The sequence below is a fragment of the Nicotiana sylvestris genome, chromosome 8 (genome assembly GCF_000393655.2).
Source record: "Nicotiana sylvestris chromosome 8, ASM39365v2, whole genome shotgun sequence".
Taxonomy (NCBI): domain Eukaryota; kingdom Viridiplantae; phylum Streptophyta; class Magnoliopsida; order Solanales; family Solanaceae; genus Nicotiana; species Nicotiana sylvestris.
The window spans coordinates 168766564-168838652 of NC_091064.1; the positions used below are offsets into that span (position 1 = coordinate 168766564).

General features: G+C 39.0%; 3 protein-coding genes across 3 annotated transcripts; 2 read left to right on the plus strand and 1 right to left on the minus strand.

Moving 5' to 3' along the window:
- Positions 1 to 4702: 4702 nt before the first annotated feature.
- LOC138875984 (uncharacterized) lies at positions 4703 to 5689 on the plus strand. The gene is made up of 2 exons (XM_070154865.1): positions 4703 to 5011; positions 5678 to 5689. Exons 1-2 carry the CDS (start codon positions 4703 to 4705, stop codon positions 5687 to 5689), a joined length of 321 nt encoding a protein of 106 aa, XP_070010966.1.
- Positions 5690 to 7449: 1760 nt separating this feature from the next.
- On the minus strand, positions 7450 to 31711 carry LOC104248267 (uncharacterized). The gene is made up of 3 exons (XM_070153145.1): positions 31320 to 31711; positions 11099 to 11257; positions 7450 to 8005 (listed from the first exon to the last, which is right to left on the minus strand). Exons 1-3 carry the CDS (start codon positions 31575 to 31577, stop codon positions 7649 to 7651), a joined length of 774 nt encoding a protein of 257 aa, XP_070009246.1. The 5' UTR covers positions 31578 to 31711; the 3' UTR covers positions 7450 to 7648.
- On the plus strand, positions 26853 to 29618 carry LOC104219853 (uncharacterized). The gene is made up of 3 exons (XM_070155590.1): positions 26853 to 28743; positions 28833 to 28951; positions 29050 to 29618. The coding sequence occupies exons 1-3, from the start codon at positions 28311 to 28313 to the stop codon at positions 29503 to 29505; spliced, it is 1008 nt and encodes a 335-aa protein (XP_070011691.1). The 5' UTR covers positions 26853 to 28310; the 3' UTR covers positions 29506 to 29618.
- Positions 31712 to 72089: the final 40378 nt, after the last annotated feature.

Genomic DNA, 72089 nt, shown 5'->3' on the forward strand with positions numbered 1-72089 from the left:
CTTTCAATGCTTCCTTGATAATTTTTAGCTCAATTTGAGACAAGAAGGCTGAGAAGGCAAACATGTTTCTTGCATTGGATCTAGTTTGAATGCCGAAGTCCAAAGGAGTGATTACATTTTTAAGAGGATGTGAGCTTTTGTGTTTCCAATTAGACATCTGGTTTCAGGATGAGAGGGACCAGGTTCCTCCAGGTGTGACCCATCATTAGAATAGATGGAAGTATGAAATGCCACTTCTTTGCTCTGCATCAGGAGTGCCTAATACAGCATCAACAACTTTTCTATCAGCTTCAGTTTTTGTGATGGAGGAATCAGGTTCCTGCAAATCAGCTGGAGGTTCTGCTACATCTTCTTCACTGGTCTCCTTGACTTGACTTATTAGAACAGCCTTCCCATTTTCCATACCAATAACCTCTCTAGGGACCTTTGAATAATCTCCATCCTGATCATCCTTATCATGTGAATCTTTGTCACTTTTAAAATATATCTCTTTTTGCCATTTCCAAAGAAAACACTCCCACCTTGCAGATCCTTGAGTGAAAGGAAATCATCTATTCTTCTAGTCATGTGTTTAGAACAGCCACTATTCATGTACCATTTTTTACTGCTTCCCTTCACTATTTCCCGCACAAGAGAATAAAAGATTATACTTAGGAACCCAAACAAGTTTGGGTCCCTTGTAATGAGGGAAAGAGCGAATCAAACTTCTTTTTGTCCATACAGGCATCACACATTTCTTTTTCAGAGAATCAGGTTCCTTAGTAGTAGATACCTTTTTAACAAAAACTTTGTTTTTTTGTTGTGACTGAAACTTTACTTTACAGGAATCTTTGAAATTACCAGTTTTACCACAGTGAGCAAAGATAGTTATCAAGTACAGTAACATACTTGCTATGTGGATTATATGGAGCTATTTTCTTATGGAACCTGATTCCTTGCATGTTTTCCCCATTACTTTTATACATAGAAGTGATTGTATCAGAAGACCATGTCCACTTCAGATATTTATCTAGATCATTTTTAACCCTGCTTAAATCTTCCTGGAGTTGTCTATTTTTTGTTTTTAAATTCAGCAACAAGACTCAATTTTACATCTTTGAATTCATTTTCAAGTTAAGGTATGCCTCATTTACCACTTTCTTTCCTTTAGAAGAGTTCATACATTTTTCCATTGAGTTTTTTAAAAGTATATTTTCTTTCTTTGTTTCATCCACTATTTGCTTCAAATCTACTACTACAACCACCAGATCATCTCTCTTGTTCTAACTCTCTGATTTCCTCAGTTAAATATTTTTACCATTAATGAAGTTGTGGTAAGCATCAATTAAAATATTAGCTAAAGATACCAGCTTCTTTTTAGAATAAGACTTCAAATTTCTTTGAATGTCCAGAAAGTTTACCTCATCGTCATCATTATCTTCATCCTCATCAGATTTTGCCATTAGTGTAAATATGGAGTCATACTCTGCAGCTGCGCTTTCAACGGCCATCATGGAGTTCATCATCACCCTCAGATTCACTAGAGAAATCTCCCCCAACAGCCAGAGCTTGCTTTACAACATTATCAGCTGCATCTCTTCTCTTGAACTTCCTGTCCGGGACTAGATTCCTCTTAACAGCCTTGTCCGCATTGTGTTTGTTGTGCTCCAGCTTGTGAAGAGGACACTCTTTGATGAAATGTCTCGACTTTTAGCATTTGTGACAACGGTCATACCCTTTGGTATTTCTCCTAGAGTAGCCTTTCTTGGGGATTCCTCCCTTTTTACGAACCATTTTTTGGAATCTCCGAGTAAGATGGACCATGTCAGCATCATTACCACTTCAGTCACTATTTTCTGCCTTGAGGACCAGGTTCTTCTCCTTTTTTGGGTTCACTTCGTTCAAGATCCTTCTTCTTTTTCATCTCATAGGTTTTCAGATTTCCAATGAATTCATCAATGGTTAACTTTTGCAGATCCTTGGCTTCTATGATAGCATTAACTTTGCTCTCCCAGGAACCTGGTAACACACTGAGTATTGTACTTACCAGTTTGTTCTTTGGGATAATTTCTCCAAGGGAGTGAAGCTCATTGATGATGGAAGTAAAACGAGTATACATGTTTTATCCTCTTTTTATCTTGAAGAGTTCATATTTAGTGGTAAGCATGTCGATTTTTGACTGCTTGACTTGAGTGGTTCCCTCGTGTGAAATTTGGAGAGCCTCCTAGATCTCCTTGGCAGATTGACAGACTGAGATGCGGTTGTACTCGTTTGGTCATAAATAATGCCACAAACGAGGATCTTCTTTGCCTTGAAGTTTTTCTCGATGGACTTCCGATCGGCATCATTATATTCATTCCTTTTCTTTGGAACTGTAATTAATCCCTAACCAATGGTCTTCTTGGGGATGAAGGGTTTATCACAGATAACATCCCAGAGCTCTGAATCTTCTGCCATGATAAAATCATGCATCCTCGTCTTCCACCAGCCATAGTATTGGTCATTGAATCTTGGTGGTCTGTAAGTTGATTGTCCTACTTCAAAGTTTGGTGGAGTAACCATGTTGATCCTTTCTAGGTGTTAACCAAACTGTATAGAGAACTAGGTTCTCTACCAGATTTCACAGTAAGCAACAGACAGTAAAACCAAACAGTATAGGGAACTAGGTTCTCTATCTATTCCCACGGTAAATCGGCAGTAAATAAAGAACACAAGATATTTACGTGAAAAATTCTTTGCTCAAGGGACTAAAAACCACGACTTACTCTAGTAGGATTTTAACTCTACTAAACCGAGCAAACTTCTGATTACAACCTATTGCAATCTAGGAATTAAACTTTAATCTCTCACTCCGTACAATAACTCTATCGTAAGCCCTTTGCAATTATTTATTACAAAGCAACAAACCTTGACTAACTCTAGTCAAGAAACTAAATCAAACAGTGGTTTAAATCTATCCTACAAAGACACTTCTTGAAAATAGTGTAGGATTACAAATGACGAACAAAATAATAAAGACCCAGCAAACCTAAGGACTTAAGATATCTTCAATCTCTAGATCTAGTCATTGGGGTTGCAACAGCTTTGTTCTTGAGAGAGGTGGTGGCTTTGTAAATGAAATTTCTTGCCTCATATTGATAATATGTGTGTGTGAGGTCATCAAAGATGATGCAATGGAGTGTCCAGTACACTACACACTTCAACAGTGTTGTTGTACTGTTGCCAATATAGCAGTTTAACAATTGTAAAGTTGACTTGTATTGTGACCAAAGAACCTAATCCCTATTTGTTCCCTATATTGTTCCCTTATCTGATTTCATTATGATTTGAACCAGACATTTGATTAGTTGCTCTGAACGCTAAGGAATAAATTGTATCAGATTCTTTATCTGGTTCTCTCACGAAGATTGTTAAATCATCAAAATAAAGACGCATGACTTATCATGAATAATGAATGGCATGTCAATTTAATATACTTCCTTATACGTGTTACACTTCGGACGTGTTATTGTTATCAATTAATTTAATCTTGAATGCTTCTTCTTATCATTGTGGGATATGAGGAAATTTCAGTCGATGCCTTCGTTTCATGACTATCAACCAAATAATGTTTAGTTAAGAACCTGGAATATTAGAATAACATCTCTGGTAGGATATTACACTTGAGATAAATGAATTAGTTTAAAATTGAGATATCGATCTGCAAGAACCTGCAAATAAACGTCAAACGAAATGTAGAAATTATTCAAATTTCGTAAAGATTTATTTTTAAACTTGTACAGTCAAAAATCAAAATATGAGAACATAAAACTCAATTCGAAACGCATATTGTCATATGGAAGTGGAATTCATTCCTCTTTTTTGTTCTTTGTTAGAATTCCCAGTACATTGACATCATGGTTAGCTGCAACTGATCAAAGTTCCAATTCTACCAACAATATGGGCTGTTTAGTTCAAAATTAGGACATTCCACGATTATATGATCCTGGAATTAAAACCAGGACTATAATCTGGATAACTTATCGTCAGTGGCGAAACTAGAAATTTTTCCAAGGGTGTTCAAACTTTAAAAAGGTGAAAAAACTCTACGACAAAGAGTGTTCAATATATGTTATATACCTTTATAACTTAATATTTAACTTATATACAGAGAGTAATTTTCTCGTAGTCAATTAGAATGGTATAGCTTCGCCCCTGCTTATCGCACCTTCAATAAAAATAATATCGATTCTAGCTAATACTTTCGGCCAACACAGGATAAATTTAAACCCAAAATTTATATCGAGATAATCCACCTCGTCCCTATAACCTAATGGCAGTTTCATATAATCCTCCTATTATTCTTTTTCTATTTTTTCTTAATTAAGCAGACCCTGGAATCTAAACGTTTCAAGTTGAGCAGGACCAAGACAGAACATTTGGAGTGTAAGTTCAGTGGCGAGACTTAAGCAGGGGAAGGAGAGATGAGGCTGGACTCACAAGTCATCCCTAGGAGATGGAGTTTTAAGTACCCTGGGTCTATTATTTAGGGAGATGGGGAGATTGATGAAGATGTGACACATCGTATTGGGGCGGGATGGATGAAATGGAGACTCGCTTCCGGTGTTTTGTGTGACAAAAAGGTACCACCAAAATTTAAGGGTAAGTTCTACAGAGTGGTGGTCAGACCAACGATATTGTATGGGCTGAGTGTTGGCCAGTCAAGATCACTCATGTACAGAAGATGAAGGTAGCAGAGATAAGGATGTTGAGATGGATGTACGAGCACACCGGGCTAGATAGGATCAAAAATAAGGTAATTCGCGACAAGGTGGATGTGGCCTCTATTGAGGACAAGATGCGGGAAGCGCGGCTTAGGTGGTTTGGTCATGTGACGAGGAGGAGCATAGACGCCCCGGTGAGTAGGTGTGAGAGGTTGACATTGGAGGGAATACGGCAAGGTAGAGGTAGGCCAAAGAAGAGGTGGGGAGAGGTGATTAAGCAAGACATTGCGCAGCTTCAGCTGACCGAGGACATGACCCTTGATAGGAAGGTATGGAGGTCGAGGATTAGGGTAGTAGAGTAGGTAGTCTAAAGTGTTCATAACAGTAGTATTTGCAAACAGTCTCACTTTCTGTTGGTAGTAGGTTTTTATGACTAATGTTATTTTCTTTCATTGTTGATCACCTTACTCAGGGACAGGGGCGGATTTATACGCTTAATTATGGGGCACATGAACCCATGGTCTCTCATTAAAATTAGATATTTTATGTACATATTTTTTAAAATTGATAAAATATTAACTGTTGGCATCATGTTCCAAGAAGGTTGAGTGGTGCACTTGGTTGAAGGTTGTGTTATTTACCAAGAGGTATAACGATTAATTCCTACTGGATACATATTTGTCTCTTTTTTTTGTAGTGCACCCATGTATTAGAAATTCTAGATCCACCTCTTTTCGAGGGCGGACACACCGTAGTGTACATCATAAAGTTCTGTCAAATATACATTTTTATTAAATATTATAATATTGGAAATTTCTAAGTATCCATGAGATGCCACCACTTGCCAATAACCGATCCTTGGTCCATTGGTTAAGCAACTAAGTTTTGAGTGGGAGGTTACGTGTCCGGTTCTCAACAATTCTATATTCATCTTTTTAGAGCTCAAAGCCTTGACTTCTAATATTACATTATTGCTCTTTAGTTTCAATGAGCAGATTATTGAATGAATTATTTTAGGTTCCTCGAAACTTATTTAAATTTGGTAGTTTTGTAATGCCTTATATTAAAAAAATATATTTAGTACTATAATGAAGTTTTATGAAAATATTTCAAAAAGTGAAAACTCGTTGAGGAAAGTTATTGTGGTGTAGTTATATTGTGTTTTATTATTATAATTTGAATCTTTTTTTTTAATATGGAGTTGTTATTATATTTGTTCATTTGTTCACTTCTTTAAATATCGACACCGCTTGCAAAAAATTCTGCATACGCTCCTGACCTTACTGCCTTGTTGTTTTTATTCTACTTTTGTATCGCTTTTTGGTATTGTCCCTTCTTGTCTATATTTTCGTTAATATGGTGTTTATGCTTTCCTGAGCCGAGGGTCTATTGGAAACAGCCTCTCTATCCTCACAAGGTAGGGGTAAGGTCTGCGTACACACTACCCTCCTCAGACTTCACGGTGTGGTATAATAGGTTGTATGTTTTTATTGTATTTTTTTCTTAATTAACAAATAGTTTCAGGTGTGGATGAGTAGGCTATGAACAAGCTGCCCACACATAGTTGATAAGTAGTAGCTAACTAATGAGATTATTATCATTGAGTTGACGACTCCAATTAAAATTGCGAATTATTATGCTCCATATTAAATCATTTGTAGTTGGAAATTAAAGGTGAAACAAAGAAGGGAAATGAAGGTGATTCGTGGAGAGAGGCATTATAATGGGAGATATGACTCAATGAGTCTATCCAAAAAGAGGGGACCTTTGACATTTCGAACATAGTGCCTAAGCAGAATTAGTAGTTGTAATATCATATTAAAAAACTTGTTTGACTATAGATTATGATCGGTTCAATTTTCTCAATAATTGTCTTCTTCATACTTCAGGTAGCTTATCAAGAAAAAATTATCTTGAATATGCTTCTTCTTATCCTTGAGATATAGAGAAAGTGATCCAGTCAATGCCTCAACTTCATCATAACCAAACAGGAATTAATATTATTCAGAAGAAGAAAGAAGGATAAATATTCCTCAACTGAATATCCCATGACATATTAAAATAGATATATTAAGAGTATGTCACTCTGTATCGTCTTAATTTAATAGAATCCACAAATAATAACTATGCTAAGGTCTAGCTGCTAAGGGATAAGGAGCAGAGTAACTGGCATAAAAAAAATTTAAAAAAAAAACTAATGGAATGGATTTGGCAGCACATAATTTGGGAATTCAATCTTCTATCAGCACTTATCCTCTAAGAATTCACCTTTTTCCTTTTCAAATTTTTCGAGCATATAATATAGGCCAAGCATGAGTAGGCCATGAACAAGCTGCACATTTAAGCTAACATATGATACAGTTTTTCTCGAAGATGCTGTTTTGAGTTAAGCTTTTGAGTTATTACTCACCAAATCAAATAAATGATAGTTTGTAAGTTATTTTAAAGCTAAAAAATGAAGATGATTTCAGGAGATTGGCAGCATAATTAGAGATGACCAATGAAAATTTGATATTCAAGATTGCTTGACCAATGAATGGTTTATTCAATTTTCCATACTTCCTTATACGCCTTACACTTCAGACATGTTAATCAGTTAAATTCATCTTGAATGCTTCTTCTTATCATTGTAGGATATGAGGAAATTTCAGTCGACGCCCTAGTTTCGTGATTAACAAGCAAATAATGTTTTTTTAAGGACCTAGAATTCTAGAATAGAACATCTCTAGCAGGATATTCCAAGACATACATGTACGTACACAGCAAATGCAGAAGGCAAAAAGGGGAAGCAGATAATGCTTAGCAATCCTGATACAGTGATACGTTTATACAATCCATTAAAACCTCTAAAATTAACTTTAAAGTGTTATCAACAAATGGGGGCTGCATTCTAGACAGGAAAACAAGATGGAAAATGAGAAGCAGTTCCCCGAAAGTCTGATGATTCAAATGTTTGTGTTCTGTATTTATTGGCTGGAAACAACGGTGTTTTCATCAACTGGTGCTGGATCAGCCACAGGTGACTTCTTTGCGAGGGACTTGGGTATGTCAATGTCATCTTGACAACAACGTTGCTGAGGATGGGATAGAAGTGTGCAGATATGACGGAAGAGGACACGAGTGAGCCCCTGACCACTCTCAAATATGTATGCCTCATATTCGCTGACAAGTTCAAGGGCCTCCACAAGGGCATCATACACCTTCTGAGGACAATTGTCAGGTCCAGGCTTGTCGTGAAGGTAAACTACATCCAAAGTGAAAAGCTTCTGAGTAGCAGGCCATTGATGCTGTGGTGGTATTGACGACCTGCAATATAGGAGTATCTGCATATATTGAAGAGAAGCATGAATGAGATGCTTCTCGTGAAATGTACATCTAAATAGCTACTCAGAAGGCAAATATCATTTTAAACACTAAAAGATGGTTATAGCAAGCACTCCCATAGAGCATAGTGAGAGGATATTAACTATCAACTAAGGTTCAGAAGACCCACAGAGGCATCTCGTTCTCAACTTTAATGTACTGTCGGATATTCTGTCACCTCACTAGGCTGGTTTACTTTTTCCCTTTTTTTCTTTTGTTTGAACTAGGCAGAGTTACTTGAAATCGCAAAAATTATAATATCCTGATTATTACTAGCATGAGGCCATCACAGTGCACAATGTTTGCAGCAGGATAGCGTAGGTGCAAAAGGGCATCGTATGTACTTGAAGCAGCACTTTTTTGAGATGCCAACTTCATTTGTGATTGGCAACTTGCAAAGGAACCATATAAAATCCATATAAATGGTTAATCAAGTGAAAATAGTTAAGATTATTGTTCCAGTCCATTTCATGATATACTCTTTCATTACAATAAAGAATGGATCTCTTACGTTGAAAAAGGGGGGAAACAACTTCTATATAGTAAGCTGAATCTAGTGAAATGATGTTAACATCCTATAACCCCTTCATTTTGGAAACAAGTAAAGAGAGAAAAAGCAAAAACAAGAACAATAAATATCTATTTATATCATGTGACTTCCTTCACTTCACCTCTTCTTTATTTTTTTTCGTTTCATATGAACAAAGAAGGGTTACTCCCGTGTACAAGAGACATGTCAGACAAGAAGCTAAAGGTAAACGATGTCCCCCAAAACAATAATGAAGCAGGGATTCATGTCAAAGCCTTACCTGTCAGAGGGAGATCAAGGGAAAGCATTTATAAGGTTGCTATGCAGTAAGGATGATTTGTAAAATAGTTTTGTTTAAGAAAATAAAAAGTCATATAATATAACAACAATAACAATAGTAAGTTGAAAAGTTGTAATTACATGTATTTATAAGAAGGAAGGTACTAGATGGAAAGTAATCAATAGAAGTCTCGCATCCAAAGTCCAAACTAGAAAGTAACTTCTAGAAAGAGTACTTGAGCACTGTAATCACCTGGACGAGTTGACAACAAGTGGCAACTCCTATACCACCTCATGAATGGCACTTCCTCTGCCCCAAATCAAATGTCCCTTTTCTCTGCTGCCTAATAGAGAGTTTTAACACATACCATTTTCCTCTCTTTTTTTACAAATAAGTACTATCCCATTTTATTTAACCAAAAGGGCACATGCAGCCTATTTTGACACTTCTCTACAGCTTTTCTCAACTATTCCTGGAAAATATATACATGTTATATATACATGTTCCCCGATCCAACTCTATGTAAGAAACATAGAACTTATATCTTAATCCATGAGGCTTACATGAACTTCCATTTTGCGTGGGCGCAGTAACTCCTAGACCATTACTTACTACTAGGGTGGTCAAATTTCACACATATAAGTGTAACCCTTCCAACCGGTCTAGGTTGAAAATAAATTCGTAGATGGGTCAATTTGGGCACAACCAAAAAATAGCATAAAATTTTTGGTTGGTTCGGTCGTGTTAGGTATATTTCTTTCTCTACACTTTCACACACTTCTTTGAAGAAAAGAAAAGTTGCTTCTCGTTTGATTTGGAGTTAAACAAAATATTAAATAACAAACAAGCAAATGAAAAAATGAGTTTGAACTGGGGTTGGTTTGTGGCCCAATTTTTAGCCCAAAGATCCAAGCAAACTTTGGTTGGGTTGAGTCATGACTTGTGCAGTGACTTAACCTGTGTTAAGTAGCCAAATTCGGCCCAACCCGCCTATTTGACACCCATACTAATTACTAATTAAGCAAATGACCAGTAAAGCAATGTCAAGGACTGACATGTATAAAGTGAAGTGGCCCAGATAATTCTATAGAATATCTCACATCCTTACATCTTGCTGTCCAAGAAAGGAGACAGGTCCACCAAGAGTGCCATTTCATAAGCAAAACTGCTGTGTTGTCCTAGCCTTTTCCTGTCTCTCCACCAATCAGAATCTAAACAGATTTCTGAAGCACACAATGATATATTCAGCCAAGGTTGAAAAACAGCCTGCTAAAGCCACATAGACCAGACTCCAGAGGGTTCTCTATTTCTCAGTTTTTAATTTTTTATGCATGATTCCTGCTTTCAACACATTTCAGAACTCAACTCTCCCCTTTCTCTTTGCTTTGTGGAGTACCACATTAATGGTCATCCCAAAGGTTGAGCCAAAGAGAAGAAAATGCCATGTCATCAACCTTGACTGTACGATTTGATGGATAAGCTTACAAGCCGGGGGGGGCTTCTCTTTTTCTTTGGTTCTCTTTTTCTTTGGTTTTACCTTTTGAATCCAGATTCCAATAAATCCCAGAAATATCAGCAGCCGGTCGCTCTTGACTCGTCAACAACCCAGAAGCAATTAGATGTTCACTGCTAGAGTTCTTTCAAATATAAGAATGTTTTGGTAGAAAACAATGACTGGAGTTAATGAATAAAATGGACAAATCAGTGGCACCAAGACAAGCTAATCTGGAACTTTTTGCCCCATCTACACTCGAAAAAATTATATATATGGTTACTTGACAGAAAATAAGCTAGAGAATAGCTAGATGAAAATTTGCATTCAAGTGATGTATCTCTACAGCATTACAATCAAGCAGTTCATTGTCTGTTCCATGCATGAATTGATGATATTTGACGAAGCACCGTATGTGCCAGCTACATTTTTAGTTTTGAAATGTGGCTTTCATAAAAGGAGAAGGAATGAAGGATAGAGTGAGTATCTGGCTTCAAAGAAACTGCTCTCTTTTAAAATAGTCACATTTGTAGCATAAGCCCAGTTAAGCATGCACCAGCAGAAATTCAGGAAGAGACTATAAAGCAAAAACTCAGTTGACGCTTTAACCATTCAAACTCACTATTAAGGATATGTTAACAGTGAAATATGGGAGCCTACTAAATACATTTGTGTTTTAACATGAAAATGGTTACCCAGCAGAGAAAATGAAAGGCAACAAAACATTTGTGTTATAACATGGAAAAACTTACCACCCGGAGTATCCGATTTTGAGCACGTGATTTCTTTGCTTCATGGGCAGCGAGCCGAAATAGTTGAGTAAGATCAGAGTGGCCACAAGATGAATTTACTGTGAGACCCCGAAGAGCAGAATTGGCCATCTCAATGTCACTGCTGAACTCTTTCTGGAGCTTCACAAATAGAAAATTTTGGAGATCGTTTAGTTCCAATGAAGTTGTGATCATATATAGCAACTGCTAGCTAGAAGGATCATGAAAGAGATATGGTGATGAAAGAACAACTAAGTGAAGCGGAAAAAAAAAAATTTGACTTGAATTTGCACTATGTAAAAAAACCAAGTACACTCTTGGCCTATGTTACTCGGACTCTCCGAAAATGTTGTCGGGTGCGTGTCGATTCCTCCAAAAATAGTGTATTTTTGGAGGATCCGACATGGGTGAGGCATCATTTTGGAGAGTCCGCGCAACATAGCTCTTGGCCCTACCAATTCGCCAAATTCCCAATGTTTTTTAAAAAACTATGCCGAAATAGGAGACAAGACATTTATGAATGAAATGCACAAACACAAAATTCTAGAATTCAGCACATTCTTGGACAATTCTCATATAGTAGAATCAAACAAGTATACCTGCCACTTAACTGGTAAGTATTCCCAACAAACAAATATTTCTATGGTCAATGTAGAATCAAAAACATACACAGCAGCAAACAATGAACCACTACTTCAGTTTCATCTTGATATTATAAAGCACGCACAGTTGACTGCTGAAGGAACACTCAACATGCAGGATAAGATTATAAAGAGAGATTCTTTTTTGAAGTATCAAAAGCAGAGGGCGGATGTACAACTAAAGCTACAGGTTCGGTTGAACCCTATAACTCCTATATATGTGTAACGAAATCTACTAAATATGAATAAATATTACATTTCAAAAATCCCACTCGCGAGCTATCCATTCTAACTTGTCTTTGCCTAGCAAGATACGTCTAGTTCTCCCTCCGCTTGCCTATCTCAGTAGGAAATTGGATCAGTCTCCGATTTCAAAGAAAAAGCTGAGGCGAGAGCTATACCTTCTGGAACCGGAGCAATAACTGCTATAAAGTAAGGAGATAACTCAAATGATCAGTGTCATCCCGAACCCATAAAGTTCACATCTCGGATCTGCCTCTGAACATAAAGTATTAACTCACTTAAGTGCAAAGCATGGTGTGACGACCCAAAGGGTCATCACCGGTTTTCTTACCCATTATGTGCTTCCGAGGCCTTGAAAATCTCATTTAGAGTCGCTTCGATTTGCGTGCGCAGTCCGGGCGCGTAGCCAGAAAGCTTAAATATGAAATTCTGTGGAAAAAATGTTAAGTCTTGACTTTAAAATGAATAAATTTGACTTCGGTCAATATTTTGGGTAAACGGACCCGGACCCGTGATTTGACGGTCCCGGAGGGTTCGTAGGAAAATATGGGACTCGGGCGTATGTCCGGAATCAAATTCCGAGGTCCCAAGCCCGAGAAATGAATTTTTAAGTGAAATTGTTTCCAGAAATTGATTAAGGAAATTTGAAATGAAAACTGATTAGAAAGCAATGGTATCGGACCCGTATTTTGGTTCCGGCGCCCGGTACAGGTCTTATATATGACTTGAGTCATTCCTGTGAAATTTGGTTAAAAACGGACGTCGTTTGACGCGATCCGGACCTTAATTGAGAAATTTGATGTTTAAAAGAGTTTTGAGAAATTTCAGTGATCTCGAGGTTTAATTCGATGCTCGTGATGTTATTTTGGTAATTTGATTACACGAATATGTCCGTAGGATTTTTTTGAGGTTGTGTGTATACTTGGGTTGGAGTTTCGAGGACTCGGGTGAGTTTCGAGTAGGTTCCGGGATGCCTTAGGCTTAGAAAGTCAGGTGTTGCGGGTTCAGGAAGCCACAGTCTCTGAACCCTCTAGTGCGGTCCGCAAGAAATCGTGTGCGACCGCGCAGGGACCAGCGCGGCCGCGGTCGCCTTTGTGCGGTTCGCGGTGGAAGTTGTGCGGTCGCAGTCGCCTTTGTGCGGTCCGCACAGGGTGCTCAGCTGCAGGTCTTCAGGGAGGGGCCAGCGCGGCCGCGGTCGCCTTTATGCGGTCCGCGGTGGAGGCTGTGCGGCCGCAGTCCATTTGATGCGGTCCGCACTGGGGGTCTGAGAGGGGTATAAATAAATGGGAATTTCAGTTATTTTTCACTTTTCAAAACCTCAAAACATAAGAGGCAATTTTTCAAACAACTTTTCTTCTCCAAAACGTTGGTAAGTGATTTCTAACTCATTTTCTTCACTCCTTAACATCTTTTAACATGATTTCAACTTCAAATCAAAGATTTTCACGAGGAAATTGGGTGTTTTGAGTAGAACATAGGTTTTCTAAAATTGTGGATTTGGACCTCAATTTGAGGTCTGATTTCAAAACAAATTATATATTTGGATTCGTGCGGGAATGGGTAATCGGGTTTTGGTTCGAACCTCGGGTTTCGACCACATGGGCCCGGGGGGTGATTTCTGACTTTTGGGTAAAACTTTAGAAAACTCATTTTCATGCATTGGGGTTGATTCATTTAGCACTTATTGATGTAATTAAGTAACTTGTGACTAGATTCGAGCGGATTGGTGGTGGAATCAAGGGGTAAAGCTATAGTTGAGACTTGAGTGGTGATCAAGGCATCGAGGTAAGTGTTTGGTCTAACCCTAGCTTGAGGGATTAGGAGTTGAGTCATACTTGCTACTTGCTTCTTGTTGAGTACGACGTATAGGCATGGTGACGAGTATCTATACGTTGGTGTCAAGCATGACCGTGAGTCTTAAATTGAAAGTTGTTGTGTTCTTAAATGACACTTGGGTGCTTTACTTAATGATCTTCGATGACTGAGCATTTTCAATAATTGAACTGAGTACAAGTTGAGTTGAGATTGGTTATAGCTGATTCTCCCTTGCCGGGATGACTAATTCAATATTGTTGTTCCCTTGCCGGAAAAATTATAATATTGTTGTGTTCCCTTGCCGGGAAGTTATTATATTATTTATGTTCCCTTACCGGGATTTCTTGTGATTGTGTGATGAAATGTAAAAGGGAGCGGGTGGTACGCCTACCACGAGATATAATGAAATGGGAATGAAATGGGAGCGGGTAGTACGCCTACCACAAGATATAATGAAATGGGAGCGGGTGGTACGCCTACCACGAGATATGATGAAATGGGAGCGGGTGGTACGCCTACCACGAGATATGATGAAATGGGAGCGGGTGATACGCCTACCACAAGATATACTGAAATGGGAGCGGGTGGTACGCCTACCACAAGATATGAGAAATGGGATCGGGTTGCACGCCTGCAACAAGATGAAACTGAAAGTGAAAGTTGCCTTATTTCTCTTTATCCGTGTTAGAAGTTAAATTGTAGTTTCCTTACTATTCTTTGATATTCTGTTTTATCTGCTACCTCCGGAGCATGTTCCCCTTTCCCAGCTTTGATTGCTTATTACCTGTTTACTTTTCCGCCATATAGTATATAACTGCACAGGTTTATCTGGAGTCTGGTCCTAGCCTCGTCACTACCTCGCCGGGGTTAGGCCAGACACTTACCAGCACATGGGGTCGGTTGTGCTGATACTACACTCTGTACTCTTTTGCACAGATCCAGGTCTTGGACAGCAGTAGTAGCGCGGGAGCCAGCTTTCAGTCCAGTGAGACACCGAGGTAGCCTTGCAAGCGTCCGCAGGCCCGGCGTCTCCTCTATCTTTATTTCAGTCTGTTATCTCATGTATTCGAGACAAACAGTTTATATTTCTCTTTCAAACGGTTGTATTTAGTACTCTTAGAAGTTCGTGAGTAATGTGACACCAGTTCTTGGGTAGAGGCACATGTTGATTTTCGCATTATTGTTCAGTTTCTTTAATTTAAGTCTTCCACATATTTATTTAATTCTGTTGTTTTCATGATATTACTGATAACTGTTAAAAGAAGTAATTTGTTAATAAAAAAGGTAGTTAAGGGTTGGCTTGCCTAGCTCTCATCAGTAGGCGCCATCACGACTCCCGAGGGTGGGAATTCCGGGTCGTGACACATGGCCAACGCCAAACCCGAATAAATGGGGCGGGATGCAGTAGGTTACGGTCAGCGTAAAATTAGTCTAACTTTGATGGATCCACTACTGAATGAGTAGAGTGGAATAGATACAACGGATACAAATAGCCGACGCCGGCTGGATTTGGATTGTGCATAGTTAATTGACTGATTGACATAGTATCAAATAGTATTGAAGAAAAAAACTATCTAAATTAAAATATTGAAGTAGATCCATCAAGCCCTTTATGTGACACAATATGTTTTTTGAGAGTCTCAATGGCTGTTTTGACACATTTTGAAGTGCACATCATCATTATCTATGAAAATGAGCTAAAATGTCCAGTTTCAATACAGAATTGGTTAATTTGACTCTCTAAAAATCTCAGACATAAAAGGAATAGGCAAAACTGAATGATCTATCAACATCAAATTACTCGTAAAAGAAAAGCAAAGGAAAATCAGTGGGGCCACATAAGCAAACTGGAAACAAACAATAAGCATTTCAATCAGGTCTTGCTTCTATTATCTCTATTCCTACTCGTGTCTTACTTACATTCTATTTCCTTGTAAAATTTTCCCTGAAATTATACGAGTGATCGGTTTCGATAAGGAGTCACATACTATAAAGATATACATACTGTTAATAAGGATGACTGAGGACATAGTGTCCCCAATTATACTTTCCTTTCACAAGGATTTAAGCAAAAGTTACACTTATAAGGATTTATACTTACCCACGTGTGACCTAGGAGTCAATGAAATGGATGAAAACCATGCAAGACTATAGTTCCCAGAAGATTATATGCTAGGCGATGCTCCTTGGGTGGAAGAGTTATCCGTTACAATATTGATGGGAGGCAGCAAGTACCAAGTGAAATAGTTGAGGTAAGCGCAAGCTCACCCGAACACATCATTACCAAAAACAAAAGAAAAAGATATGCTCGTATATATTTATAATTGCTATTGCAGAAAAATTGTTCACATCTTATATCATATCTTCCAACTTTTCAACCACTTATCAATGAACATTCCCAGTATTTGGAACTTTTGTATATGAGGCCTGCACCTCAACAAACTATAAAATAAACCAATAATTGCATAGCGAGTTCCTGAGAAAATTTGTCAGCATTCCTATTCTGATCTATCAAACTTAAAGCTTTGGGAAGATTTCTATTATCTCAATTAATAACCAGAAAATTACAAATGTTGTGAGAGAGCATTAGGATCAATTACTAGCATTTACTGAACACGTTAACAGAACTCTTTACTTTAGTTTGAGGTTTAGATGAATTACAGTCAAATAGTCTAGGGATAAATAAACATTATGCCCTGCTTAGGGAAACAGAGCAACTAGAAGGCCAAGGTAGTGAGTGATACTGCCCCAAGAGCTCACCAACACGCCGCATAGCTGCTAAGAAGCCACCCCGGCATCCTATGACAAGGTCACATGCTAAGAAACTTTAAGAGAAGCTAGTTGGTCTACAAATTACAATTAAGTGCTTTTTTACTGAAGGTGAGCTAAAAGACTTGAAAATATCTCATAGGTACTTCAATGTGCTTGTGACATCATTGAAAGAGCATATGGAGGCAATTTAGACTAAAGGTGTTTATCGGGCGGGCTGGGACGGGCTGGACACAAAAATGGTCAGCCCGTTAGGGTTACGGGCGGGTTGTTAGCGGGCTGGAGTTAACGGGCTGGTGGCGGGCTGGGATTTTTCGGGTCCTATAGGGCCCGTACGGGTTCGGGCGGGTCGGGTTTTCGTTTTTTTATTTTATTTTTAACTATCTTATATTTTTCTTTTTCAATGTTATTGATAGTTAAGTACTTAAGTGTTTTCAAACTTTTAAGGGTTAAAATTAAAGATTAGAATTGAACTTTTAAGGGTTAGAATTAAAAGAACAAACTAAAAGTCTAAAATTTGCAAACTAAAGGTCTAAAACATAAAACATATTAACATAAATGCATAAGTCTATATAAAAAATATTGAATAAGAGTATAAGACATTATGCAATATAAAAAATTCACAATATTTAAGTAACTTTGATATTTTTATTGAATAATATATAGTACTTCTAATTAATTTGCAAGTTCTTTTTTGATTTTTTAAATATTTGAGCTTGCAAATTAAAAGTTTACAACAATTGTTAAAAAAAAAAAAGAAGTAATAGTAAATCAAATGTTTTGCATCATCTTTGTAAGTTCTTCCATGTCAATGTGAGGTGCTTGATTTCCGGTATTATAATCGGTACCATAAACTATTATATCTCCAATTTCTTGGTCTTCCTCTTCATTTACCTCGTCGCGCCCTTTATCATTTTGATAGTAGGGTTTAAAATAGCACCAATATTTTTTAAACTTATCTAGCATGGTTTCAACAACATTAGTATATCCCTCTTTCGCCTTCAACTTTGTAGTAAAAGAGAAATTTCAGCAATGTGAACTAAACCATTTACAATAGTAGGATAATAAGCTCCAGAAAACTCAAGTGTAGCCACATAAAATTTTTGTAAAAATTGTACAACATCATGAATGACATCCCAATTTTTAGATGTTAACAGACGGTTAGGATCGGTACAATGAGAATTAGCAACTTCAGTTATAGGAATTCTATATTTATAACAACATCTTAGGAACAAATAAGTATAACTCCACCTAGTAACTATTTCTTCAGGCATGAGTCTTGGTTTTAGTCCATAGTGTACACATTTTTCCTTAAATGCATTTAATCTAGCACTTCTATTATTTCCTTGAATTACACCAACAGCTCTTCTAACTAAAGTGATGTCATTGTGAAATAAGTCAAGGCCACTCTTCACAATCAAGTTATAAATATGACATGCACATCTAATATGAAATATTTCAGGAAGTGGTGGGCGTAGATGCAATTTTAGTAATGTAATAGCAGAAGTGTTGTTAGAAGCATTATCAAATGACATACACAAAACTTTTTCAGAAAGATTATAAAATAAAGCAACTTCATGGATAGTAGCACTTATAAATGCACCGGTATGACTTTGATCTTCATCATATTTAAAAGCAATAATACGTTTTTGCATACAAAAATTATCATCTATCCAATGACATGTAACAGTTAAATAATCATTTCCATTTACAGCACGACCAATATCAGAAGTAAGAGAAACTTTACAAGAAAGACTAGCGAACAAATAACGTATATATGTCTGATATTGTCCATAAAGCCTAAAGATATCAGATCTACAAGTACTTCTAGGAATACCTTTAAACATAGGGTTATAAATTCTTTGAATATAAGTAACAAGATATGGTGAAGAAGCAAAACTGAAAGGTAAACAACCTAAAACAATCATTTTAGCTAATTCTTCTCGATCTTTTTAATATCGTATTTACCCATTAACCCCTCAGTGACCGGGTTAAGTTTTTGTTGCCCAGCTTCATCGCCTACTCCCCAATCAATAGGATGAATTTCTTCCATGTGCCTACGAAGTTGACCCGTTCCCCCATTCTTACCGGGCTCGTGTTTATAAACTTCATTACATATTTTACATTTTACATAATTTTTCTCATTTTCTAGTCTATCAAAAAAATTCCAACACTTACTTCTTAATCTTCTATTCTTCTTAATAGGCAAAGGAGGCTTACTTACACTTCCACCGTTAATATTTTGACTAGCATTACCGGGTGTAGGTGTGTTTCAAGATTATCGGGTGATTGAATATCATCTAAATCATCATCAATACCAAAATTTTCTTGAAGTAGCTCATAATCTACATTTACGTTTTCGGGTGAACTTTCAGAAACATGTGTTGCACTACTAGAAGAACCACCTCTTACTCTTTTGGAATTTTTCTTACTACCACCTTTACTAGTGCAAGCTTTTTTGGCCGCTCTAAGTAAATCCATTATCTAATTTAAAACAAAAAATTCAAATAATAATTCTAAATAATAAAGAGAAAGGGATGGAACGAGTGTACCGGGATTCCGAATGCCGCACTAAATTTGATATAGAAACGAGAAAGTAGAAACTCAAACTTCAAATCTTCAATTGATATTTGATAACCTGATAATTGATGTCACACTTCACTTGAATAATTGAATTAGAAATTTATGATAATAATACTTTTGTAATGAAAGTATGAAACTTGTAAGTTGAAACTTGAAAGCTTGAAATAATGAGCAATTGAGAATATTATCAAGAGAGAATTGAGAGATAATTAGAGAGAATTGAGAGATAATTGTGAGGAATAATGATTTTTAAAAGGATTCAATTGCAATTTACAAATTATAAGGGGGGGGGGCTAAAATATAAATGAAATACCAAATTTTGGTTGTTTTTGACAGATTTGGCCGTTGGCCAACGGTCATTTTTGAAATTTGACCGTTGGCAACGGTCAGATTTAATTTTTTTAAAAAAAAAAAATTAGGCGGGTTTGCGGGCTGAGGCCCGTTAAGAACCTGTTAAGCCCTTAACGGGTTGTGGCGGGTTCGGGTACCCGTTTGGCGAAAACTTAACATTACTAGCCTGCCCCCCGTCCAACCCGTCCCAACCCGCACACATATGCACAGTAACGGGCTGGACCGGGTTGTTAGCGGGTCAGCCCGGCCCGATTAACACCTTTAATTTAGACTCAAGGAGTTGCTAGAAACAGAGTTCAGACTCAAGAGTCAACCCTAGCGCCCTGCAATGAAATCTAAAGACAGAACAAGTGGCCCATTAACTCAAAGCCACGCAATGCACTGGACTATGTCCCAGCATGTGGCTTTGTTTGGTTTTTTGTCAATTGCCTAATTTGGAACCCAGTACAAATAGACCCTTAAGACTCATTTTTTCATTAAATTGGTTGACACTTTGATGGTAACCGAGAGGGGAAAAAGCCCTCTCTTTTGTTCTTTTTTGAACTCTTGATCTTCACAAGATCTTTTTTTAATTTTATGTAGTGATCTAAACAAGGTAATTTGATTCCTTGTTAAGATTTCTTGACTGTTTGACAAACTTGATTGACTTTTTATTCTAATTCCAACGTTCTTCGTTTTGATACGTGCATTGTACGATTGAACGGGAATTCAGTGTTAGTTTCCCTTTTTATTCGTTGTTTGAATATTGTTAATGTATTCAATTCCATATACCGTTTATTATGTTAATTTCACCCAACACATATCTTTATTTTGATTATGTGTATTGTTCTTTCGATTATTGAATAGAGTTAATTGCAAAACTCTAGAATGAGCTAATTCAATATTCTTCCACTATCGAGAATGCTATCAGGGAGTCATTGATTTACTTCCCGTGGTGACAGGACATAACCTTCTCTTATATTTTGTTGAATCGGGAGGGAAGTAAATAACGATGACTCCTCATTTCATACAAATCGGGAGGGGTTAAAACATTAAACCAGAATGAATTGCCCATGCTCCACCTCTAATTCCTTTGTTAATTTATTTCCCGAGCAAGTCGAGTAGCTAATTCACAGTTATTTTACTTCCCCACCCACTGCTACACCTCACTTGGTGTAAACTGGAGTGCAGCCATCTTATCCACTAAACTCTCTAGAAGTTATTTCTTTGAGTCGGAGCTAAAACTTAAAACGGAAGGACTGGGAAACAACGGCATGGGAACCATGGGACCCATTAGTAGTAAAGGGCAGACAAAAGTGCATTCTTGCACACCAGTTGAGGCCTTTTTCTTTTTGGAATTTTCCCATTACTTTACTAATAGAAAGGCTTCCCTTATACAGTTGCACTACGCTACCGCATGAACAATGGATCCGCTGAGCTAGGTAAGCATCCAGATCTTGATCTAGAGATATTGCTTCAGAAATCAACTGACCTCAGGAAATCACGTTAAGACGTCGATCTCCCGAACAATCACAACGTTGAATTGATTTCTCTCTCTTTCTATTCCTTGCAAATGGAGATAAAAACTACACACCATCTGCCCTAAAGTTATTCAAATTCCACCTCAGAGGAAACACGAGGCCTCCTTTTTTCAAGTTTCTGATTTCATACTATCACCATATCTAAGGAAAGCAAATTCAAATTTCAAGCTAAATAAATGGTTTCTGCGGCATTTATGCCTCTTAGTTTTTCCACCAGTAAATATAGAGTTGGGGCAATTCTATTTTCCCTAAGTCCTCTCAAATGCACATAAATAATTTCTATTTTTCATGAAAAGAGATGCCTATTATTCCGTTTCAGGCACATTGTATCTATTCACAAGCTCAAGAACCATACACACACATCTGCAGTTAACATGGTATAAACGTTTAATGCCCCCTCCCAAAAAAAAAAGGAAAAATGATACCAAAAAGTTACAGTAACTCATAAAAGTCTCTACAAGTATTCGAACCAAAGTTTCTTTAGTACCAAAATACTTGAAAGGAATCGCTTTCTTGATATAAGATTTTATTATTTCTAAAGCTGCTTCTTCGAAAGCCTTGTCCTAGGTCTATGCTGGCAATTACTGTTTACAAACACTCTCAAGAACAGTGATATGTAAAGCTATCGGAGATGCTTTTCTACATACTTTTTCCGACGACCACATCTCCCTCAGCGAGAACCAACCCCAAACCGACCAAACCCCAACACTTATTTCCGACAACCAGATCTCCACGCGCCGTCACGCGCGAAATAGTCCAGCCTTTTTCCGGTGAGATCTGAGCCACGCGCCGGCGCGTGTGGCTAACCCCAACCACTTTTCAAATTTTTTTCTTCAACCAACCTGCTCAGCAGCCTTTTCCGACCCAACCCATCCCCTTTTCATCAAAATCTGAATACTTTTCTATTTTCCGGCGACAAAATACCAGATTTCGGGCCTCTTTTCAAAAAAAATTCTCCACTCAGCCTAATCACTAGGCGTGTCCCACCAGACCCATTCCAGTTTCACCAAATTCTGAACACTTTACTATTTTCCGGCGATAGAACACAAGATTCCGGGGACTTTCTAACAGCATTTATTGCTGACAAATCAATTGCTCATCCTATCCAACGGGAAAATCCTACAATGAGGGAGAACATCATCTATTTTGCAATGGGCTTCAAGTCATATGAAATAGGGAGATGCTCAACAAATGCTGAAGAATGGTTTGAATGGACAGAGAGAGGGAGAAGCCTAATCAGAAGATCGACGTTCAGCAGGAAGACGATGGTATGGTTGTGTGAAAATCTGAAGGAAGCTTCGAAGGTGAAAGAAAATCATGTGAAAAGATGGAAAATCAAGGATCATTTCTCAGAAATATTATGTGCGAAGAACTACAACAAACATGGTCGTTATATAACCATTATTAAGGCAGGGGAAGGTCAATTATTATTGTTCAGGAGGCGGCATTCAATTCAGGTTGGTCAGATGTTACAGCAAAAATAGAAAGGTTCATGAATGGCGGGGTACGGAGGAATACAATTATCGCTCCAAAAGTCATTGAAGGACTTCTGTATTCAAACACAGTCAGAAATCATAAGTGGGCAAGCAGAGAAATGAAGGAAGCGGAGGTCCAACAAGAAGGAGACATTATACACATTTCTGGAGATTTAACACACAACGATCTGCTAGGTAGGTGCCTGGTGGGATTCATTATAGAAGAAAACTCCGAAATTGCAACCTTATGGGAAGTTCGTAAATGGGCAGCAAATTCTTGGAAGCAAGCACATGGTATCAACATTTACGAGATGCACCAAAATAGGTTTCTCTTCGAATTCCCTTCGAAGCTAATCGCTGACCATGTACTGAGAAGTGAATGGTATTGGAAGAAACACAAAGTTAAGCTCCAATGGTGGAATCCGATGATAGGGTCTGCTCCAAGAAATAAAATGATGAATCATGTATGGATTAGACTAGTAGGACTTTCACTACATCTATGGTCTCAAAAAGTTTTCAAAGAAGTTGGGAAATTTTGTGGTGGCTGGATTGAAACTGAGAAGGAAACAGAACTAAAAAATCATTTGAAATGGGCAAGAATAAAGGTGAGAGGAGATGGATCTGCAGTACCAAAAACAGTGAAAATAGAATGTGAAGGGGTAGTCTTTGAGATTCAGATCTGGTGTGAAGCTTCGGTGAGTACGTACGGCGGTGTTGCAGTCAAGCAGCGAGCAGGGGGAGTAGCTACATGTGTTTTGATGGGACATGTGAGTAGCTCAAAGCAGGTTCAGCCTATCCCTAAAAGAGCAACTGACCAGTCATGTGACTCTTTAATGAATACTAATAGGGCTTCGCAGCACTACAACAAAAAGGATTTGGGCCCAGATTCATTGGCTCAAATTATATCTGAAGAGAAGGCTTTTAAAACACCATACACAAAACACATGCCAGATCCCTTTAATGAAGATAACAGCTATTCAGTTTGAACCTTCAGTGGTAAATCAAATAACCATTGTTTTGGAGGAACCAAAGGAAAGCAACAACATCGTCAGCTCAGAAGAAGAGGAAAAAGAGAGGGAGGATGATGGAGATAAAGAAAATCAACAAGAAGCTAATCCTGAAGATAATGCAATGTTGATTCTTGTTGAGCACGAAGGGAAGGGACAAAATTCAGAGGAATACAACAACATGCACATGCAGCAAAAGAATCTGATATGTTTGTGGACTGGGCAATTGAAGAAGCTGTGCCTCTAAACCATCAAAACTTAGAGGCAGAAGAAGACCTAGAATTTGAAGCATCAATTTAGGTGCATCATCATCAGATTGAGCAAAGAATTTGGGGTGGATTGTAGTGGATGTGAGAAAGAAGCATTGGAACTTTACATGAAAATTGACAATAGAAGGCAAGCGAACAAAGGGAAAGAAGTTACTCAGGTTGTCCAGACTACAAAGAAGAAGGGATTCAAAGAGCTGAAAGGTCCAGATATTGGAAGTAATTTCAAGAGCAATGGAACTAGAAGCAGGGGGAAGCATCATCAACCATAGCCAATGTCAGTGAATATCATATCATGGAATGTTAGGGGACTTAATAGAGTCAGGAAAAGGAGATTGATTAAAAGTTTGATACTCAGCTGGAAGGCAGAAATCTTTTACTTCCAAGAATCTAAAATAGAAGGGGATATTAGGGAGATTGTAAAAGAATTATGGGGTCATAGATGGGTGAAATTTGCTCAGTTGGAAGCTAGTGGGACTAGAGAGAGTATTGTAGTAATGTGGGATGGTAGAATATGGAAGAGGGAGGTATGTTGTGTTGGATCACATACAGTTACATGTAAATTTTCAGGCAAGACTCAGGAATATACATGGCATCTTTCAGTTGTGTATGCTCCTAATGATAGAAAAAAGAGGGAGGAAGTATGGTGGGAGCTAGCAGGTGCAAGAGGTCTCTTTAATGGACCTTGGGTGGTATGTGGGGACTTCAATACTGTAAGGTACCCGTCAGAGAAGAAACATTGTTCCAGATTCACAAGAACTATGACTGAGTTTTCAAACTTCATTGAAGACATGGAACTGGTAGACATCCAATTATCAGGAGGAGAGTACACATAGAGAAAAGGGGACAGACATATAATAGCAGCCAGATTGGATAGATTCTTGATTTCTGCTGACTGGAATGAAGATTTTAGAAACATAAAGCAATCACTGCTTTAGAGAGTTACTTCAGATCATTTCCTATTGATGTTGCAATGTGGTAGTTGGGATCCAGTTAAATCATACTTTAAATTTGAGAACTAGTGGTTGCACACTGAAGGATTCAAAGACAGAATTGAAAAATGGTGGAATTCTTTCACCTGTGAAGGAAGGCCAGATTTCATTCTAACTTTGAAGCTTAAATACTTGAAGACAAAGTTAAAGAAATGGAGCAAAACTCTACAAGGCAACTTAGCATTACAGAAAGCAAGTATCCTCAACCAACTTGCAGTGTTGGAGGAGTTACATGACCGGAAAAGCTTGACAGAGGAGGAAATATTTACAAAAACCACATTGACCATGGAGTTTGAGGAGATTGCAAATCATGAAGAAGTAGCATGGAGACAGAGATCTAGGGCCCTTTGGTTAAAAGAGGGAAACAGGAATACCAAGTTCTTCCACAAAACAGCCAATGCTCACAGGAGATTTAATAATATAGCTCGGTTGATAGTAGAAGGGGAATCTCTGCAAAACCCGGAAGACATCAAGAAGGAGGTAATTAGATTCTATCAAAACCTATACACAGAAAAGAGGAGTGGAGGCCAATAGGTTCCATCAGAAACAACCAGATGATCACAACAGAGAATAACTCAATGCTGGAGAGTCTATTTGGAGAGCAGGAAACATGGGACAGTGTTAAGGCATGTGCAGGTGACAAAGCACCAGTTCCAGATGGTTTCACAATGGCCCTTTTCACTACCTGTTGGGAAGTGGTTAAAAAGGATGTGGTAGCTGCTGTTCAAATTTTTTATGAACGAGGAATCTTTGAAAAGAGCCTTAATGCCACTTTTGTCGCTCTGATTCCTAAGAAGTTTGGGGCCAAAGAACTGACAGATTTCAAGCCTATCAGTCTGATAGGTAGTATATACAAAATTATCTCCAAGTTACTGACTGAGAGGCTAAAAAAGGTGGTCAATAAACTGGTGGATTCTCAACAAATGGCTTTCATAAGAGGAAGACAGATCATGGATGTTGTCCTTATAGCTAATGAATGCATTGACACAAGGAAAACAAGCAGGGAACTGGGGATACTATGCAAGCTGGTTATAGAGAAAGCATATGATCATTTGAATTGGAAGTTTCTGCTTGAAACACTAAGGAAAATGGACTTTGGTGGAAGATGGATTAACTGGATAAAATACTGCATCTCAACTATAAGCTTCTATGTACTCATCAATGGAGCCCCGGCTGGTTTCTTCCCTTCCCAGAGGGGTCTGAGACAAGGGGATCCCCTTTCCCCTTTCTTATTCATTATTGCAATGGAAGGTTTGAATGATATGCTAAAAAGAGCACAGACAAACAATTGGATCAGAGGCTTCAAGGTGAATTGCAAGGCTGATAGCACCATGAGGATTTCACATTTGCAGTATGCTGATGATACTTTGGTGTTCTGTGAAGCTGATAGAGAACAACTGAAAGTACTAAGGGTGATATTCATTCTTTTTTAAGCCACTTCTGGACTACGCATAAATTGGTACAAAAGCTTCATTTATCCAGTAAATGAGGTAATGGAATTACAAAGTCTTGCTGATATTCTAGGTGGGAATGTAGGTGATCTGCCTACTGTATATCTGGGAATGCCATTGGGAGCCAAGCAGTGTTTAGAAAAGCGATCGCTTCATCGCTTAAAGCGCGAAGCGACGCGAAGCGACAGTGTATCGCTTCAGGCTTCTCGAAGCGATGCGATCTTGAAAAGCGCGCGCTTCAGCTAGTGAAGCGACGAAGCGATGAAGCGACGAAATCGACGAAGCGATCGCTTCTTTACAAAAAGCGATAACTGGCCCTTTTTATAAAAAAAAAAACTTGGGGTCTGTTTTTTAATTATACAAAATAGACCCCTACATAGTCACACTGCTTCTCCCGTCAAAACAATTAATCAAAGATTGACAAAGGCCTAGGGTTGACCCCTTCTCTCTCAAGCTCAAGCTCAAGCGCGACCACTGCTTCTCCAGTCGACCGGTCCAGGTAATTTCTTTCTCCTTTCTTCTTCATTTCTTCTTCTCCTTTCTTCTTCTCCTTTCTCCTTCTCCTTTCTTATTTTTCTTCTGCTTCTTCTGCTTCTGCTGCTTCTCTGCTTATTTTTCAGAATTTTTTTTTCTTTTGCTTCTGCTTCTGTTGCTTCTTCTTCTGATTTCTTTTCAGAAAATAGACCCACTGATTTTTTAAATGTTTTTTTTCAGTTTATATAATTAATTATTATATATATTATTATTATATGTATTTTCAGTTTATTGATTATGTTTTTTTTCTTATATCTTAAATAATAGGGATATTAAAATGTCTCAAAGTTCGAAAGAGAAAGACCCGGCTTGGCAATATGGCGAGAGAACTAATGAGAAGAATATAAATGTTGTATGCAAGTTTTGCAACAAGATTACAACGGGTGGCATTTATCGCTTTAAATACCATCTAATTGGTGGCGATAGAAACGTCACAAGTTGTCCGAAATGTCCACCGGAGGTGAGGGAAGAAATAAAGAATTTTGTTGAGAAGAAGAAGGAGCAAAAAAATCAAATGGTTCATCAACCAATGGTGGCCAATCTTGATGATGATGATGATGATGATATTGAAGAATTGTCACTTCCAACAAAACGGGGAAGAGATGGGTCAAGCCATGGATCATCGACTAAAGGTCCTATGGATTGCTACTTCTCAAAGAAGCCGGGAGCAAAGGGCGGTGGAAAAGATGTACAAAAAATTGCTAAAGACATTTTGAGGGATCGTGCGGTTAGAGCTTTTGCACGATGGGTCTATGATGCCGGGCTCCCCTTCAATTGTGTCAACTATGACACTTTTGGAGACTTTATTGAGGCCGTTGGTCAATACGGACCTGGAATGAAGCCTCCCACTTACCATGAAATAAGAGGTCCTTATCTAAATAAGGAAGTGGAGGAGACTAATAAAATTGTTGAGGAGCATAAAGTTGTGTGGAACAAGTACGGCTGTTCCATTATGATGGATAAGTGGACGGCAAGAACGGGGAAAATGATTATTAATGTGTTGGTGAATTCTCCCCGGGGAAGCTTGTTTCTTGAGTCCATTGATGCTAGTGACTCATCCACTGACCACATCAAAATGTTCACCTTGTTTCAGAATACCATCGAAAAGATTGGTCCAAGCAAAGTTGTTCAAGTGGTCACTGATAATGCAAGTGAAAATAAGAAAGCAGGTGGCATGATTGAAGGAGCGTACAAGAATGTCTATTGGACTCCATGTGCGGCTCATTGTATCAACTTGATGTTCGGGGACATTTTCAGGGAAAAACCCTTCTCTACAGTTTTTGGCCAGGGCGTTAGGTTACATTCTTATATTTCTCAGCGGCCCTTGTTATTGAATATGATGAGAAGATTCACCATGCAAAAAAATTTGGTGAAACCGGGCAAGACAAGGTTCGCCACTGCTTTCTTGACTCTGCATAGTATCCACTGTCAAAAAAACAATTTGAGAAAGATGGTCACTTCAGAGGAATGGAGCAAGAGTAAATTTGCAAAGGAAAGTGCGGGGAAAGAGGTTGCACGCATTATTCTTTCTTATTCTTTTTGGAATAATGTCCTTCATGCTCTTAAAATTGGTGGCCCTTTTGGTTAAAGTACTCCGTTTGGTGGATGGAGAGCAAAAACCATCAATGGGCTACCTCTATGAAGCTATGGATAGGGCCAAGGAGACTATTCAAGCATCATTCAGTGATGAGCAGAAATATGCAAAGGTCTTTCAGATCATTGATGCAAGATGGGATGAGCAACTTCATAGACCTTTGCATGCAGCTGGACTTATTCTGAACCCATCACTCTTTTATGAGCAGCATGAGAAGAATTCATTGGCTAAAGAAGTGTGGACAGGATTCCATCAGGTTGTTATCAAGTTGAACCCAGATGAAGACTTGCAAGAAAAGATAGTAGATCAGCTTGCTATTTACAAGGCAGCTGAAGGACTTTTTAAGCTCCGACTTGCTATTAAACAAAGAACGACGAAGTCGCCAGGTGACCAAGTGTTTCTATATTTTATAGCTCTAACTTCAATGTATTCTTTATACTTATTAACTCTTGAACATTTTTTTTGACTTCTATAGTTGAATGGTGGGACCAATATGGTGTAGAGACTCCGGAGCTACAGGCTTTCGCCATCAAAGTTCTAAGTTTAACTTGTAGCTCATCTGGATGTGAAAGGAACTGGAGTGTTTTTGAACACGTGAGAAATAAAAAGAATTATTTCGTATTTTGAGATAAAGTAAATTATATCTCAATTGTCCAAACTCCTACTAATTAGTTGACACATCTTTTTTGCAGATTCATACAAAGAAAAGGAATCGACTAACCTTGAAGCGCCTCCATAATCTAGTGTTCATAAAATACAATAGAGCATTGAGGCGTCGCTACAACCACCGCAATATAATTGATCCAATTCTTTTGGACAATATTGATGAGGCTAATGAGTGGCTAACCGGAGTCCCCGAAAATTGCGAAGGTGAAGAAGTATTTGAAGGCGACTCCGATTTCACTTGGGGTGATGTTGCGGTTGGTAGTGGAGTTGGGGAAGATCCTTATGGTTTAAGGAGATATACTCCAAGTTCAAGCTCTATTAGGAAGGGAAAAAGTGTGGCTACTACAAGTCGATCTCTATCCCTAATTGATGAAGATGAAAGTGATCATGAAGAGGAGGGGGAAGAAGAAGATGACGAGCAATATGAAGATAATAGAGGAATTCAAGATTTTGACAATCTTGAAGAAGAAGAAGAAGAGTAGAAGAATAAGATGTTGATTCTAGTGTGGATGGTTTGTGGATGATTTGTGGATGATTTGGTGGTACCTAGTACCTACTTTTAAGTATTTAAATTGAAGTTTTTGATTATTTATAATTTTACATTATGTTTTTTAAGAATTGCGCTTCACTTTAATAAAGCGTGCGCTTCGCTTTGCGCTTCGCTTTTGAAGCGAAGCGAGCGCTTTTTTGCGCTTCGCGCTCTCAAAAACACTGGAGCCAAGAGTAACTCAAAAGGAATTTGGAATAGAGTGTTGGAGAAGTGTGAAAAGAAGCTACCAAATTGGAAGAATCATTATCTATCTATGGGGGGCAGACTACTCTGATTAACTCTGAACTAGATGCCTTGCCTGCTTATATGATGTCTCTTTTTCCAATCCCAGTCAATGTAGTGAAGAGAATTGAAGCCTTAAGAAGGAATTTCCTATGGGAAGGCAACACCGAGAAGAAGAAGTTCCACCTGGTTAATTGGAGCTCTGTGACTACTAGCAAAAAGGCAGGGGGACTGGGTATAAAAAACATAAGAATTCAGAATCAGAGTTTGATGATGAAGTGGCTATGGAAGTTTGCAGCAGATGAACAATCACTGTGGACGGAGGTTGTTAAGGAGAAATACGGAACGGAAGGAAAATGGACAACCAAATCAGTGAGAACTCCATATGGTGTCAATGCGTGGAAGTCAATTAGGAATCTGTGGCCAAAACTGATTAACAAATCCAAGTTTAAGGTAGGAAATGGTAGGAAGATTTCACTGTGGGATGACAATTGGCTAGGACAAGGACTATTGAAGGATCTTTTTCCTGACATATATTTCTTGAATCAGCAACAACAAGTAACATTACACGAGGCATGGACTAATCAGAGATGGAATCTTACATTCAGAAAATTGCTAAATGATTGGGAGATTGAAAGAGTAATTGACTTTTACAATACTTTGGAGCAATTCAGTGGTACCAACTCTAATCAAGATCTTATCGTATGGCAAAGGAATAGGCAGGGGAGGCTTTCTGTTGGGTCTACTTACAAGGAATTCAACTTGTCTAACAACCAGGTTGGTTGTTGGCCATGGAAGATGATATGGAAAGTAAAAATTCCATACAACGTTGCTTGCTTTACATGGATACTGGCAAAAGAGGCAGTACTAACACAGGACAACTTAATCAAAAGAGGATTCCACCTCTGTTCTAGATGTTACTTATGTGGAGAGGAGGCAGAGACAATTAGCCATCTTTTTTTGCACTGCAAACTCACTGTACAACTATGGAGAATCTTCATCAGCTTAAGGGGAATTTCATGGGCAATGCCGGGAAGAATTAATGATGTTCTAACTTGCTGGAATAAAGAGGGCAACATTTCTAGCTATAAAGAGAGATGGAAAATAGTTCCAACATGCATATGGTGGACAATCTGGGAAGAGAAAAACCAAAGATGTTTTGAAGACAAGTCTAGTAACATCCATAAGATAAAGATGAAATGTTTGGCTCTTTTCTATTTTTGGTGTAAAGGAAAGTTTATGGAGGATCATGAATCCATTTTTGATGTTCTAGATTACTTATGAGATGACCAAGGTTTTATGGGTACTTTCTTTGTAAATATGGGTGACTTCACTTTTTTAGTGAAGTCTTTTTATTAATATATAAATATGTTACCTTGTCAAAAAAAAAAAAAAAATTAAACACCAAACAACAACAAAAACCAACCTCAATCCTGAACTAGTTTGGACCCGTTTCATTCCAATTATCAAGCACGAATAATAAAAAGGAAAATAGTGAATTTAGAAACGAAATTAGGGAAGTACCAGAAAAGCGGATTTGGCAAGACCAGCAAAAGCGAAGCGGTGATCAGGGTTGATAGTGAGTTTGGCATTGATGAAGAGAATGATGGCTTGCTTCATAGCGTCCAACCTCGTATAGGGTCGCCCACCCGCTGTAGTTGAAACTTTCATTTCCACTAGGGATTCACTGTCCACGTCTATGCAGAACAGTATGTCTTCGCTCGCTAAACGATTTGGTTTTAGGCTGTACCCACCACTGTCTTCTACCTCTATTACCTCCATTTTCTCCGGCACGCAAATTGATCACCCTCCCTCTCTCTCAAATTCGAACAGTCTCTCTTTTCCCAATATATTTTTGCTGCTTCTTCTCTCTCTCCTGCCTGATTTTTCCTTCTACTTTTTTTTCTGGCCTGTTTTTTTTCCTTCCTTTAAGCTCTTCTTTTGTTTTCATTTTCTTTATTTTCTTATATTAAAAATATTGTCGTATCTGCCCTTAAACTTTAGGAAATTGTCCTAATTTGTCCTTCATTATTATTTGTGGTCATATTACCTTTCCCGTTGTAAAAAAGGTATTATAAAATAAAGATTGTAAAGTAAAAACAAGTATAGAGAGAAACTATATATTATTCGAATTCAAACTGATGTACATAATGAACTGAAATCTCTTCTATTTATAGAAGAAAGGAAGCTGATGTGTAAGCTACTACTATACCAGATATGGATAATCTTCTATTGAGAGTAATGTTTATTCATAATGGAGTACTGAAAGGATAAGCTTATTGTACCAAGTATGAATAATCTTCTACTGGGGGTAAAGTTTATCCATAACGGAGTACTGAAAGGATAAGCTCATTGTACCCGGTATGGATAATCTTCTACCGGGGATAATATTTATCCATAACGGAGTACCGAAAGGATAAGCTTATTATACTGATATGGATAATCTTCTATCGGGGGTAATATTTATCCATAATGGAGTATCGAAAGGATAAGCTTATTATACCTGGTATGGATAATCTTCTACCGGATGTAATGTTTATCCATAACCAGGTACCAAAATGATAAGCTTCTTCAAGAAGTTTATTTTCAATAAAGTACTAAATAGATAAACATATTTACGGCGGAGTCCCATATGGATAAGCTTCTTGAGGAAGCTTATTTACAACGGAGTACTAAATAAACATCCATAATATAATATATCTATAACACTCCCCCTTGGATGTTCATTAAAAGATAATGTGTCTCATTAAAATTTTACTAGGAAAAACCAAGTGGAAAAAAATCCTAGTGAAGGAAAAAGAATACACATATTTAGTAATACGCATTGCTAGGTGTCTTATTAAAAACCTTATAAGGAAAACCCCACGGGAAAAAACCTTAGTAAGAAAAAAAGAGTGTATCGCATATTTTACTCCCTCCCCCCCCCCCGATGAAAACCTTGTTTCAAATATTTGAGTCTCCGCATTCCAATCTTGTATAACATCTTCTCAAAAGTTGAAGTTGGCAAAGATTTAGTGAATAAATCTGCTGGATTATCACTTGACTAGATTTGTTGCACATCAATGTCACAATTTTTCTGAAGGTCGTGTGTGTTGAATAATTTTGGTGAAATGTGTTTCGTTCTATCTCCTTTTATAAATCCTCCCTTCAATTGGGCTATGCATGCAGCATTGTTTTCGTATAAAATTGTGGGTCTTTTCTCATATTCCAAACCACATTTTTCTCGAATAAAATGAATTATTGATCTCAACCATACTCATTCCCTACTTGCTTCATGAATAGCTATTATCTCAGCATGATTTGAAGAAGTAACAACAATAGATTGCTTTGTGGAGCGCCATGATATGACAGTATCTCCATATGTAAACACGTATCCGGTTTGAGATCGAGTTTTATGGGGATCAGATAAATAATTTGCATCTGCATAACCAACAAGATCTGCACTATCTTTGTTAGCATAAAACAAACCCATATCAAGAGTTCCCTTTAAATATCGCAATATATGTTTAATCTCGTTCCAATGTCTTTGTGTAAGAGAAGAACTATATCTTTCTAGTAAATTAACAGAAAATTCTATGTCAGGCCTTGTAGTATTAGCAAGATACATTAGTGCACCAATTGTACTGAGATAGGGTACTTCGGGACCAAGGAGTTCCTCGTCCTCTTCTGGAGGTCGGAACAAATCCTTATTCACTTCAAGTGATCGAACAACCATTGGTGTACTCAATGGGTGCGCTTTGTCCATGTAAAAGCGTTTTAAGACCCTTTCTGTATAGGCAGATTGATGGATAAAGATCTCGTCTGCTAAATGTTCAATTTGCAGACCAAGACAAAGTTTTGTCTTTCCAAGATCTTTCATCTCAAATTCTTTCTTAAGATATTCAATTGCCTTTTGGAGCTCTTCTGGAGTTCCAACAAGATTTATGTCATCAACATAAACAGCAAGTATAACAAATTCTGATGCCATTTTCTTTATAAAAATACATGGACAAATAACATCATTTATGTAACCTTCTTTCAGCAAATATTCACTAAGGCGATTATACCACATGCGCCCAGATTGCTTTAAACCGTACAAAGATCTTTGTAATCTGATTGAATACATTTCCTGAGATTTTGCTTCAGGCATTTTAAATCCTTCAGGGATTTTCATATAAATTTCATTATCAAGTGAACCGTACAGATAAGCTGTAACTACATCCATTAGATGTATTTCAAGCTTTTCATGTAGTGCTAAACTGATGAGATATCGAAATGTTATGGCATCCATAACAGGTGAATATGTTTCATCAAAATCGACTCCAGGTCGTTGTGAGAATCCTTGTGCAACAAGGCGAGCTTTGTATCTTTCAACTTCATTTTTATCATTCCTTTTTCGCACAAAAACCCATTTATGACCAACTGGTTTTATACCAGCAGGTGTTTGGACTACTGGTCCAAAGACCTCTCTTTTAGCAAGTGACTTCAATTCCGATTGAATTGCCTCTTGCCATTTTGGCCAATCAGATCTTTGTCGACATTCTTCGACAGATCGAGGTTCAAGATCCTCACTATCTTGCATAATATTAAGTGCAACATTATATGCAAAAATATTATCCACCACTATTTCAAATCGATTTAAATTAATCCCATCACCGTTCGAACTTATTAAAAGTTCCTCACTCACATGAGCTTCAGGTTCATTGATTTCTTCAGGAATCTCAGAACTAATCAGATTTTGGGTCTCTTCAGGGGATCCCTTCATAGTATCGTTTTGATCATTTGTCGATTTTCTTTTTCGAGGATTTCGATCCTTAGAACCCAAAGGCCTACCACGCTTCAGGCGTGCTTTAGGTTCACTAGCTCTCATGCTAGTAGATGGTCCTACTGGGACATCAATTCGGATAGGCACATTCTCTGCTGGGATATGTGACTTAGTTATCCTTTTCAAATCAGTAAATGCGTCTGGCATTTGATTTGCTATATTCTGTAAATGGATGATCTTCTGGACCTCCTGATTACATATAGGGGTACGGGGATCAAAGTGAGATAATGATGAAACTTTCCACACAATTTCTCTTTTGATTTCCTTTTTCTCTCCCCCTAATTGTGGGAAATTTGTTTCATCAAACCGACAATCTGCAAATCGAGCAGTAAATAAATCTCCTGTCAATGGTTCAAGATAGCGAATAATAGAGGGTGATTCAAACCCAACATATATTCCTATCCTTCTCTGTGGTCCCATCTTACTACGTTGTGGTGGTGCTACTGGCACATATACAGCACATCCGAAAATTCGTAGATGGGCAATATTTGGTTCATGACCAAAAACTAATTGTGATGGAGAATATTTAGATGGATAAGTGATGCTGCATGCAAGATAGCATGGCCCCAAACAGTAGTGGACAATTTTGTTTTCATAAGTAGTGGTCTTGCTATCAATTGTAGGAGTTTAATAAATGACTATGCAAGGCCATTTTGAGTATGAACATAAGCTACAAGATGTTTAACTTTTATCCCAACTGATAGACAATAATCATCAAAAACTTGAGATGAGAATTCTCCAGCATTATCAAGGCGAATAGCCTTTATAGGATAATTTGGGAATTGTGCCCTTAATCGAATTATTTGGGCTAATAGCTTTGCAAACGCCAGGTTGCGAGATGATAGTAGGGACACATGAGACCATCTTGAAGATGCATCTATTAGGATCATAAAATATCTAAACAACTCACTTGGTGGGTGAATAGGTCCACATATATCCCCATATATATGCTCTAAAAAGGCAGGGGATTCAATGCCAACCTTCATTGGTGATGGTCTAATGATAATTTTGCCTTGATAACAAGCATCACAAGAAAATTCGTCATTTGTAAGAATTTTCTGGTTCTTTAATGGATGCTCACTCGAATTTTCAGTAATTCGTCTCTTCATTATTGATCCAGGATGGCCCAAATGGTCATGCCAAAGCACAAAAGTATTTGAATCCGTAAACTTCTTGTTTACGATAGAGTGTGCTTCAACTGTACTAATTTTTGAATAGTATAGGCCAAAAAATAAAGTCGGTAACCTTTCTACAATGCATTTCTGGCCAGAAAAATTCTTTGTAATACAAATATATTCCATGTTCATTTTATCTATTGTCTCAACATGATACCCATTTCGGCGAATATCTATAAAACTCAACAAATTTCTTCGGGATTTGGAGGAGAATAATGCATTGTCTATAATAAGTTTTGTTCCCTTAGACAAAAATATAATGGCTCTTCTGGAGCCTTCAATCAAACTTATATTACCAGAAATTGTTGAAATATTTGCTTTTTCCTTATGCAAATAAGAAAAGTATTTCTGATCCTTGAATATGGCATGAGTTGTTCCACTATCAATAACACAAATATTTTCATGATTTGTCTTTGATCCAAACATAATTTGAGGATTATCCATATTCTTCAAAATGATATAAATAAAATATATTATAGTAAACATCATTATCAAAACATAATTTTTATTTATGTACAACAATTACATAACCATACTATCTATTACAAATAACAAAAATTAAAATATTTACATTTCTACAGATTCACCACCGATTACATGACTTGTTTCTCCTTCTGGAAGTGCAAAGTAATCAGTTACATCTAAATGCATGAAGTCTAAATTATCTTCAGAAATAAAATTTGATTTAGCATTTTTCTCTGTCTTCTTCAAGGAGGCTTGATAAAGCTCAACCAGGTGTTTTGGCGTATGACAGGTACGTGACCAGCGCCATTTTCCTCCACATCTGTAGCATGCATTTTCTGCATTTGGTGCTTGCACCGCTTCATGCTTTTGTTCCTTCCTTTTCCACTGCTGGTGGTGAGGAGGGTTCTTTGGTGCATTATTATTACCATGATTAGAGTTTCTTCCCCGACCATGGTCATGACCACGACTGGGGCCACGACATCTTCCATGTTTAACTTGGTGGAAGTTCGTCTCATTCACTTCAGGGAATGGACAAGACCAATAGGTCGGCTTTCATGGTTTTTCATTAATAGCCCATTATATTGCTCGGCTATTAGAAGATGTGAGATAAGTTCAGAATACATTTTAAATCCATCTCTCGATATTGCTGTTGCAGGAGCATATTCGAGGCGTGAAAAATGATGAAAATTTTCTCCAACATATCATGATTAGTAACATTATCACCACACAATTTCAATTGGGAAATAATTCTGAACATAGCAGAATTATACTCACTTATAGATTTAAAATCTTGTAGCCTTAGATGAGTCCAATCATAACGTGCCTGTGGAAGAACGACCATCTTTAGGTGGTCATATCTATCTTTCAAATTATTCCACAGTATGATTGGATCTTTAATAATAAGATACTTTATTTTCAGGCCCTCATCAAGGTGATGGCGTAGGAATATCATTGTTTTGGCACGGTCTTGGTTTGATGCCTGATTTTTGTCTTTGATAGTGTCTGTCAGACCCATCGCATCAAGATGAATTTCAGCATCAAGCACCCAAGACATGTAGCTTTTGCCCGATATATCCAAGGCTACAAATTCAAGTTTAGAAAGATTTGACATTATTTAGGAAAAGAAAGTTCTTACCTCAGATACTTTCAAAATATTTGCTCGAGATGGCAGAGTCTCGTGCTAATAACGTGTTATAAAATAAAGATTGTAAAGTAATGTCACGACCCGGATTTCCCACCATCGGGTGTCGTGATGGCGCCTACTATCGGAGCTAGGCAAGCCAAATATTTAAAACACCTTTCCTGCTTTCTTTCAAACAATATAATAAACGAGACAAAATTTAAGCGGAAGACTTTAAATCTAAAGCAACTGAGAACCAAAAGTGCGGAAGTTTGAAGCAAAATGCTACCCAGAGTCTGGTGTCACTAGCTCACGGACTATTACAGAATACTACAATCAATGTCTGAAAGGAAAATACATCATGTTTGTCTGATACAAGATAAACAAACGAAAAACATGGAAAGGGACTTCGGCCTGTGAACGACAGCTAGGCTACCTCGAGAGTCCCTGGACTGAAGATAGCTCCCAGAAGTCCTACTGTTGCGGTCCGTAAGCTGCTCCCTGATTTGTGCACAAAAATGCACAGAGTGTAGCATCAGCACAACCGACCTCATGTGCTGGTAAGTGTCTGGCCTAACCCCGGCGAAGTAGTGACGAGGTTGGACAGTACCTACCACAATTAACTTGTACAGATATATACAACAAGTGCAAGAAAACAATAACAAGATAATACAAAGTAAAACTGGGAGGGGACCTACTATCGGGGAGTAACAGATAAAAATGAAATATCGGCGTGCCACACGATCCCTTTTAACAATATATAGGTGGACGGCGTGCCACACGATCCCTATTTCCATATACCACGTGGTAGGCGTACCACCCGTTCCCATTTCATCTTTATCACAGTGCACAATATGTCACCGGCAACGGAGGCCAATAACCAAGTGGACGGCGTGCCACACGATCCCAATTCATATCATATATAAGTGGACGGCGTGCCACACGATCCCATAATATCATATATAAGTGGACGGCGTGCCACACGATCCCATAATATCATATATAAGTGGACGGCGTGCCACACAATCCCATAATATCATATATAAGTGGACGGCGTGCCACACGATCCCATAATATCATATATAAGTGGACGGCGTGCCACACGATCCCATAATATCATATAAGTGGACGGCGTGCCACACGATCCCATAATATAATTTGAAACATCTGATTTTGTAAGGAGAGTCCCATTAGGGGAAATCAACAACATATCACTCTAACCCGGCAAGGGGACAACTAACAGCCCAAAATATCCCGACAAGGGAGAGTATATATATCGGTCTACACATCCCGGCAAGGGAGTAATCACAACACATTCTTTTTTTAAATCCATTCTTCCTCAACTAACACATTCATGTTCGAGCTAACGCTCTAAAAGTACACCAATCACAATTTTACCTCAACCGTTCACATTATATGAAACTCATCAAATAAACAAGGAGCTTGTGTCACATTATTCGAATTAAAAGCAATCAAGACTCACGGTCATGCTAGACTCCGGTGCATAGATAACCGTCACCATGCCTATACACCGTACTCCACATTAGCAAGTAGCAAATATCATCCTAATCCTATTCCCTCAAGCCAAAGTTAGAACAAACACTTACCTCGAATGCTCCAAACTCAACTCACGCTTCTAGTATAGCTTTACCTCTTGATTCCACCACCAATCCGCTCGAATCTAGTCATAAGTTACTTAATCACATTAATAATTACTAAATGAATCACTCCCCATGCATGAAAATAAATTTTACAAGGTTTTTCCCAAAATGGTCAAAAACACCCCCGGACCCACGTGGTCGAAACTCGAGGTTCGGACCAAAACCCGGTTACCCATTCTCCCACGAGTCCAAATATATGATTTGTTTTGAAATATGACCTCAAATTGAGATCCAACTCCTCAATTTGTAGAAAACCTAGGTTCTACCCAAAACACCCAATTTCACCCCTGAAAATCTTTGATTTGAAGTTGAAATTATGTTAAAAGATGTTAGGGGATAAAGAAGTTAAGTTAGAAATCACTTACCAATAGTTTTGGAGAAGAAATGTTGTTTGGAAAATCGCCTCTTAGGTTTTGGGTTTTTGAAAAGTGAAAAATGACTGAGATTTTCCGAACTTGTATACCTTTCTGAGGACCTAGCGCGGACCGCACAAAAATGTGTTGCGGCTGCGCCGAGTGAGAGAAAAATTGGGGCTTCTCTGAACCCTTCCAGCGCGGACCGCACTGTTTTGGTGCGCGACCGCACTGGTTAACCTGAAACCCTAGCCCTCAGACTCAGCCACGCGGACCGCACAGAAATGCATTGCGGTCGCACGGCTCCAGCGCGGACCGCGCAGAAATGACCGCGGCCGCGCTGGTGTCTGCAACACCTGAACCTGCATTTTCTTAAGTCTAAAACCTCTCGGGCCCTACTCAAAACTCACCCGAGTTCTCGGGGCTCCAAACCAAACATACATATGATCTTAAAAATATCTTACGGACTCATTCGTGCGATCAAATCGCCAAAATAACATCATATACATAGGATCAAGCCTCAAAACACATGATTTTTCTCTCAACTTTCATAAAACTCAAATTCTCCACTTTAAGTCCGAAACACGTCATATGACGTCCGTTTTTAGCCAAACTTTACAGATAGTGCTTAAAACATATTTAAGACCTGTACCGGGCGCCGAAATCAAACTACGGGCCCGATACCTATATTTTCTAACTCATTTTCATTTCAAGTTTTCTTAGCATTTTCAGAAAAAAACAATTTCACACAAAAATTCATTTCTCGGGCTTGGGACCTCGGAATTTAATTACAGGCACACGCCCAAGTCCCATATTTTTCTACGGACCCTCCGGGACCGTTGAATCACAGGTCCGGGTCCGTTTACCCAAAATGTTGACCGAAGTCAATATTATGCATATTAATATCAAAATCCATCAAATTGTTTTCACATAATTCACATATTCTAACATAAAAACTTTTCGGCTATGCGCCTGAACTGCGCACGCAAATCGAGGCAACTAAAAGTGAGGTTTTCAAGGTCTCAAAAGCGCGGAACAAGGAAGAACTACGGTGATGACCCTTCGGGTCGTCACATTCTCCACCTCTAAAACAACCGTTCGTCCTCGAACGGACAAAAGAAAGAAGTACCTGAGTCGGGAAATAAATGAGGATAACGGCTCCGCATATCGGACTCGGACTCCCAGGTCGATGCCTCAGGAGGCTGACCTCTCCACTGAACACGCACCGAAGGAAAATTCTTCGACCTCAACTGTCAAACCTGCCGGTCTAGAATAGCCACCGGCTCCTCTTCGTATGACAGATCTTTGTCCAATTGGACAGTGCTGAAATCTAACACGTGCGATGGATCTCTGCGATACTTCCGGAGCATAGATACATGAAACACGGGATGCACAGCTGACAAGCTAGGTGGCAAGGCAAGTCTATAAGCCACCTCTCCCACACGATCAAGAATCTCAAATGGACCGATGAACCTAGGGCTGAGCTTGCCCTTCTTCCCAAATCTCATCACGCCCTTCATAGGCGATACACGGAGCAATACCCGCTCACCAACCATGAAAGCAACATCTCTGACCTTGCGGTCTGCATAACTCTTCTGTCTGGACTGAGCTGTACGAAGTCTATCCTGAATAATCCTGACCTTGTCCAAGGCCTCCTGAACCAGATCCGTACCCAATAATCGAGCCTCTCCCGGCTCAAACCATCCAACTGGAGACCGACATCGCCTACCATACAACGCCTCATACGGAGCCATCTGAATGTTGGACTGGTAGCTGTTGTTGTAGGCAAACTCTGCTAAAGGCAAAAACTAGTCCCACGAGCCTCCAAAATCAATGACACAGGCTCAGAGCATGTCCTCAAGAATCTGAATAGTCCTCTCGGACTGACCGTCCGTCTAGGGATGAAATTTTGTATTCAACTCAACCTGGGTGCCCAACTCTCGCTGAACCGCTCTCCAGAAATGCGAGGTAAACTGCGTACCCCAATCTGAAATGATAGATAGTGGCACCCCATGAAGGCGAACAATCTCCCTGATATAAATATCGGCTAACCTTTCGGGCGAATAGGTGGCTGCAACAAGAACAAAATGCGCTGACTTGGTCAGCCTATCAACAATGACCCAAACTGCATCAAACTTTTTCCGAGTCATTGGAAGCCCAGTAACGAAATCCATCGTAATCCTCTCCCACTTCCACTCGGGAAGTGCAATCCTCTGAAATAGACCACCAGGTCTTTGATGCTCGTACTTAACCTGCTAACAATTCAAACACCGAGCCACATGCACAACGATGTCTTTCTTCATCTTACGCCACCAATAGTGCTGCCTCAGATCCTGATACATCTTCGCGGCGCCCGGGTGAATAGAATACCGAGAACTGTGGGCCTCCGCTAAGATCAACTCTCGAATCCCATCAACATTGGGCACACAAACTCGCCCCTGCAATCTCAATACACCATCATCATCTAAGGTTACTTTCTTGGCACCTCCACGCTGCACCGTGTCTCTCAAGACACACAAATGGGGATCCTCAAACTGCCGCTCGCGGATACGCTTTAATAGTGAGGAACGAGTAACTGTGCAAACTAACACTCTGCTAGGCTCAGAAATATCCAACCTCACAAGACGATTGGCCAAGGTCTGAATATCCAAAGCAAGCGATCTCTGGCTGACTGGAATATAAGCAAGACTACCCATGCTGGCAGACTTCCTGCTCAATGCATCGGCCACCACATTGGCCTTCCCCGGGTGGTATAAGATAGTAACATCATAATCCTTTAGCAACTCTAACCACCTCCTCTACCTCAAATTCAACTCTTTCTGCTTGAACAGATACTGAAGACTCTTGTGATCAGTGTAAACCTCACATGTCACGCCATATAAGTAATGCCTCCAGATCTTCAAGGCATGAACAATGGCTGCCAACTCTAGATCATGAACCGGATAATTCTTCTCGTGGATCTTCAACTGCCTCGAAGCATAGGCAATGACTTTGCCTTCCTGCGTCAACACTGCACCAAGCCCAATACGAGACGCATCACAATAGACCGTATATGGCCCTGAACCTATGGCCAAAACCAATACCGGTGCCGTAGTCAGAGTCGTCTTGAGCTTCTGAAAGCTCGCCTCACACTCGTCCGACCACCTGAACTGGGCACCCTTCTGGGTCAATCTGGTCATAGGGGCTGCAATGGATGAAAACCCCTCCACGAACCGACGATAGTAACCTGCTAACCCCAGGAAACTCCGAATCTCCGCAGCTGAAGCTGGTCGAGGCCAGTTCTTGACTGCCTCTATCTTCTTTGGGTCTACCTGAATGCTGTTGATACGACATGACCCAGGAATGCGACCGAACTCAACCAAAACTCGCACTTTGAGAACTTAGCATACAACTGAACGCTTCAGGGTCTGAAGAACCACTCTGAGGTGCTGCTCATGCTCCTCCTGACTGCGAGAGTATATCAGAATATCGTCAATGAAAACAATCATGAACCAATCCAGATAGGGCCTGAACACTCGGTTCATCAATTCCATAAATGCTGTTGGGGCATTGGTCAACCCAAATGACATGACCAAAAAACTCATAATGCCCATACCGAGTACGAAATGCTGTCTTAGGGACATCAGACGCCCTAATCCTCAGCTGATGATAACCAGATCTCAAATTTATCTTCGAGAACACCCTCGCACCCTGAAGCTGGTCGAATAAATCATCAATCATCGGCAGTGGATACTTATTCTTAATTGTAACCTTGTTCAATTGCCGGTAATCGATGCACATTCTCATCGAACCATCCTTTTTCTTAACAAACAACACCGGCGCACCCCAAGGCAAAACACTAGGTCTAATGAAACCTTTCTCAAGCAAATCCTGCAGCTGTTCCTTTAATTCTTTCAACTCTGGCGGGGCCATACGATATGGCGGGATAGAAATGGGCTGAGTGCCCGGGGCCAAATCAATACAAAAGTCGATATCCCTGTCGGGCGGCATACCCGACAAGTCTAAAGGGAAAACCTCAGGAAACTCCCGAACAACGGGCACAGAATCAATAGAAGGGGCCTCCGCGCTAGAATCGCGAATATACGCCAAGTAGGCCAAACATCCCTTCTCGACCATACGCTGAGCTTTCACATACAAGATAACACTGCGGGTACAATGACCAGAAGTCCCTCTCCACTCTAAACGGGGTAAATCCGGTAAGGCTAAGGTCACGGTCTTGGCATAGCAATCCAAGATAGCATGGTACGGGGATAACCAATCCATCCCCAATATAACATCGAAGTCGACCATGTCCAAAAGCAACAAATCAACACGGGTCTCAAGACCCCCAAACACTACGATACAAGAACGATGAACTTGGTCGACCACAATAGAATCACCCACCGGTGTTGACACATAAACAGGAATACTCAACGAGTCACTAGGCATAACCAAATAGGGTGCAAAATAGGACGACACATATGAATACGTAGATCCGGGATCAAATAGCACAGAATCATCCCTATCACAAACCAGAATAGTACATGTAATCACAGCATCTGATGACTCAGCCTCTGGCCTGGCTGGCAAAGCATAACAACGGGGCTGGGCCCCACCTCCCTAAATCATATCCCTGGGACGATCTGCTACTGCCTGACCCCTACCTCTAGCGGTCTGAGCTCCACCTCTAAGACCTCTACCTCCACCTCTATGTCCTCTACCCCCGCCTCTAGCTGGCTGGGCAGGCTGTGGGGCAACTGGTGCCTAGATCATCAGGCGAGGACCTTGCTGCGGCGAGCTGCTGGAAACTCGAGGGCAATATCTGGCAATGTGACTCACATCGCCGCAAGTATAACAAGCCCTCGGCTGCTGAGAATAACAAAGTGGTGGTGTACTGATAGGTGTTGATGGTGAACTAAAGATCTGCTGGTCAGAATACTGCGGCTGAGAACCACGACCACCTGGTGTACCATGAGAAGCCTGGAGAGCTGACTGAAAGGGCCTCGAAGGATAGCCTCTACCATAAGAATCCCTACGTCCAGATGAGGTACCACTGAATCTACCAGAATGGCGGGGCCTCTTATCAGACCTATGACCACCTCCCTGAGCAAGTGCCATCTCTATCCGGCGGGCACCATCTGCCGCCTCCTAAAATGAAATCTCACTACCGGCACTCATGGTCATCTGAACACGGATCGGCTGGGCCAACCCATCAATAAACCTCCGCACCCTCTCTCTTTCGGTAGGGAGTATCACAATGGCATGACGAGCAAGATCAATGAACCGGGTCTCATACTGGGTGACCGTCATAGGACCCTGCTGGAGACGCTCAAACTGCCAGCGAAGAGCATCTCGCTAAGTAACTAGGAGAAACTTCCCCAGAAATAACTCTAAAAACTGGTCCCAGGTCAATGATGGTGACTCTGCTGGCCTGGCTAAACAGAAATCCCTCCACCAAGTCTTGGCGGATCCTGCCAGGCGAAAAGTGGCAAAGTCGACCCCATTGGTCTCTACAATGCCCATAGTCTGTAGAACCTCATGACAGCTGAATATGAAATCCTGAGCATCCTCTAAGGGGGTGCCACTATATGGGGTTGTGAAAAGCTTGGTGAAATGATCAAGCCTCCACAAAGCATCCACGGACATAGCAGCACCATCAGTGGACTGAGCCACAATACCTGGTTGGGCTGCCACAGCTGGCTGAACTGCCACGGCTGGTTGAACTGCTGGAACCTGAGCCTGAGGAGCTACCGGCTCTAGAGTACGAGTATCGGGAGTCTGAACTCCTCCCCAAGCCTGAGATGTGGCTGGAGCTACGGGAAGCAAACCCGCTCTAGAAATGCACTCCATAAAGCTTACCAGTCAGACCAAAGTGTCCTGAAGCACTAGAGTGGCTATGAAACCCTCTGGGACCTAAGCTGGGCCCACTGGAATAGCTGGGGCCGGAACCTCCTCCTCAAAATCGACCTGAGGCTCCGTCACTGGAAATGCTGCTCGGGGCTGAGCTCTGCCCCGGCCTCGACCTCTGGCACGGCCTCGGCCTTGCCCTCTGCCCCTAATAGGGGCTACTGCTGGGGGCTCAGGCTGTTGCACGGTAGAAGAGGAAGCACGTGTCCTCGCCATCTGCGAAAGAACAGAGTGGAAAGACAATCAGTACTTGAGAAACAGAATCGCACGACAAGAATGAACAAGGTGAAGTTTTCCTAACTCAGTAGCCTCTGCGGGATAAATACAGACGTCTCCGTACCGATCCCTCAGACTCTACTGAGCTTGTCCGTGAGTTGTGAGACCTAAGTAACTTAGTGCTCTGATACCAACTTGTCACGACCCGGATTTCCCACCATCGGGTGTCGTGATGGCGCCTACTATCGGAGCTAGGCAAGCCAAATATTTAAAACACATTTCCTGCTTTCTTTCAAACAATATAATAAACGAGAAAAAATTTAAGCGGAAGACTTTAAATCTAAAGCAACTGAGAACCAAAAGCACAGAAGTTTGAAGCAAAATGCTACCCAGAGTCTGGTGTCACTAGCTCACGGACTACTACAGAATACTACAATCAATGTCTGAAAGGAAAATACATCATGTTTGTCTGATACAAGATAAAAAAACAAAAAACATGGAAAGGGACTTCAGCCTGCAAACTCCAGCTAGGCTACCTCGAAAGTCCCTGGACTGAAGATAGCTCCCAGAAGTCCTACTGTTGCGGTCCATAAGCTGCTCCCTGATCTGTGCACAAAAATGCACAGAGTGTAGCATCAGCACAACCGACCCCATGTGCTGGTAAGTGTCTGGCCTAACCCTGGCGAAGTAGTGACGAGGCTAGACAGTACCTACCACAATTAACCTGTACAGATATATACAACAAGTGCAAGAAAACAATAACAAGATAATACAAAGTAAAACTGGGAGGGGACCTGCTATCGGGGAGTAACAGATAAAAATGAAATATCGGAATAAACAGAAGAAAGATTTCCATGATACATATATATATCCACACGATCCATATTTCCATATACCACGTGGTAGGCGTACCACCCGTTCCCATTTCATCTTTATCACAGTGCACAATATGTCACCGGCAACGGAGGCCAATAACCAAGTGGACGGCGTGCCACACGATCCCCATAATATCATATATAAGTGGACGGCGTGCCACACGATCCCATAATATCATATATAAGTGGACGACATGCCACACGATCCCATAATATCATATATAAGTGGACGGCGTGCCACACGATCCCATAGTATCATATATAAGTGGACGACGTGCCACACGATCCCATAATATCATATATAAGTGGACGGTGTGCCACACGATCCCATAATATAATTTGAAACATCTGATTTTGTAAGGAGAGTCCCATTAGGGGAAATCAACAACATATCACTCTAACCCGTCAAGGGGACAACTAACAGCCCAAAATATCCCGACAAAGGATAGTATATATATCAGTCTACACATCCCGGCAAGGGAGTAATCACAACACATTCTCTTTTTAAATCCATTCTTCCTCAACTAACACATTCATGTTCGAGCTAACGCTCCAAAAGTACACCAATCACAATTTTACCTCAACCGTTCACATTATATGAAACTCATCAAATAAACAAGGAGCTTGTGTCACATTATTCGAATTAAAAGCAATCAAGACTCACGGTCATGCTAGACTCCGGTGCATAGATAACCGTCACCATGCCTATACACCGTACTCCACATTAGCAAGTAGCAAATATCATCCTAATCCTATTCCCTCAAGCCAAAGTTAGAACAAACACTTACCTCGAATGCTCCAAACTCAACTCACGCTTCTAGTATAGCTTTACCTCTTGATTCCACCACCAATCCGCTCGAATCTAGTCATAAGTTACTTAATCACATTAATAATTACTAAATGAATCACTCCCCATGCATGAAAATAAATTTTACAAGGTTTTTCCCAAAATGGTCAAAAACACCCCCGGACCCACGTGGTCGAAACTCGAGGTTCGGACCAAAACCCGGTTACCCATTCTCCCACGAGTCCAAATATATGATTTGTTTTGAAATCGGACCTAAAATTGAGGTCCAACTCCTCAATTTGTAGAAAATCTAGGTTCTACCCAAAACACCCAATTTCACCCCTGAAAATCTTTGATTTGAAGTTGAAATTATGTTAAAAGATGTTAAGGGATAAAGAAGTTAAGTTAGAAATCACTTACCAATCGTTTTGGAGAAGAAAAGTTGTTTGGAAAATCGCCTCTTAGGTTTTGGGTTTTTGAAAAGTGAAAAATGACTGAGATTTTCCGAACTTGTATACCTTTCTGAGGACCTGGCGCGGACCGCACAAAAATGTGTTGCGGCCGCGCCGAGTGGGAGAAAAATTGGGGCTTCTCTGAACCCTTCCAGCGCGGACCGCACTGTTTTGGTGCGCGGCCGCGCTGGTTGACCTGAAACCCTAGCCCTCAGACTCAGCCACGCGGACCGCACAGAAAGGCATCGCGGCCGCGCGGCTCCAGCGCGGACCGCGCGGAAATGACCGCGGCCACGCTGGTGTCTGCAACACCTGAACCTGCATTTTCTTAAGTCTAAAACCTCCCGGGCCCTACTCAAAACTCACTCGAGCTCTCGGGGCTCCAAACCAAACATACATATGATCTTAAAAACATCTTACAGACTCATTCGTGCGATCAAATCGCCAAAATAACATCATATACATAGGATCTAGCCTCAAAACACATGATTTTTCTCTCAACTTTCATAAAACTCAAATTCTCGACTTTAAGTCTGAAACACGTCATATGACGTCCGTTTTCAGCCAAACTTTACAGATAGTGCTTAAAACATATTCAAGTTTTCTTATCATTTTCAGAAAAAAACAATTTCACACAAAAATTCATTTCTCGGGCTTGGGACCTTGGAATTTAATTCTGGGCACACGCCCAAGTCCCATATTTTTCTACGGACCCTCCGGGACCGTTGAATTACAGGTCCGGGTCCGTTTACCCAAAATATTGACCGAAGGCAATATTATGCATATTAATATCAAAATCCATCAAATTGTTTTCACATAATTCACATATTCTAACATAAAAACTTTCCGGCTATGCGCCCGAACTACGCACGCAAATCGATGCAACTAAAAGCGAGGTTTTCAAGGCCTCGAAAGCGCGGAACAAGGAAGAACTACGGTGATGACCCTTCGGGTCGTCACAAGTAAAGACAAGTATAGAGAGAAACTGATATATAATTCGAATTCAAACTGATGTACATAATAAATTGAAATCTCTTATATTTATAGAAGAAAGGAAGTTGTTGTGTAAGCTGTTACTATACCAGATATAGATAATCTTCTACTGAGAGTAATGTTTATCCAAAACGGAGTACTGAAATGATAAGCTCATTGTACCAGGTATGGGTAATCCTCTAACGAGGGTAATGTTTATCCATAACGGAGTACTAAAAGGATAAGCTCATTGTACCCGTATGGATAATCTTCTACCGGGGGTAATTTTTATCCATAACGGAGTATCGAAAGGATAAGCTTATTATACTGGTATGGATAATCTTCTATCGGGAGTAATGTTTATCCATAACGGAGTATCGAAAGGATAAGTTTATTATACCCGGTATGGATAATCTTCTACCAGAGGTAATGTTTATCCATAACCGGGTACCGAAGTGATAAGCTTCTTCAGAAAGTTTATTTCAATAGAGTACTAAATAGATAAACATATTTACGGCGGAGTCCCATATGAATAAACTTCTTCAGGAAAAATTATTTACAACGGAGTACTAAATGAACATCCATAATATAATATATTTATAACAAAAGGCTAGATTTACCCTTACTTATATCGGTTCTAGTGCTTCCTCTTGATTTTAATTTTGAAGATTTTTTCTGACTATGAGGAGTATCCGATTTAACCAGAAACTAGATTTAGATTCATTTCCGGATCTTTGGCTTATGTCATGTGCTCCAAATTTAACTAAATTTTTTTTTTGGCAAAATACCTTACCACCCTCCTATACTTGACACGCATTATTAGTTACCGCCTTAAACTATTCGTGGTCTTAATTATCCCCCTCAACTTGATATTTTGAAAGTCATTACCCCCCTAGACGCTGATGCAACAAAAAGTGTGGGTGCACTCGCCTGCCACATGGACTTTTTTTTTTATATATATGGCATTTTTTTGAAAAATAAAATTATTTTTACCTTTTTAAATATGTTACTTTTTTAGATAATTTTTCTCGAATACAATTTATAATAAAACTTAGATAAAACTACATTATTTATGCTAATGTTTTATTTGGCTAAAAATAATAATGTTTTAATTAATCTTTTTTTTTGAATTTGACCTGAAAATAAAGATTTATACAATTGAAATAAATAGTCAAGGCATCTAAAAAATTATAAAAATACATAGTTTGAAGTTAATTATTTTGGATATAAATTTTTATATAGCTCTAAATTATGATGCTCTAAAAATATACTTTTTACAGATTTTACCTGAAAAAGTAAAAATGCACAGTTGAAATAAATAGTCATTGCATCAAAAGAAGAAATAAAAAGAGTGTACAATTGCAAGAAATAGCTTATTATTTCTAACATACTTATTGCTCTAAAAATGTATCCATAGAGTAAGTTATTTCTTGCAATTGTACACTCTTTCTATTTCTTCTTTTGATGCAATGAATATTTGTTTCAACTGTGTATTTTTACTTGTTTCAGGTAAAATCTGTATATATATATATATATATATATATATATATATATATATATATATATATATATACACACACACATATATATATCTATATAACAAATTATAGCCAAAATATTAATTTCAAACTATGTATTTTTATAACTTTTTAGATGCCTTGACTATTTATTTCAATTATATAAATCTTTATTTTTAGTTCAAATTCAAAAAAAGATTAACTAAAACTTTATTATTTTTAGCCAAATAAAAAAATTTAGTATAAATAATGTAGTTCTATCCAAGGTTTATTATAAATTGTATTCGAGAAAAATTATCTAAAAAGGTAACATACTTAAAAAGGTAAAAATATATTTTATTTTTCAAAAAAATGCCACATATACAAAAAAAATCCACGTGGCAAGCGAGTGCACCCACACTTTTTGTTGCATCAGCGTCCAGGGGGTAATGACTCTCAAAAAGGCAAGTTAAGGGGGGTAATTAAGATCATGAATAGTTTAAGGTTGTAACTAATAATCCGTATCAAGTTTAGGGGGTGATAAGGTATTTTGCCTTTTTTTACCAATATCCGCTTCTCACTCAACAAACTAATGAAAATGCTTTCCCTTTGTGTGAGCCTTTTTAACAATGAGATATGGATCAAATTTGGAGTCAATTACTCAAATGGTCACTCAACTATCTCAAATTATCTCCTAAAGTCACTTTTCTTTCGTTTGCAACAACAAAGTCACTGAACTATGCCTATTGCACTCAGAAGGTCACTCAACTAGATTTTCCAAATTTTGGATTGCCAAATACCTATTTTACCCTCTAAATTATAAATATTTATCTTCTTTTATTTTTTTTTAACTTTTTAATATTATGTTTTTTCCTTTTTAATTTATATTATGGACTTACTTATAGAATAAATAAATATTATTTATAAATTTAAAAATAAATAAAAAGTATTTAAGCATCTATAATGCTAGAATAACAAAATAATGAGAATAATAAAAAAATAATTGGAATAATTTGTTCGTAATAATAATTTTAGTATTAACAACAAAAATTTAAAAATTTATTTACATAATTCAGAAAATAAAGATTGTAAAATATATATTCCATGCACGTAATATAAAAATAATTATTTAAATAAAAGTATTTATTATAATATACATTATATATTCTCGAAAATTATGCTCAATTATATTATATATATTCCATACACAACTTAATATAACATATTTTACCCTATACAGATAATCCACTTGCTTTCCGGTAACATAACTTTGTATTGTCGAAAATTTGGTAGAAACATAGTAATATAATTGAGCATAATTTTCAAGAATATATAATGTATATTATAAAAATACCTTTATTTAAATAATTATTTTTATATTACATGCATGGAATATATATTTTAATAACCTTTATTTTCTTTCATTCTGAATTGTGTAAATAAATTTTTGAATTTTTGTTGTTAATACTACAATTATTATTACTAACAAATTATTCTAATTAATTTTTTTACTATTCTCATTATTTTGTTATTCCAGCATTATATATGCTTAAATACTTTTTATTTTTTTAATTTATATAATATTTATATATTCAATAGGTAAGTCCATAATATAAATTAAAAGAGGGAAATTATGATATTAAAAAGTTTTAAAAAATAAAAAGAAGATAAATGTTTATAATTTAGAGGGTAAAATAGGTATTTGGCAATCCAAAATTTAGAAAATCTATTCGAGTGACCTTCTGAGTACAATAGGCATAGTTTAGTAACTTTGTTGTTACAAATGAAAATAAAGTAACTTTAGGAGTTATTTGAGATATTTCAGTGACCATTTGAGTAATGAACTCTCAAATTTGTCATTGAACTATGCTAAATAGTTCAAATTTACCCCTAAACTTTGAAGAACGAGGTTATTATTCATGTTTACCCATAAAAGTGTATAGTTGAATTTGTAATGTGGTTTATAGACAAACGATTTGATCCCAAAATGATAAATAAATTAAATAAAATGCAAAACTTAGTATTGAAATCGAGATAAGACAGCAAATAGCTTGGTTCCGGGAGTAGAGCTTCCGAAGGCAGTAATAAGAATATCAATAGACAAGAAATAAAGTGTTATTGAGCTTTTGAATAATATGTAGCATAAGTTTATCAAAAAATTCGTATCCTTTACAATGGCTATTGAAGTCATTATTTATAGGGAACAAGGTCCTAGGATCAAGTTCCTTGTAAATAACAATTATGAAGCCATTGATGAATGCGTAACGACAGGCTATAAATGCCAAAATTCTTTATAACGGATTGTGTATTTAATACTAAAGAATACTCTTCATTGAATGTCATCGAGTGACAAACATTTGTTTGTCTTTATTAGCAATATTCCTTTCGGGGTCTTCCCGGTGCCAACCGAAGCTGCTGTCCCGGATCTTGGTTTCTACTTGCCTCGATTTCCGTCTGTCTCCGGTTCCACGTGTTGCTCTATTATTCGAGTACTTAATACGAACTGATTTTACCCTATACATATAGTCCCCTAGTTTTCCGGTGGCACATCTTTGTGTCATCGGGAAGTTGGTGAAGATACCTTTCTTGGTGGGAAATTTTCTGATCCCCTCTGAAAGCTTATGACGCGTGATTAGACGTACGTCTCTCCGTATTTAATACTCTGAACACGCGTCACTCTACGATTTTCCAATACTTTGGTCGATTCTCGAGGTAATCATGACACGATTTTAGCCGCATATTCCTTTACTTATACGCCTCATTCTTCTTCTTTTACACTTCCCAGTTTTTCAAAACTCTCTCAACTTCTTTGCATTTAACTCTTTCTTGTGTTTAATCTTCTTCTTCAAAGAACGCTTATTACCTTATGCTAACTATGACTTCCTCCTCCAAGAACTCAAGTTCTCTAGAAAAACAAAGAAAGCACTGATGATGCTACCCCTCCTACGGTGAGCAGCATCATTCCCAGAAGGTTTAGTACAGTCAAGGATTTCAAAGAGATATTTCCTTCTACAAACCCTCGTACATGGGTTGTTGGCGTGCACCCTTCTTTCGTTCATCCTTCAAGTATTGCTGATATTGTGGTTGCTATGACTTGAACATCGTTGCTCCCGATCTGATGGAGAGAGTAACTTTCCCTCAAAAGGGTTTTACGTACGTTTATGCGTACCCCTTCACTTTGGGTCTATTCTCATTGAATGAGGGACTTGACCTCTTAATCTTGGAGTTCTGCCACCACTATCAAGTATGCTTGGCACAAGTGAGCCCCTCTGCATGACAGACGGTAGCCTATCTATGGTGGCTGTGCCAGGAGATGGGGGAAGAGCTCTCCTTGGCTCACATGATGAACCTCTACTCCCCCAAGATTTTCCGTGGGGGAGTAATAAATTTTAGCAAACGTGGCCACCATGTTTTTCTCACCCGCATGGATACTGACAACTACCGTGGATGGATGGAGCAGTTCGTTGTAGTTTTCATCAGGGATATTAATCTCAGCCCACAACTCCATCTTTCCTTGTGTCATGGACTCATACGCGTAAGTTCAATGTTTGTCTTTTCTCTAATAAAAGGTCATTTCATGATGTTACCGATCCTTCTCTTTCCATTATTTTAGCAACTCGGTGGAAACCACCAAGGGTTGAAGGCTTGGACCAGTGGGTTCAGAAGATTCTGAATATTATCACGCCTGAAACTTGCCGGTGGAAAAAACTGGCCCTCAAATACGGGTGGAAGGCCAAAAATCATGGTAAATTGATTTGTGAAACTAATCTTGTCTTTACCTCATTTTCGTGTATAAGAAAGTTAGTTAACCTTTTTTTCCCGTTGAATTCCAGTCTTCCGCAGGGCTATGTTACAGTCCCCCATGAGGACATTTTGGTTGATCCCGTAGAGGCTGCAAGGTTACTGAATGAGGACTTCACCCGAACAGGGGCCATCGGATCAACTTCCCGTGCAAGTGCTTCCTCTCGGAGTTCCTGACCGGAGATCAAGCAATCAAAAAGGCGATACTCCTCCTCGGCCGAGGGCAAAAGTAAAAAGGTGAAGAGCAACGTGCCCGAGCCAGCTGTAGCTACTATGGTGATAGAAGATGATGGGGAAGCCAATGATGAATGGGCTTCCCTACAGAGGAGATAACGACCTTCATCGGCTCAGTAGAATGCTCAATCTGAAGAGATTATAACACCAAGCGAGGACGATGTCCAAGCGCTCTGGTGAGAGTGTGATATGGTGGAGAATGCCAATTCTCTTCCGAGTCCCATTCACTGTTCTCGGTACTATGAGGCTGAGTATCGGGCCTATTCCATCTTCGGTTGATGAGAAACCTACAACCAACGCTGCCTTTGCCACAGCTGCTTCTCAACCCACAATACTGTCAGCTTCATCTCCTTCCACGCTGGTCATACCTTTGTCACCAGTAACTACTACATCACCCCTACTGGCCGCCGACACCTGGGAGGAGGATATCCCCCTCCTCAATCCCATTCCATGGGAATTTGTGGCACAACTGATCACGCCCAACTACGCCTTATAAAAAGGACTAAGCGGTCGTTGCAAATATATTCCGATCAATAAGTCCGGAGTCGAATCCCACAGGAAATTAACCTATAAACACAGCTACTGGATTCACATAGATTCACGTAATCAATATTCAGAAATATTTACGTAACAAATTGGACGTTTACTACTAAATACTACGTAATGTAAATGCAACAAATAATAACTAACTATGAACAAGTTGTAGACAAGAATTAGAATGATCTAGGATTGTGATTTCTCCTATTGTTGGAATCTTTTCCGCTACGTCTTCTATAAATTTGCCTAAGTCTTCTCTATCGATCATGAGTACTCTGACTGTCATAACTCTCCCCAATAATTACCACAATATACTAGACATATTCTCTCGAATTACGCTAGCTGGCTTTAAATACAACTCATTCAGATCGCACCAAGGTTTCGTTATCCCTAATCCCACCTTAAACCCTTCGTATTGATCCCTCATATACGTTAGGAGTGATGTTGTTCAACAACTACCTAAATATTCACTCTCTCCCGAGTAATACATACTAAAAGGCACGATTAATTGAGGTACCTCCAATCAACAACAATAATAATATAGTTGAACAAATAGATAGAATACTACAACAAATCTATATTAACATAATAGGAAAATCAACCTCCAATAGGTTCCATCAAAACCCTAGATTAGCATAATTGTTTTCACTATCACAATAATAGAATTCATTAGCAATGATAAAAATGAAAGGAAGAAATATAAAAACTCGTTGCCGAATCTTCCATCTTGCTTCTTGCATGTTCTTGCCTTCAAATTCTTCTAAAACCCAAGATACCCTCTTTTTGGAGAGTTAGGCTTCATATAGGTCAAGGAAAGTCGCCTCTAGAATTACAATTTTAGCCCTGAAATTATTTTTCTCGGAGGGACGTGCGTGGCCGCGCACCTGGGCAGGTGACCGCGCATCTGGCCGCGCACTTTGTAAAATTTCTACCTGACTTAAGCGGCCCAGTGTGCGGTCAGTGCGCGACCGCGCACCTGGGCCATTTTCTGCACTCTTCTTCGTTCTTCTTTTTAAGTGCGCTAACCTCCTTCGATCGTCTAACGAACTCCCAATTTACTCCATAAGCTTTTACTTGGCCTTCGACGCTCCATATTAGCTCAAAATGCTCCTTAACCTTATTGTAGCCCAGAATTGCTCCTACAAAGCATAAAATACTCAATTAGAGCAATTTACTGTCATTTAATGCTCAAACATTAGTAAATTGCAGCCAATTTAGAGTGCAAATAGTTGCCAAAATACATAGTTATAGCCTACTATCAATACCCACGCTTAAATCATTGCTCGCCCTTGAGCAATCAAACCACACCTTACATAGACACCACCTCACTAAGCGACCTTCCTAACTCATCACACCAAGAATATTTCAAATAGTCTAAGTACAGTAGTGTAACATCTTCAACTCAAGAATTGACTCACAAGCACCACGCATTATTCACAGCTTACTCACTTACTCTACACAGAGGTCCAGAATCACATTTCCTTCATGAATCAAGTGTCCTCACACAACAAAAGAGAGTAGTTCCACATACAATACAATTTAAGAACAATTAGGAACTCAAGATAGAAAGAATTCACTCACTCTCATAAATGACATTCATGTGCCACAAGAAATGCACCATAGGCTTGCCCGTAGTGTACTACTCTACTAATTGAGTTCATTCAGTCAAGGATCAAGTAGGACTTTTAACTGGTTGTAATGTAGGCTACGGGACGGGCATGATACATGTAGATATAAGAGTGACCATACCTCGCTAAGCACTTTAATACATACACTTTAGTAGTTGGAACCCCACACTTATGTCAAACCATACTCCACCTTCAATTCAACATACATTAACTCCCAATTATTTAAGCACCTTTTCATCAAGAGTCACCACTTATCAAGGAATTATTTTTTCACAACAATACAACTATATTTATTGTTTTTTCAATTCAAGTGGCTCTTACTATTTTTTTTCAAAACAGTGCACCTTTCTCCTTATTTCATTAGTTCCACTCAAAAGCCAAACCAACCACCCCACACTTTAACATTTACAAAGTTCATAACAATTCAAGTGCTCATGAGAGGTTAGAAAGTTCAAATAGATGGTTAATTCAAACAATTGGGTAAGGCTTGTAATGTGGTTGCCAAAGAAACAGGATATAGGCTCAAAGAGGTTAACTACGATACACAACAATTAGGCGGGCAAAATATACATATCTGGATCAATAAAGAGACGCCTATATCACTTCCAAGATTGAATAAAACTACTATTTTGCTTTGCAAACACACGAGGCAAGTTCTAGGCATCAAATGCAATACACAGAATAATACACAAATCTCACACACACATGGCACATGACTCACTCAAAATTGGATCATCAACAACATTCTAGTCAAAGCACTTAAGCCAAGTTAAGAACATACAATTTAAGGCACTTATACAAGAGTCAACAACTGAGCCTAAGCGTCACACTTAAGCACTCACTATTCTCAAGGCATAACGAAGTTAAGAGACCTTGTTTTCATTTCAGCTCAGAGCCCAAGGGTTCCTACTTCAAAAAAAAATAAAACTAACTGTACCCGGTTCAAACAAAACCCTTAGAAAAGAACCGCGACCCAAAAAAATCATGGGGGAATTTCTACACTACATAATTAACAACGGAAAATCTTTTTGTCTTTTTTTCTTCTGATTTTAATCCCTCAAGAAACACGTCGAATGATATCCATCGTCGGGAAAAGTCAAACTTTTTTTTTATAACTACTTAAACTGACCAAAGAAACTGACACTAATATACATTACTATATATATACAACATAAATACAATACATCCCCCACCCCATACTTTAAATGGTGGCATGTCCCCATGTCACACAACAAAAAAAATGTAAGGTAAATCAGACTTCCCTGATAGAGTCAGTCCTAATCGGAGACAGTGCCGAGATTGAGATGGCAAGCCCTGCCAAGCGCACGCAGCCATGCTAGGACCTTCCTCTCAGATTTGGCATTTTGGGTAGCAAGGGCATCTACTCGAGTGCCCAATTCCGTGATAGAAGTACATAGCCCTACCATTTCCTACTCTAAAGCTGTCATTCTCGTGTCCCATCTGACCATGGAGGTTCCCTCAATAACCTGCTCGTGCAGGGGTGAGGCATCCACAACCTCAGTTTGCCCTTGAGTACCCTCGTCAGGAGCATCAGACTCGTCGCTACTTGACTCAATAGGTACAACATGATCCTTCCCAATTACCACTTTATCATCCCGGAACTTCTGTTCTTTTTTTTACTTTCCCATCCAAGTCCTTATTTTCTGGTACACATGCCGCACGACACAATCTAATGATTAAGGAAGTAAAGAAGAAACCATACCTTTGCACCAGACAACGAATGAACATTTCGTCATGAATAACCTTAGCCACATTAAAATCATGGCCATTGATGAAACACCAGATCAGTGCAGCCCGGGGACCATTCACCTCAGTGGTATTGGAAGAAGGCAGCAGACGGCTATTGATGACATAGAGCCAACACTTCCCTTCAAAGGTGAGTGAAGCCGAATGGAACCTCTTCCGTGGCGTAATCCACACCACTTCCTTGTTGGGCACACATATTGTTAGAAATAACATCTACCATAGGATTGGTACTCTGCCATGTGTGTCATAGTAGTCCTTCGCGTCAGGATCTTTCCCAAACATTGGCAACCAGTAAGCCCTCCAAATGGCCTCTATGGAGGCGTACCTTTTTTCTCACCGTGCAGACGAGGTTCATATGTTCCCGGAAATTGGCGTAAAACTCCAGCACAATCATTAAATTGGCTTCGTCCGATTCTTCAAACAAGATATCCAGCCTGCGCTGGACCAATTCACGATACATATTGGGACAGTCATTTTGGAGGGACCGCATATCAATTCCCCTCTCGGGTATGGGTTTCTTGGAGGCCTTATGACCAAAACGTTCCTGAGCCGCTATAGATACAAACTTGGTACTATCGTACTGGCGAACATTAGCCGAAGCTCACGACCGGGATGATCCAGTGTGAATACTAGAGGATGCACTTGTGGTTCCTTGTTTCTTGGATGGCGTCATACTACTTGAAACAAATACCACCATCAGCGAAAGGCACGATATATGAACTAATGGCAGTTACTTAGATTTCACCAGCACACTTGGTCCCAAAATTACATTCTCAAACTCATTGTGGCATTTATACAAACACCTGAAGTGCACAATGCACCCGAACTCCCAAACAACAATTTGATAACCCCAATTCAACGAGATATACCAATGTCAACCTAACCCATCATAATGAAATTCAACTAATGCCCTGACATACCAACGAGTGTAACTAGAATATAGTACAAGAGGAAATCCACTACAATACAAGAAGAATCTACTACAATACACAAAAATTAAAACAACCTAAGCAATGGCATACAAAACAAGCTTAAACAAGAGCACTTACCTGATGGAATTGCGAGGATGTAAGTTAGGGAAAAGAGGACAACAGTCAGATGAGAGAAGTTCAAAGAGAAGAGATTAAAGGGGGTAGTGTTAGATTTTTAAATTGGGGGATTTTGAGGAAAAGAGATAGAATAAAATAGGGGGTTTGAGATTTAGGTTATAGAATAAAGGAGGGGTACGGGAGTTTATTTTTAGTTAGCAGGGGGGTTCTTATTTTTTTTAAATGACTAACGAAAAAAAATTAATAAAATAAAATAAAATGACTAGTTAACACCCTACCAACGTCGCCCTGTGTGCGGTCAATGCGCGGCCGCACATCTGTGCCAGAAAATTCTAAACTGCGCGGCCGCGTATGCGAATTATTTTCTTCAGTTTTTGTTTCTTCTAATTATTTATACAACATTACAATGGGTTGCCTCCCATGATGCGCCTGGTTTAACATCACGGCATGACGCAGGTCATCGCACTTATGGCCCGCTCAACATTGGTGGCTTGAGCAAATGAGTCACCGACACTACTTTCGCGTCATCAATGCCCACATAATGTTTTAAACTGTGCCCATTGACTCTGATCTTGTGAGAGTCATTTTCTGTATCAATCTCTACGGCACCAGTGGGGTGAATCTCTACCACATGAAATGGTCCTGATCATCTTGACTTTAATTTGCCCGGAAATAACCTCAATCTTGAATTGTAAAGCAATACCATATCTCCGGGTGTAAAACTCCGCTCAAGGATATTTTTGTCATGCATCATCTTCATTCTCTCTTTGTATAGTCTTGTGCTCTCAAAAGCGTGGTAGTAAAACTCATCAAGCTCGTGCAACTCTGTGACTCTACTTGTACTGGCAGCTTCTATATCAAGATTCAGCTACCTCAATGCCCATAAGGCTCTATGTTCTAACTCCTTTGGTAAGTGACACGCCTTCCCAAAAACCAATTTATACGGTGACATGCCAATTGGAGTTTTGAAAGCGGTGTGATAGGACCAGAGTGCATCATCTAACTTTCTCGCCCAATCAGTTCTTGTAGCATTCACAGTCTTTGTCAACACGCTATTTATCTCTCTATTCGAAACTTCCACTTGCCTACTCGTTTGTGGGTGATATGGGGTGATAACCTTGTGGCATACATTATACTTTTCTAAAAACTTTGCAAAGGCTCGATTACAGAAGTAAGTGCCTCCATCACTGATTATTGCCCTTGGAGTGCCAAATCGGGTGAATATATTCTTTCTCAAAAAACCAATTACCCCTTTTACATCATTTGTAGGGAACGTTGCAGCCTCCACCCAATTGGACACGTAGTCCACAACTACGAGTATGTACTTGTTGCCATATGAGCTGACAAAAGGCCCCATGAAATTGATTGCCCATACATCAAACACTTCTACCTCCTGAATTGGGTTCATAGGCATCTCATGTCGGCGTGAAATATTCCCGGTTCGTTGGCATTCATCACAACCCTTTACCCATAAGTGTGCATCTTTAAATAATGTCGGCTAGTAGAAGCCCAACTCCAACATTTTCGCCGATGTCCTTACTCCCCCGAAATGGCTACCATATGGTGACGGGTGACACACCTACAAAATAGAATATTGGTCTATCTCGGGGATATATCTCCGAATCATGTTATCAACACAAATCCTGAACAGATAAGGCTCATCCCAATAATACATGCAACAATCACGAAAGAACTTTTTCTTTTGGACAGAGGAAAGGTCATAAGGCACAATACCGCTCGCCAGGTAGTTTGCAATGTCTGCATACCATGGCGCTACCTCAAGACTCGTGGCTAATAGTTGTTCATCTAGGAAAGTCTCCAAAATCTCTTCCACCTCAATCTTCTTCTCGACTCCTTCCATCCTAGATAAGTGATCATCCACTTGGTTCTCCGTTCCCTTTCAATCATGGATCTCCAAGTCAAATTCTTGCAACAGTAGCACCCATCGAATCAGGCACGGGTTTGACTCCTTCTTCTCAATTAAGTACCAGAAAGTAGCATGGTCAGTATAAACAATTACCTTCAAGCCTATCAGGTAGGATCTGAATTTGTCAAATGTGAACACCACTGCTAGCATCTCTTTCTCGGTCACTATGTAATTTAGTTGGGCACCACTTAGAGTTCTACTTGCGTAGTATATTGGATGCATGACTTTGTCTTTTCGCTGCCCAAGAACTACTCCCACAGCACAATCACTCGTATCACACTTCAGCTCAAATGGTTGCTCCCAGTCAGGTGCAACTATGATAGATATTGTTACTAGCCTCTTCTTCAATTCCTCAAAAACTACCTACAATCATCCAAAAACACAAAAGGGTGATCGTTTTCAAGCAATTTACATAGGGGGTTAGCAATTTTGGAAAAATCTTTTATAAATCTCCTATAGAAATCAGCGTGCCCGAGGAAACTTCTTATTGCTTTGATAGAAGTGGGTGGTGGAAGCTTTTCGATCATATCAACCTTTGCACGATCTACCTCAATGCCTTTACTCGACACTAGGTGCCCTAAGACTATACCTTCCTGTACTATGAAATGGAACTTTTCCCTGTTGAGTACTAGATTAGTTTCGATACACCTCTTCAATACTCTTCTCAAGTTCATAAGGCAATCATCGAATGAGTTCCCTACCATTGAGAAGTCGTCCATGAAAACCTCCATTATTTCCTCTACTATATCTATGAAGATGGCCATCATGCACCTTTGGAATGTGGCGAGTGCTTTGCATAGGCCAAATGACATTCTCCGAAAGGCATAGATACCATAAGGGCAGGTGAACGACATTTTCTCTCTATCCTCCGTGGCAATAGAGATCTGATTATACCCTAAGTACCCATCCAGAAAGCAGAAGTGAGACCTCCCTACCAATATATCTAGCATCTGATCAATGAATGGCATTGGTAAATGGTCTTTCCGGGTAGCCATGTTCCACTTTCTGTAATCCATACAGATTCGCCAAACTGTGACTGTTCGTGTTGAGATCAACTCATTCTTCTTATTTTCCACTACCGTCATACCACCCTTCTTGGGAACACACTGAACTAGGCTGACCCAGTTATTATCAGAGATGGGGAAAATGATCCCCGCATCTAAACACTTTATCACCTCCTTTTTCACAACTTCATTTATGTTGGGGTTTAGCCTTCTTTGATGTTCTCTAGAAGGTTTGTGGCCATCTTCCAGTAGAATCTTATGCATACAGAAGGCCGGGTTGATACCCTTAATGTCAGCAATAGTCCAACCAATTGCAATTTTGCACTCCATCAATACCTGTAAATGCTATTCTGCCTGCACATCTAACAGACTAGATGAGATAATAACAGGTAAAGTTGAGTTAGGTCCCAAGAAAGCATACCTGAGATTAGGTGGCAAGGGCTTCAGTTCTAACTTTGGTGGATCTTCTATCGATGGCTTAGCTGGAGGAGTTTTCCTTTCTTCTAAGTGCAAAGGCTCAAGTTCGAGCTCCCTTCTCCAAAAACCTTGGCCTTCAAGAGAAAGTACCCACTCCGCCAAGTCCTCTCTGTTTGCTTCATCTAAGTTCATGAGACAGACTACTAGAGGGTCTTTAGTGTTTAATGTCTCATCTTCCTCCCCCAAAATTACATCCACGGCTTCTATTAGAGAGCAATTAGCAAATTCACTTGGTTACCACATAAATATTTGCACGTTGAATATGATTTCTTCATTATTTAATCTCATTTTGAGCTCTCCAGTTTCAGAGTCAATTAAAGCTCTCCTAGTGGCCAGAAATGGTCTTCCCAAAATTATGGGAATCTCCTCGTCAACCTAATAGTTAAGAATGACAAAATCTGCTGGGAATAAAAATTTCCAACCTGTACTAATACATCATCAAGGATACCAGAGGGCCTATTCATTATCCGGTCAGCGAGCTATAGTAACATGGATGTGGGTCTAGCTCTTCCAATGCCTAACCTTTTGTAGATAGCCAGGAGCATCAAGTTTATGCTTGCCCACAAATCACAGAGTGCCTTAGCAAATACATAGTTGCCTATTGTGGATGGGATTGTGAATCTCTCTGGGTTAGACAGCTTCTCAGCTATGGGTCTCGTCATAATAGCACTACATGTCTGAGTTAGTGTAACCGTGGCCAAGTCTTGAAAGTCGAACTTACGAGACATCAAGTCCTTCATCATTTTTGCATAACCAGGCATTTCCTTTAAGGTGTCAATCAATGGAATGTTCACCTGAATTTGCTTCAACATCTCCAAGAATTTCTTATGTTGCTCCTCTTTCTGATACTTGGCCAATCTCTATGGGAATGGTGCTGGAAGTCGCTTCTTCCCTGTGATTTGAGTTTTTTCTTGCTCAGGCACTGCTTCTACTATCATTTCCTATTCTACCTCAGTCTCATTCGCAACCTCGTTTTCTTTGTTGGTGTTATCTTGTGCATATTGTACCGTCACCTTAGTTAACCCTATTGAATCATCTATCTTAATAGGTACTGGCACAAGTGTTTCAGTCGGTCGACTTTCAGGAGCAATTTCTTGCTCCAGATCTAAGTCTCTACCATTTTGTGGACTTACTGACATAAGCTATTTTGGGCCCTGCTCTTTTGGATTAATTTGTGTGTCTGCAGGTAACGTCCCTTTGGGGACAATTATTTAAAGCCATCAAAATCTGTCCTAATTGAACCTTCATACCCTTTATCGTTGTTTCATGTGAGTCTACTCTCTCAGTTAATTTTCTAGTGGACCCAATCAATTGTTGCAACATTTTGTTATTGTTATTCAGCATTCCCTTAAGTTCAGCAAACCTATCATCTTGTCTCACTACCTGTTGTTGTTGAGGTTGTTGATAATCCAATTGCTAATTTTGCTGGTTGTAACCATGTTGCCTTTGGTAAGGCACCACTTGACCCTGGGGTCGCATAGCTCCAAGATTGTTGCTGTTATTGTATTACTGATGTGCTGGTATGTATTGTTGATTTTGCTAACCCCAAGTCTAACCACCTTGCCTCTGTCCCTCATAGTTGGCCACATAGTTCATATTTTCCTGATATTGTTGGTTGTCACCTTCTGCACTCCACGAGCAAACATATGGTTGGTTAATGCATGGTGTACATAAGCCCCCATTAGTTGCATCATCTATGTGTACCTGCTGCTTCTGGCCTGATTCATCTATCGTTTAGGTGAGGATACTCATTTGCGTCATTAGAGTGGCCATATTTTCAGCTATGGAGTTGTTTGGGTCCAAAACTACTAAATGAACTACAAGAGTGATTGTAGAGTCTCTTGTCATCCATCCTATGTTTTGGGCCATCATATCAAGTAGGATCTTGCTTTCTCTTAATGTTTTGCTCAAAATGCTCCACCTGCTGAAGCATCAACATTGGCCTTTAAGTTGTCTGCCAATCCCATGTAAAACTGCTCCCCTAACATCTGCTCTGGAATGCCATGATGTGGATACTTAACCAGCATACCCTTGAACCTCTCCCACATTTCTTGTAATGTGTCTGTTGGTTTCTGCCTGAAGCTCAATATCTTATCAATTTTCTTAGTAGTCTTATTGGGTGGGTAGAACTTATTCACAAATTACTTGACTAATTCCTCCCAAGTAGTGATGGAGTTTATGGGGAGTGAATTAAGTCAAGTCTGAGCCTTTCCCATCACTGAGAATGGAAACAACAACAACTTTATTATTTCTGGTGTCACATTAGGTTGCCTTTGCATGACACATATCGACAGGAAATTCTTCAGATGTTGTTGAGGATCTTCAACGTATGACCCTGAGAAAAGTCCCTTGTTTTGCAACAAATGCAGCATGTTGTTTGTGATCTAAAATGATTCTACTTGTATTCGAGGGACTGTAATTGCGGTTGTTAGGTTGTCGGTGGTGGGTTGTGCCCAACTGTACAATGCTGCTTCTGGCACAAGAGGAACCACACCTTGATTGTTCGGTTCATTCCCATTGTTTCTGTTGTTTACTTCGTCTCCCATGTCTGGTTAGATTTGTTCTGTTGAGTTCCGTTGCAATTTGCCCTTCTTGTTTGCACGATTTAGTGCCTTGAAAACTTTCTCAGGATCTGATAATGCTTCGAACAATTCACCAGTTCTTGAGGAGTTTCTAGGCATGCACCTGTAATACCCAAGACTACAAACATTAGAACTTCAATGTGTTTAGTTTAAATTGAAGAAAATTGACTACACTAAGAATTTTAGCAATTCTTTTAGCTGCAATTAGTAACACCATTAATTCCCCGGCAACGATGCCTAAATTCGATCACGCCCAATTATGCCTTATAAAAAGGACTAAGCGGTCGTTGCAAATATATTCCGGTCAATAAGTCCGGAGTCGAATCCCATATGGAATTAACCTATTAAACACAACTACTAGATTCACACAGATTCACGTAATCAATATTCAGAAATATTTAAGTAACAAATTGGATCTTTACTTCTAAATACTACATAATGTAAATGCAACAAATAATAACTAACTATGAACGGGTTGTAGACAAGAATTGGAATGATCTAGGATTATGATTTCCCCTATCGTCGGAGTCTTTTCCGCTACGTCTTCTATAAATTTGCCTAAGTCTTCTCTATCGATCATGAGCACTCTAACTGTCGTAATTCTCTTCCAAGTAATTAGAACAATATACTAGACATATTCTCCCAAATTACGCTAGCTGGCTTTAAGTACAGCTCACTCAGATCGCACCAAGGTTTTATTATCCCTAATCCCACCTTTAAACCCTTCGTATTGATCCCTCATATACGTTAGGAGTGATGTTGTTCAACAACTACCTAAATATGCACTCTCTCCCGAGTAATACATACTAAATAGACATAGTTAATTGAGGTCCCTTCAATCAACAACAATAATAATATAGTTGAACAAATAAAGAGAATACTACAGCAAATCTTTATTAACATAATAGGAAAATCATCCTCCAATAGGTTCCATCAAAACCCTAGATTAGGAGTTTAGCTATGCATAATCATTTTCACAATCACAACAATAGAATTCATCAGCAATGATAAAAAAGAGAGAAAGAAAGATAAAAAACTCGTTGTCGAATCTTCCGTCTTGCTTCTTGCCTATTTTTGCCTTCAAAATTCTTCTAAAAACCAAGATATTGTCACGCCCCGAACCTAGGGGGCGAGACTAACACCCGTTGCCTCACCTAACCTTACGACTAAGGGACTCTGAACATATGATATCATACTTTGGCCATGGTCGACATTGCAAGCTAACTGCGAATGCTGACTAAATATCAATATAAAGCTGGGCCGACAAGGCCGTCATAATTACTACAGCTGGCAAACCAACCAAATGTACATACAAGGCCTACAATCCCAACATACTGCACTAACTGATAAGATGTGTCTACAAGCCTCTACTGATGGGTATACTATGATCGGAACAGGCCCCCAACCTACTCATAACATATATACATATATACATAATATGGACATAAAGCTCTAGACTCGACAACTCCGAAGGGCGTGGAGCTTACCGATCAAGCTGAACTCGGGCAACACCTAATGAGGAGGTCTACCCGCCTGTCTGTTTGAACCTGCACGCATGAAATGCAGCGCCCCCAGAAAAGGGACGTCAATATGAAATAATGTACCGAGTATGTAAGGAAATATACTGGAAGCTGAAACTGAACTGATAATATAATAACTGAAAGTAACTGAGAGTCAAATATAATCTGAAGATATGCTTACCTACTGATACTGACTTAATTCTCTCAATATAGTAAGTAAAATAGCTGTCCGGCCTTATAAGGCTCGGTATATATATAACTGCTCTACCGTAGTAGGCTCGCTCATAGGCGCTCGACCATACTAGGCTCTATATCTCGGCCATTCTAGGCTATCTCATAGGAGTTCGGCCACAGTAGGCTCAGTATATAACTTACCATCTGATTAGAGGTTTCCCAATAGGGGCCTGCCCATCGATTATAGCTCGATGGTAATAAAAATACTGTAATATTGTATATATACAGACTCTCTGCTCTCTTGATTGGAAAAAGGAAATACTCAATTGAATATGAAGTCTCGATAAGGAGAATGTTGTAACTTACAAGATTAGGAAAATATACGTAAGTTCCGGGATACGAATTTTTCTTTATGCCTCGTTATCAAACTCGTGTAATTACGAGATCATGCCAAAATGAAGGAAGGGCTTAGCCTTAACGTACCTGGAGTAGGGAAAAATCTGTATGATATTTTTCAGAAGAATTGCACCGTACTCCCTAGAATCGAAAAATCTCATTACTATTACGCAGTGTAACTTTGTATGAAAAGTTTTCCCAAAGTCCGTCACTTTGCCTAATTAATTCACATTCTTTTGTGATCAATTAGAAGTCTTTGAATGAAAAGCTTCATCCGTAAGCTTTTTTGGAAAGTTTATGTAATTCCCTCTTAGTTTATACATAATAATCCTTGTAGGCCACCAATTCTCCTACACATGCCACATAGCATATAAATGAATAGTCATCATTTGGGCTTTGTATGGATGCCACATAATGCCTAATAATTATCCAAAATCATTATTAATTACGAAATTCTTAGTTAACTTGGTAATTCCCCACTAATCCAATAAATAATCAATTATTCACATAATTAAGAATTATCTCAAATTACTTAAAATACTACTCATTTTTAACACACTTTATATACCTTACTATCATGGTCATGTGGTACCGTGTATGGTACTAGTCCATAAATACCGGGTATTATAGCTCGGATCGTATTTTTTCTCCAAATTGACAACTTCCGACGAAACTCATTTTCTTCGATTTGCTTACCCTTTCACCTTCAAGAATTTACTTATCCCTTGTTTGAAATAGCATAATACTTATAATCTCACAATAATCTCATTCCCAAGCTTAGGCCGATTAACTTACGACGAAACTTTAACGTACAAAAATGCGGGATGTAACATCTCATTTCTGAGCTTTCATAAATTTATCTATGGCGTACTTTCACGCATGTAAATATGGGGTGTAACATCATTCCCCCCTTTGGAACATTCGTCCTCGAATGTTGATTGATGCACTTATCATTCTCATAACCCATAGCTCTTGCGAATACTTTAGTACTCCTCTTGCCATCTAGGAAACTGTTCTGTGAATGAATCCCAAAAGCCAAGGCATTCCCCCCTTTAGGCCTCTTTCTCACACCACAACTTGTGGTCGGAATCCTTCCAATCTTGTAACTGTTTCTACGTTCTATCATACAACCTGTACGACTCTAACCTTGTAAGTACGCCTATGCGATCTTCTCTCATTTTCCTCCAGTTTTTAGCCAATTTTTAGGCCTCACCTTGTGAACATATACAGAGCTTGATAAGATGTCCTTCTAGGCATCTATAAGTATACTGAAGTTCTTCGCTCGGTACTTTGTCGAACTTACGAATATATCTTTATCTTATTTTAGAGACCTGGCTATCCATCCACATAATTTTACTGTATCTAGTTAGGTCATACTGTAACATAACTCTTACTTTGATTTATCATTGCTGAGGTCTGGTACCAAACTTCAGGTTACTTTCGTTTCTTATCCCATATGTATATATCTAAGTCCTTTAATGCTTCCTCATACTATTCATCTTAAGAATGATGGCCTAATCTCACCTCATACTTTGTGACTTTTGTCCATTTATTGTTGATTCACCTCAATATTGATCTACCATATATCACTTATAACTTGAAACCTCTTACGTAATCACTAGGGCGTACGTTGCATCGTGGAACATTTGAAGTGTTTTTCCTGATCCATTTGGGGGATACAATACTTTAATAATCATATTTTACAGCATCCTAATGTGATTCACCTTATGTGGGTATTTTAATTCTGTACAGTCCATGAAATCTCTTCAAATCATTACTCAATCGAAGGCTCAAATGTCATCTTTTATCTGTCACAATTACACCCTCATTTTATTACCAGGTCAGCATTCCAGTTCTTCTAAATGCTATTAGTCATAGACTCATTTGAGCTCATTCAGGCTATACTGAGCTTTATATAATTTAGAGAACCCATCAGCTCTCTCTCATTTTTGTGGGCTTAATCCTGACGACTTATCCATTCTCGTCACCTTCTCACTCGCCATTTCTTATCCTTACTCTTGTCTTCCTACATTCTTGTCTCTCTACCATACTTTAGCTTGCGATCCATACATATCCATTTATACTACTCACAGCCTTCCTTCAACTTCCTTTCACCATAGATTTCCTTGTGTTATTCTTGAACATCAAGTGAGACATCACACCATCTCTAACTCTTCTTTTACTTTCTTAACTAGACCTCTCGATACCTAGAAACCATAGGCTATAAGATATGCCACTGACGATGCCGCTATCATTCTTGGATATTGAATCCCCGAGCTTCTAGACTTCTATCCGAAGTATGGACTATTCATAGCCTTCTGCATTTGAGTATCTCATACATTGTTCACCCTTACCTTACTTACCTTAAAATCTCGCACCACAACTTCTATATCTTTTATGACCTCCCTTCCACATATGTATAATTCACATGGACAACTCGAAGCTCTATTATAATACTTGCACCTACTGGTGTATATACATTCCGGTGGGAGTTTCATACTAACTTCTTATGAGGCTCGTACTTTCTAACTAGATTTATCATAGAACCATTATAGAATATGGTTGTTGTGTTATCTCTCTTGTACCTATGATATTAAGAGTGATTCTGCAATGTTCTCAATCATGATGTCTATAATTTTCTGGGTCCAATAATTAGACTCGTGATTTACTTGGTTGACGTAACTCTTTAGTTTCCTTTTTCCTTTGATCAACCTTTATGTAGGCTTAAGCTATCTTCTGATCTGCGGCTCAATTCTTCCTGTTAACTTATACCGGAACCTTCTACGGTTGTATGATTGTCAACATATATGCTGCATGGATAATACTCCGAACCCTTATGTGCGTTCATAACGTAACCAACTCTGGATCATTGATCAAATAAGCTTTCTTTAAATGTAAGTTATTACTTTTCCTGTTCTTTCTGTCCCCTTGTTGCGTCCATACTTAGCTTGTCTTGGTGCCCAAGCATATTGGAATTCCATATAACTCATATGATCTTGAATATCACTTCTGATTTTACTCCTCGTTCATTAGCCATGGTGGTGCCACTTTCTTATGGAGTGCATGCAATGATGTGTTGAGACTTGTTATTATAAGACCATTCCTTCTTTGGGTCACTAGCTTAGGTTGAAGCCTTCTTCCTTATTCCATCAACTAGTCTTTCATTGTAGTACTTAGGGAGGACCCTCTGACTCTTGTAAAGTTGCGAGCTTATTACATTATATTCCCAATAGAATTTTTGATATTCGTACTCACATATATTTATCCTTAGTTACTTACCTCCACACTCATGTGCTCGTATGGTTGCTTTTGGACTGAAGTTTTGACTGTCTTCCCAAGGGGATTCTCTTTTATTTCAACTCATATGGTACCTTTTTAACTTCCCCAACTCCTATATGAATATATCTCAAGTATTATAATGTCATAACTGCAAGGCTGGATTCCCATGTTGGGGTTCACTCTATTTATCTTGCATGATCTACTGATTTGTTTGTATTCTCTTATCTAGCCATAACTAGGCTCTTCCTGAATCAACTACTAACAATTCTTTGGCCCACTCTCATATCAATATTCCATGTAATCTTTCTTGGGTTATTTCCTTTGTCTTAACTTATCTCTCGCACTGGCCCCTTATTTATCAATAACATCCCAGGTAGGAATCCTTACTTCCTTTCCTTGACGTCGTGTTTGCATAATGTTCTGGAATCGTAGCATATCTGTAGGATTTGAATAAGTGCAATTTCATCCCTTTCTTATTTTTGTCACATTCTTTATTACCATTCCATAGTTACTAGAACCACTTAATTCTGACTTAATGTCACATAACTCCATATTCCCTCTTTAAGGGAGTACTAAGAGGTAGAGCTACAACGATCTACCCATAGATGTTTTACCCCTTCATCTTTTGCGTCTTTTCACATCATCAATGAACTACTCGCCTTGCGGTAATCCTTTTGTACAAGGGATAAACAAAATTCCTTACTCACGAGGGTGATACTTAGTATAACAGGCACATACCATCCCTTAAGCTGAATTTGCTCACATTGCTTGCTTTAGGGAAGCGTTTTCCTGAATGACCATTCTCTGAATTTCTCATGAATCTTCTTCTGTTGTCTATTCTATTATTGCCAGAATGAAATCTGAAATTTTCATGCTGTCGACCATTATCAAATCACTAAATCCCTAATTCATATTAAGTTTATCTGGTTCACCAGCCCATACTGATTTCTATTATTCTGGGGTCTAGCTTTTTCCTATTGGCAATCATGTTAGAGTCACGAACTTATTTCTCGAAATGAGGATAGGACTTTATGGCCTACACTCTTTTGTTGTCTTAAGGCCTATTACCTCTCGTCTCTTCCTTCTCCTGACTATGGACCCGGTAATACCGTCATCTTTTTTTATCTACCATTGTCATCCATGTATCACATCTTACTCATAATTCTTCTTTATCTCTCTTCTCATTACCTTACTAATATTTTTGCCTTATCCTTTTCTTGTGAAAACTTCAACAAGACATTCTTTTGCTTTTAGCTCCCCTTGCTTCATTCATCGACTCTTTGGGTTGCTCAACGTCCTCGCTCTACTAGGGACGAGAGTTACTCTAAGGTAATATTTATCCCTTCTAGGCTTTCAGTGCCTATCCTCTTAATTTTTTGATCATGCTAATATTCACATCTAATTGTAATATTCTAGATTGCACAATATGTGTGTCTCATAAAGAGATCTATTAGCACATTTGTAATATTATTCGGAAATGTCAACTAACACAAATAATCCATTTATCATTTTGGGTTACTCTAACCCCAGCCGGATCATGATGTTCCGTCCTTTTCTTAAACTACACCTGTTAGCCCCCATAGGGCATAACTGAGATGGGTGCGGCCAATTGTACATACCTCTGTTATTGATGAAGGTATCTCAAAATTCGTATATC

Excerpts from the sequence above, each read along its gene's own strand:
- LOC138875984 (XM_070154865.1), top strand. The coding sequence starts at position 4,703 with ATGAAGGTAGCAGAGATAAGGATGTTGAGATGGATGTACGAGCACACC.
- LOC104248267 (XM_070153145.1), bottom strand. The coding sequence starts at position 31,577 with ATGGAGGTAATAGAGGTAGAAGACAGTGGTGGGTACAGCCTAAAACCA. Across the intron at positions 11,258-31,319 it reads TTGCCAAATCCGCTTTTCTG|CTCCAGAAAGAGTTCAGCAG; the intron begins GTACTTCCCTAA and ends CTATTTGTGAAG. Across the intron at positions 8,006-11,098 it reads AAAATCGGATACTCCGGGTG|ATACTCCTATATTGCAGGTC; the intron begins GTAAGTTTTTCC and ends CAATATATGCAG.
- LOC104219853 (XM_070155590.1), top strand. The coding sequence starts at position 28,311 with ATGTCCTTCATGCTCTTAAAATTGGTGGCCCTTTTGGTTAAAGTACTC. Across the intron at positions 28,744-28,832 it reads AAGAACGACGAAGTCGCCAG|TTGAATGGTGGGACCAATAT; the intron begins GTGACCAAGTGT and ends TGACTTCTATAG. Across the intron at positions 28,952-29,049 it reads ACTGGAGTGTTTTTGAACAC|ATTCATACAAAGAAAAGGAA; the intron begins GTGAGAAATAAA and ends TCTTTTTTGCAG.